This window comes from Diadema setosum, chromosome 17 (assembly GCF_964275005.1).
Source record: "Diadema setosum chromosome 17, eeDiaSeto1, whole genome shotgun sequence".
Taxonomy (NCBI): Eukaryota; Metazoa; Echinodermata; class Echinoidea; order Diadematoida; family Diadematidae; genus Diadema; species Diadema setosum.
In genome coordinates, this window is record NC_092701.1 from 16,514,375 (window position 1) to 16,565,338 (window position 50,964).

At 39.2% G+C, this 50,964-nt stretch overlaps 1 protein-coding gene across 1 annotated transcript; it reads right to left on the reverse strand.

Moving 5' to 3' along the window:
* Positions 1-5,012: 5,012 nt before the first annotated feature.
* LOC140240771 (ADAMTS-like protein 2) lies at positions 5,013-44,020 on the reverse strand. Its single transcript, XM_072320543.1, has 17 exons — positions 43,215-44,020; positions 25,762-25,871; positions 25,044-25,110; positions 23,411-23,507; positions 22,503-22,657; positions 21,223-21,346; positions 20,291-20,371; positions 18,750-18,946; positions 17,453-18,227; positions 16,330-16,902; positions 15,541-15,667; positions 15,183-15,390; positions 14,684-14,827; positions 13,423-13,590; positions 11,688-11,882; positions 9,997-10,150; positions 5,013-7,064 (listed from the first exon to the last, which is right to left on the reverse strand). The coding sequence occupies exons 1-17, from the start codon at positions 43,461-43,463 to the stop codon at positions 6,913-6,915; spliced, it is 3,576 nt and encodes a 1,191-aa protein (XP_072176644.1). The 5' UTR covers positions 43,464-44,020; the 3' UTR covers positions 5,013-6,912.
* Between the last annotated feature and the right edge of the window lie 6,944 nt (positions 44,021-50,964).

Below are 50,964 nucleotides of genomic sequence, written 5' to 3' on the forward strand. Positions count from 1 at the left end.
AAATATCAAAATGGCGAGTTTTAGGTCAAGTTAACTCAGTGGAGTACTAACGGGCAAGCACTTCAAGCTAACGTCGATTTCTCACAAGATTCCGTAACTGCGAGATTTCATATTCATAATTATATTTCCATAATATTCAGCCTAGAGTTATTGTAAAGAGGAAACGTGTATTCAGCATATTGAATTCTAATTACGACTTCAAGTCAATTTTAACAAACAATCGTGATAAATGATTGGGTCAAACAGAGCATTATGATTATAGAGCTTGTGCATAGAGTGCACCTCAACTCGTATGGATGTCAGAGCAGTCATAATCCAATAGAACAAAAGCTTATGTACAGGTTGGTCTTAAAATTAAAGATATTACAGATATTGAATTCTCGGGGGAATACTCGGAAAACCCTAATGAATCCTCAAGTTCGCATAATAACAGGCCATAAACTATCAGCTATTCAATATGAGTAAAAAATAAACGATCGATGGACATATACGATGACAGATTGATACGTGTCATAGCATAATAGGCTGCAGTGTCTTTACGTGTTATTGTTAGGCAAAGCTATTTCACTAATTTTCCCGGTTCTCTCCGAGCATAAAATGCTCAATGCAAAGTTTTTCAACAGTGTGCTGATAGCAGATAAAGTACTGCATCCTATATTAATGGTACAGTGGCATTCTTTCTGATATACTAATCGATAAGAAAAGTGTTACGTAATGCATAAGTTTGATCGATTTCGCTGAGGTGTGATGAATTGAATGAAACTGACATACACTCTGAACATGCCTTAATGTGATATCTTTTGCCTGACGCCACTTAAACGTATTACTAATATACATGTATTGAGGTTTGGTAGTGAATTGACTAATCATGTTCAAAATATCAGCATCAGAAATTCAGTCAGCCCGCAGAGCTCACTTTCACCTCATTCCTAGAAAAGACGCTTGCTGGGAGATATAAGAACTAATTATAGCAGCTTTCAAGTATCTCCGGAAAAGGGAAAAGGAACGTATTCATTAATATATAAAGTATCAAATGATTCATTTACTCATGAATTTATATCGCGCAGGTACGTGATTTTTAGCAATAACCTAGAAAGGCATTACACTTTATTGTGGTTGGACAAATATTAGATATTTGATATGTGCCAAAATACTGAATCTTGCTAAAAAACTGAATTCTGCTGATCAAGATACTAAAACGCATGACGAAGACTCGATGGGCAAGAAGTTAATATGTCGATAACGAAGTCTCAATACATGTATTGGTGAGTTTCTTACACTGAATAATACTGACTGCCTTATACAAGGGTAATGTGGACGAACATTAGGGAGCTTTAGATTTTAGACGCGCGGACGTTCAAAGGGAAAAAAACATGGTCTGAGCGTGCGTAGTAGCGCGGATCAAGTTACTGCGCACACTCAGATCATGTTTTTTTCTCTTTGAACGTCCGCGCGTCTAAAATCTAAAGCTCCCTATTATCAGCATGCAGTAATATAGTAGGCGTACTTGTGTACAAAGCAGTGTGACATCCCAGATAGGAACAGTAAGCTGATAGACCAGGTTATTGAGTGCCTTTTCCCAATGGATGGATAGTTTTGATTTTGTCAAAGGCTTCGTGAAAGAAAACACAAAACAAAAGTTGCTCTTTATTATAAGACTCTTGTATATATTCCATTCGCTGAACATTGCCTTTTGGACAAAGTCTATCATAAGGATGATTTGGATTTATAACAAATTTGTAAGTATGCACGTAAGACTATAATTTGTTTCTGCAGCTTTCTTTATTTCAAAAAGGCGTAGTGCTACAAAACTTGTTCAGTTGGCTTTCCTAGAAAATTACATTTTTTAATAAATTGATATCAAACTTGACATTCATTATATATCTGATATGTTTATCGATAAGAAAAGATACATCTATGTACAATAAAAGTATTACAAACATATAAAAAAATATATACCAATAAGGCATATGCCATGACAAGTAATTTTCTTTAGATATCGTATTCTGTTCTTTTCATGTTGCAATACAACGGTAAAAAGTTGTCAGTACATTTTCTAACAAAAATAAAAAAGTTACCTGTAAATGTTTTATCGGGAAAAATCACTTTGTGCATAGTTTATTCGCAATCATTCTTTCAGTGTTGCATCTTTGTTCTAAACTGATAGGCAAAATCTCATGTTGAGTTCACTGCAATAGTTTGATCGTACATCATTCTCTTGATTCTCAGTACTTTTACTTTTTGCATTAGACGTTTTAGTCATCAGAACATCACCAAAACACGTTACATTTCACTTGCCTGTACCATAGCTATAGAATGATTGACTCTGTAATTACACAATGGTCAAGTAAACATCACATATAAATTCTGCTTGAATTCGATCCACTGATTTTCCTTGCTTCCTCTTTTCATGTATTGAATGTGTGAAGTTGCATGATGGGATACCTTACTGCAAATAGAGGTCTGTGACACTTTATGCTTGCACACGATTCTCGTTTCTCCTGCTTTGTACGGGAAAAAAAATGAAGATTGCCGTTCTTTTAGGTCGTATGTCCCTTTTGCAAACGTCACGAAATTTTGCATGGTTGAAGAATTATGTCTCCGAACATCGTGTATGAAATCTTACCGTAAAACACCTCAAAGGCTTTATATATATATATATATATATATATATATATATATATATATATATATATATTTATATATATATTATACATGTATATATATATATATATATATATATATATATATATATATATATTCATATTCATTTTCATATTCTAGCTCCATGCCACTCGACAAGACGCTCACCTTTTGTACCGAGAATAACGTGGGAATTTTTTTTTTTTTTTTTTTTTTTGGGGGGGGGGTCCGAATAGAATTCACTAGAAATGTTAGTTTTCTTTCCCCCTCCATCATAAAGAAGTTTCCAGTTTATTCTTCTGAAGAAATGTATGAATTACCTACCTCTACAATATACCAAGTTATGAATGGAAATTAATTTTCAGGGTTGCAAAAGGGACACACGAACTTCGAGAAAAATCTTCTACTTAATTCGGTACACATGCAAAACAGAAAGCACGTTGAGACTTGATAGCTGTAAGGAGGATGAATGACTGGCGAGAATGTCACTGAGAAAGAGACAATAGTCTCTCTCTCTCTTCTTTCGATCTTTAAAATAACAACAACAACAATAGTTGGATGAGACTTTAAGAGAGCATACATTGAGAGAGTGAAGGAGAGTGGCGGAGAGGGAAGGAGTGTGGGCGTGGGTGTGTATAAAGTGACGTAATGATACAGATATGATTACTAGCCGTCTGTAGAAATCTGTGGGCAGATACTGAACAACAGGCTTCATTCACTATCATGTATAACGACAATTTAGGTTGAGAACATATCACTACACTTCTGAAGATTTAATGACTGTGCATCCATTTTGACTTAAATAACGTCAAACCAAAATAATGGTGGGCGTTTCACCTATTATGTTATTTTTAAATGTCTGCATTGTTTCTCATAATTCTGTTTGACCAAACACAATCACATTCAAGTATTAGGTTAGGATAATTCCTTTAAAAAATAATCGATGTCTGCAGGCCACTACAATGATTTGACCCCCAAAATACATGGCATCCATTCTTGTTATATCTGTTTTATTTGATTCTATCTACTGTAAGAGCTTCTTTATTTATGGGATGGAATTGCACATTTATTTTTGTCGCCATTTCTAAGTTTTTGCAGTATCACAATAACATTGCTTACCCTTTTGCATGGTTTTACGTTGGAAAATGTATTGAAATTCGATGCTTAAGTCTTTGGAAGCCCAATGTAAGGTTATGGCATCTCCCAGCATCTACAATTGAATATGTGGTCATGACCCATATCTATGTATTCTGAAAATATAAGAATTTGATATCCAATTACTTTCTTATTTTGTGTACCATTAAATGAAACGTTGTTAGTTTAATATGACACATCATTTAAATCGACTTGAATATAGAGATGCATCGTACTTTAATTCCAATAAAACGTTTACATAAAAATAATTTGAGGGTATTTGTCCAAAGTAACATGCACACATATGCCTTAACGTTCACATAAAAGATAAAGATTGTAAGTCATTCATCTAACCTATAATAGCTGAGGTCAACATACATTCTGATGTTATGTCATCTATACATGAAGGAAAATGGGATTATAATGAAAGGAAAATAACAGAAAGCTGAGCTTTGAATGACCTCACCGCCAACCGTGCCTCTTTTGATGTCTTCAAAAAGCAGTGACTATTCCCGCTCATCTTTAAATCCTCTCTTTGCACAAACAAATCTCGAACTTGTTATGAAGACCGGGTGCCACACATTACCACACATCGCGTTCATCATACCTCAATACACGTGACGTATCCAGGTACCATTAGATCCATGGCAATGGACAAAAGCTGGCGATAGAAAATCGTAGTCTGTACCATTCACATCATCGTTGTTAATACGACCGCTTCCGTTACTGCAGCACAGATTAGTTCGCCCATCTCTTTACAGTCAATTACAACAATTTTGGCATCCATGAAAAGTCAGTGTTTCATCCTTCTTTTGGGGGGAGCTCGTGGCCTTTTCATGCCTGCTTCTTGATACAAGTTGCCGAAATCAACGGGCACTTTTACACTTGAGGGGACCTCCGGATTATCTTTAGACTTTTGAATTTAAACAACTATAAACTGGTTATACATGTACTGGGCATACAGAGTTTTGAAATTTATAACGATTGGGATGAGAAATAAGAATGTCTTAAAAATTCATAACAAATCGCAATGAACAAGGATGATGACATAGAAATTTCATATAGGAATGCATGATTGGGTGCTCAAGGAAGCAACACAAAAGAAAAAAACATGCACACATTCTACACAGGTGAACTTGCAAAGGAATTTCATTGCCACATTACTGGAATGTGTGAACCCTATGTCATCATCCTTGTTCAGTGCACTAGTATTATCTTGGTTTTTTTTTTTTTTCTCCAGAGTATCGGTTTATCTGCGAAAGGACAATAATATATTCCACAATCAAAATCTTTACTATAGATGTATGCATTATACTACATGATGTGAAATTATTTAAATCGTCTGGAATACCACTTTAATAATAAAATCAAACGAACAGAATGGTAAAGGTTCCATCGAAAACGGATCTGAAATATGGGAGATCTGGAGTTTCTAATGCCATATTTTAACACAGTTGATGTGCAAGCTAGAGTGGAGAACAATACTGACGCCATCCCCGTATAGACCTCCCATTGACAACGAGATAAATCTTCACTACTTACCCTGCTTTTATGACATAAAATCAAAACGCAAGTTGCTCCCTTGGCATCAAACTATTGAAGTTAGTAGTAGGCCTAACTTACCATACATGACTTAAAAGGGCGAAATAGGTAGTTGCAGCTACATTAAGAAAACACGATATTTATATTAACTGTATGCAAACCCTCGGGAGAGTTCTGAGGTGATGACATTACCAACTCTACTGCATGCATGTGTGGTTGCGATCAGCATCACTATCACGTGGAAACTTTTACAACACATAATCCACGTCTCATCTTGATGGAAGTTAGTATACTTCTTTTCACCTGTTCATCTGATTCTACTCTATCTGATTCTGATTTTACTCTATTCACCAAAATCAACTTAACACGATGTGGAATCCTACTTGAATTTCTCCAAATACAATCGTAACCGTGATTACCTCTGCCATGTCTGCACTTGAAAAATACAGCGTCAAGCCAACTCATCTGATACGGTGCATTCTACGCAGGTCCACTGTGACAAAACTGCGTGCTGACAGGCACGTCAAACACTGTATCAGTACACATATCTATTCGTTTATTAATGTCACATTATTATGGTCATGTCACACACGATATATACTGTGATCTTCTACATCACAATATGAAATACTCAGAATAAGAATATTATGATATATGCAGCCTCTTGTAAAATTCTGGTCCCATACTAATAACTGGCTATTTAAACGAGTATGATAATCATTTTACAGGTAGATAAATAACTTACATGGTTAGCATTCACTTCATACTATTCAAATTAAATAGATTGATTTTCTTTCTGTTGTAAAACATCTCCATGACATCACCTTTGCCAGTTCTTTATATACAAAGAGTCCAGCTACTGAACATGAGCATGTAATACAGACCCACATGCGAATTTGGCAGGTTTCTTAGACATTACGATATGACTTGACGCGGACATAAAATGCTATCAAGTTGTAAATACTGCTAAGTCTGTTTTTATTTGGAAGCAACCAACATTACATGAAGAGACACGGATGCACATCAGACGAAGAGAGTTATATGAAATAGCGCCATCACTCTAATGACGGTCGCAGTTCAACGGAGGTGTGACTGTGTCCACCGCCAACACGGAGACACACAGTGATGGATGTTAGGTCTCTCATGGGTAGTGACATCAGATGAGCCGTGTGGGTCACAGCCTTCTCTTTCGGTTCAGGAGGGACATTCAATTCATTCCTCATGCATTTCCATACACATTTAGCATCACACCCGCAACTTGCTCTTTGGGTGAACACTAGGTATGCGCCATTTGCTTTTTGACGGGGACGTCATACTGATTACGGAAACGTAGAATTAAAATAATTATCGTCTGCGGTCATCACACGGTGACATTCACGTTTTGAGTTTGATTCTGGCATTAACAATCATAGATAAAAATGTCATTCTCCTAAATGCATACTTAACTCCTTCGGCACAGATGCAGAAATAACGTTAACGACTGATAAATCGAGTTTGACGGTACATAGCAAATTTTCAGCCCCACCATGTGTTCATTGTCAGCTTCTAGATCTTTCTCAAAAAGAGCGACTTTCATGAGGACGACGGCGACCATCATTTACGACCCCTCGCTCCCGATCGGCCGGCGATGTTCCGACATGACCTGCAACAAGTCTGACTGTATCTCGAAAAGCGGCACAAGTCCGCCTGTACGATAAGATTACAGTCAGCCGTCCTGTTGTCTTGGCAACTTTGGTTAGAAGGACCTAATAAGAGGATAAGGCAAAGGAGGTTGGTCATACGAGGATTGCATGGAGTACTACGGTGTATGTAACAATTATTTCATGTCATGTTATGTGCACTGTCATAACAGTTTTGAAAATAGATAATGAATAATGAATAATGAATAACATTTATATAGCGCTTAATACTGATGTTTCTAAGCGCATCAAATCGGGGAAAAAATAATATATATAACGTAAAAACAAAATACAGCGTAAAAACAAAATAGATGTATGGGCTTTGAAGTTGCCATGCCGTCAACAAGCATACAGGATATAATTCCTGTCAATATAAAAGGTCAATTTAAAACACTGAGCAAATATGCCTTCTAACATTCTAACAGTTTTGGATTTTAAACAGACTTTGTTTAAAGATTAGGACGGGCGGTATATGATGACCCTTTCTATCTTTGAACCAATCATAACTTCTTCACATATTCTCGTCTCCGCTCGCACTTTAACGTCAGGGAGTTTTAGATTTTGACGCGCGGACGTTTGAGACGACGCTTGTGCTGGACGTTCTCCTCTCCCCTGCGTCGCGTTGAAAAGTAGCTTTAGATTACGCTGGGACGCAACGTATGGAAAATAAAATGGAGCCCCCATAATTATGATCGGTGCATGAAGTAGTTCACTACTTTGCAAACTGTGCAGACGTAAAAATTGCCCAGTACGCGTAGTGAAAAACTAAGGCGACGCAAGCCAAAAATAGATCGACTTGACGCGCGCTTCTGCGCATGCTCAGAACATGTTTTTTTCCTCTGAACGTCCCCGTCGCGAAAATCTAAAGCTCCCTAATGTAACGTGGTGAAGGCAATAGATAAATAATGAAGGAAGGTTTCTGAGTGACAAGATGTATCTTAACTGCAGTCAAGATATTACACGAGAAGAGCATCACTAACAAACAAAGCTATGACGCTAAGAATTGTTTGTCTGACGTGAAATTGGAATTTCCTGATTGGCACAGATTAACTTACAGCGTATCATAGCATTGCAATTGAATATTAATACTGTGCGATAATTTTGTTCACAAGTCAACTGTTTTAATCTTTCACTTTTGATAAGTTTAAGTTAAAGTGCCCATTCAAAGATATTACACACAAAAAGCAACTATTTTGTCCTTTACAAGATTCTAGCATAAACATAGCATATAAATTTGTGACAAATGGTGATTTTCTTTGAATGTTCACTTTAACATTGGTCTTTTTTCTTTGTTCTGTTTACAAAAATGAGCATGAAGTGAGCTGATCATGGGTAGGCTCATGGGGGGAGGGGTGTCAAACCTAATACTTATTGTGCTGATACTCCTGTCGCAAACACAGACAAACACTTGTCATCTGGTTAATAATCAAAATCAAATGGCTTAACTTAAAATATTTTGGTTTAACGTATTGCAGCCACACTCTGGCAAAATATTTGACTGTTGTTTAGAAAGGACTGGGACCTACCAAATGATTGGAAACAAGCAATGAAGATTAAACATATTCAAAATGATGAGTTTAGAATGAAGAAGGAACTTGAATGGTCGCAATTGTTGGGAATTTGCTCTTTTGCAAAGTATAGGTTTTCCCGACCAATTTCGCACTTTTGTCAGTCCATTTGATAAAAGGTTCATTCAATTTAGCGAAAATCCTCGTCACTGCACATTCTGTCATTCAAAATTGCAACTTGTTCGTTCAATTTAGCATTTCGGTCAATGAAATTCGCACATGTGCCTTTCGAATTCGTAAAACGGGCATTCAAATTGGCACGTGCTCTTCAGTCATTCAAATTCGCCAGCACTGGTGGAAAATGGTATTTCAGTCATTCAATTTCGCGTATGAGCAGTCAAATTCCAAATATGTTCATTCAAATTGGCGTAATGTTATTTCTATTTTGAAAAGGTGAGAACCGTGATTTATGCGTATTTTAAATGTGAATTTTTGTTTCATCCACACACTGTTAAGTATATAGTAAAGGTATCTTTGACCATAAATAACTCAAATTTGTTGTTCTGTGACGCCCCTCTTCTTCCATACATGTTATCAGAACTATACATGCCATGCTTGCACCAGTACCATAGATTCACTTCACTTTCTTATGTCCAGTCATGGCAGCACGAGTTAGATACAGGCTTATCTCTCAAAAAAAAAAAACCAGGGAAAGAATCATAGAAGCATTTGAGGTAATAACCTCAAAATGAAAATAATGAAACATGCAGATGAAAGAAATAATCATGTAAATTGAAACCTTCTTCTCCCAATTATTAACAAAACAAACTTAAGATCAATGTATCTGTGAATGAAATAATGCTATCGAACATTATAAACACATACACTTATTTTGAAAGTACTGTTGCAAAGGTTATATCAGAATAAAAGCATAAACGTGTCTGCTAAATTGACTGCAGTAAATGCGAAATTGGATGCCCAAGAATGAATTCGAATGAACAAGCGCAGCGTTTACGGGATCACGTGACTATATCGTGCTAAATTGAATGAACGATTTGCGAAATGGTGCTTGTCTTACGAATTTGAACCGAAAAAGTGCTGATTCGAATGATGTAAAAGGTAATTTGAATGCTCCAAAATGAATTTGAATGAAAAGATTATAAAATTGAAATACCGAACATGCCGACTAGGCTAAATTGTGCTAAATTGAATGCAGCAATTAGGAATTGGACTGAAAAAAGTGCGAAATTGGCCGGGAAAACCTATAATATATTTTTTTGGAAGAATGACAGGAGACCCCGACAATACGTGCTTTGTATATCTCAGCTAAGAATGTACCATGACTGAAGATAAGTTTTGTATTTTCAATGATTATCAGTTCAATTATAACGGTTGATAACCCCAATCCCCTCCCCCATTCTGTCATACACCCTTATATGCTTTACATAAATGGGCGAAGTTCTAGTAGTCCAGTACCAATCTAAACTCACCGAGATTGGTAAGGCCCTGGGATGTGCAGGCTGGTCTGCTGCACTCTCTCTGTGACGGAGGTCTAGTGCGAAGGTCACAGCGGTCACTGAGCCGTCCACTGACCAGGCACTGCACTGTCCGGCTTTGTAAACCCGTTCCACAGGTCACAGAACACTACATCATTTGACAAAAATATATCAAATGCATCACATCATTTCTGATTTTCCTTTACTTCTCTTTCTATCGGTGATTTAATGTTTTGATTGACTTTTGAATACAGATAAATATAATCTTCCCATTTGCTGAATAATGATATAGTTAAACAAAAGAAATGGACTGCTAAAAATGTTGAACTATGCTAATTTCGCACACAAATATAGAGTAAAATTAGTGAAACGATAACGACACGTGTTTATGATGAGAAAATCCGAAGCCACCATGTCTGGTATTCCATGACAATCCATGGTGTCCTTTAATGAATTGCCGCAATATTGGAGAAGAATAGATTGAGATATCAGAGGACTGTCAATCACCTGTTCATCAATGTCTCATTCAAATAACATGGATACCCCTGTATCCAACATTCTCAATAGCAACAATCTCATCAAACAAGCGACCATTGAGTTGACTGATAGGAGGAAATAGGGATAAAATACATGTACATAATCATTTGTGACAATAATTATGTTTGACATGTAACGCACTAGTCAGGACACATGTACACGTCACTCACGTTCAGATTCATAATTATCATTGCAAGTTGCAGTGAGCAAAAATGTTCTGATGTTTATGGTCAGGATAATTTATTACAACAACGCAGATGTAAACATGAAAGGCATTGCGGGTTAACAAATACAAGGATTACAAGTGTTCTGCTTACAGTCGGGCAACATTTCATATTGATGAAACAACAATTAGGAGTAACATGGGAAAAATCTTTGTTAAATATCCTGGAAACATTGTTAAAAATTTCAGAAAAAAAAAATCCTCGAATTTCATTCCCAGGGTCAACACTACCAGTGCATGCCACTGCACACCCCTAAAAGCTCGGTCACACAGCCAAAACACGTCAAAAAAGTGGTCTCCCGTGAAGCAGACGACGTTGTTCGCGTTGATGTCGACTTTAAGACGAGTTACGGTCGATTTATAGACGTGGCAGGACGCGGGGAAAAATTGGAACGGCGTCGGACGCGATAAAAAGTTTTGAACTGCTCAAAATTTTATTCCGCGGACAAGCACGTTGTAAAGACGTGCAACACACGTGATAATCCGTGTTCCGGCAGTGATTAAAACTTGGGGAGACGTGGTAAGACGCGAAAGTTTAGCAGTCTGTCACGGGCAGAGCACGGTCATCTGACGCGTGTTACGCGTTGGTATCACGGGAAATAGCGTGTTTTTAGCGGCTTATCACTGACAAATGGATTTTTCCGCGTACATACACGTGGCTGGACGTGGTTAGCCGTGCTTAGGCAGTGCTTCTGCAGTGGAACAGCCGCCAACGGCCATACCCCGTACAAAGCACGGCCAAACCAAAATTGACCAAAAAATTACCACTTACGACCACGTCCACCAGATTTTCATAACTTTTTGTACGTGATTTAGACGTAGAGTGCTGTGTGACCGGGGCTTTAGATTGAACAAGTGGGATCCTGTAGAGAAGGCATCTAGCCCGTACGGCACTGGCATATTTCCAAGGAGAATGAGGACTTACAGGTTTCCAACTGTACGACACCCAATCGGGTGCCCTGCGCTGTGGGCAGCTAGCCTTCATACACCTGGCCTGAGTCACGGGCTGCGGCTTGTGGACGCAGTGCGAGTTCGGGTAGACTGTCATCCGATTATCACCGTTGATACCTGCGCAGATGATGTCTCTTCGTCGAAAGGCACTGCGGCAGTCTCCCTCGCACTGCGTGGTACCATGCGGGTTGGATAAAGCCGTTATTAGACTTTCTGACAATACGTTGATGTAACTATCGATACCAGAATAACAAATTTTGCATCTTACACGCATCAAATACAAAATATATAGACGAATCTGAACTACACCGACTTTGACCGATACCATTAAAATTTTAGTCAAATTATGTCACATGTGAAAACAAACTTACATCATACAATGATGAATAGAATACATCGTTTTATCATTTATTGCACACGATGCAGTCAGTGATTTTGGAACAGTTCAATGAACCTCCTCTACGAATTCTTTAATAACGCGCATACATTTGAAACCGGAGAGATAGCAAGTGGTTATTAGAAAAAGGTCAAAGGGTAACCAGAGGGATGTTTAAGGGTGAAAAGAGGAATATCAGGGGGTATCCAGAGCGATGCTGAAGGGTGGCTAGAGGGATGTTGTAGGGTTGACCACAGGGATGTTAACGTTTTGCAAAGGGAAATCAAGAAGGACGTCGAAGGGTAATGAGAGAAATGTCTTGGTGCTTCCAGAGTGATGTCAAAGGGAATCAAGATGAGTGTCAATGGGTAACCAGAGCGATACATAAGGGTGACCAGAGGAATGTCAACGTTTTACCAAAGGGAAATCAAAGGGTAACCTGATGGATGTCAAATGGAAGAAGATAGATGTCAAAGGGTAACGAGCGAGATATCTAATGGTAACGAGAGGGGTGTCAGAGGGTATTGGGAGGAATGTCAAACGGTAACCACATGGATGTCAAAGGGCACCAAAATGAATGTTAAAAGGTCATCAGAGCAATGTCAAGGAGTTAAACAAGGGATGTCTAAGGGTAACAAATGGGATGTCAAAGCGTAACAAGAGGGATGTCAAAGGGTAACCAGAGGGATGTCGAAGGGTAACCAGAGGGATGTCGAAGGGTAACCAGAGGGATGTCAAAGGGTAACCAGAGGGATGTCAAAGGGTAACCAGAGGGATGTCAAAGGGTAACCAGAGGGATGTCAAAGGGTAACCAGAGGGATGTCAAAGGGTAACCAGAGGGATGTCAAAGGGTAACCAGAGGGATGTCGAAGGGTAACCAGAGGGATGTCGAAGGGTAACCAGAGGGATGTCAAAGGGTAACCAGAGGGATGTCAAAGGGTAACCAGAGGGATGTCAAAGGGTAACCAGAGGGATGTCAAAGGGTAACCAGAGGGATGTCGACGGGTAATCAGAGAGATGTTGAAGGGCAATTAGAGGGATGTCAAAGGGTTAAATGTACGATATAAAAGAGTAACTAGAGAGATGTCAAAGGCGAATCAGAGACATGTCAAGGGGTGACCATAGCAATGTTGTCGGATGACAAGAGGGATGTCAAAGGTAACAAGAAGAATGTTGAATGGTAGCGAGAGGGATGTCGAAGGGTAACCTGAAGAATGTCAGAGGGTAAGCAGAGGAATGTCAAAGGGTTACCAGAAGAATGTGAACCAGTAATTATAGTGGGATGGCTATGTGTATGCAATCAAAAGATTAAAAGGTCAACTGGTTTTCTCACCTGTTGCCACGCCTGCGGCACCCAGTGAGGTTGGCAAGAGTTCCCACCACACAGCTGACGAGTCAGTGGCTTGTCGGTTATCCTGCAGTCTCGGTCCTCCATGACTGCATTGGTACTCTCGGCCACACAGAGTACACTGCGAGCTTGTATGCCGCATGCCCTAGGACACTAAAGCATAATGGAGGTATGCAACAAGTTTCTATGAAATGACAAGAACCGTTGGAATGGCTGATTTTGACCGAGTTTTTCCATTTCAGTTTCCTTTATAATGTATGACATAAGAGTCACAGAATTAACATAATCTGTAGAGCGTTTTGCATAGGAAGATTAGACTTGATCATGAAATGGAAAGAGTACAAGTTGAATTTAGTGAATCCTACTCAGAAAGTGAAAGGCTATCACTTTTACTTGTCATGTCTGTAATGAGAGAAAAACTCCTTCCTTGCTCTGACTTCGTCCTGTTCTTCCCTCTACATTTCCTCGCTGTAGTATTTGTTATGATAATTATGCACTCAGTATGTGATCTTTGAATAAACTCATACTTATAACATTCATTGTGTATTTTATTTTCATCATGCCATTTTTGTTTACAGTCAACTTATGACAGTAGTATCATCTTTCTATTGTTAACGTCACCAACAATGGGACGAAATTCTTAGGATAGGTCAAAAATGGTCCATGGGAACAATAGGGACTGGTTTCCGATGGCCATTCGGAAACCGTCTGTCTTGATCAATGAATTATTCTTAAAGGATTTCATAATTGAAGGACCAAATGGATTAGCTGTCTTCCCGGATACCTGTGCTCCCTCAGTGCATATACCTATTAGTATTCGCAAGTTTCTACATTTAGAACTGAAGACGAGCACACAAAATTCTTTAAAGTGATCTCTAGTGTTGGAAAGAATGATGTAATGAACAACTAAACTTGTAAATTAAGCAATGTTCATGCAGCAGTTCCTAAGAAACATAACAATAGATCACCATTTAGTTTTAATCAATATAAAATGTATTTAAAAGATGTAAATATAACAGAAAATGTTTAGAAAATTTGTCCTAGGAGGTGAATAACAGCCTGTATTTTACAGCTATCATATCTGAAAATATCTACCCATTATTTCACACACCCCAAAACACTAATTCATTACTGTTCTTTCCCATGCAGTATACTTCTTTTACTAAAAGTAGAATGCACGTAATATGCGTTACTCTTGAGGGCAGACATACTTAATATTTTTCGAAGTCGTGAATGCAGTGCTTACCCGACTCCATGATGACATGGACCAAGAACACTCTCCTTTGTTGCACGTTCTCGATCGAGCTGGTCGCTGCGACATGTCACAGCCACTTGTTTCAGAGCATGTAACTTGTCGGGTTTCCTGCCCTGGACCGCAGGGTGTTGAACACTGAAACGAAGTTCATGATGGAGAAGGAATCAAATTCAATTGCTCTTAAGACTATATAAAATGCATTGTTAATCTAAAACGTTATTAATATATTTCAAAATCTACGATGACTTTCCACTCTCTTTTAGAGCACAATTCAACAGCCGCATATTTCAGATCGTGTATGAAAATAAAGACTTTGTCACGATGAACTTATCATTACAACCCGAACTCAGAGACTCCCTCGATATCCTTCAAATTTGGACAAATATGATATGAAACTTTTTATTCGTCATAATCTATTGGGTAAACTGAACATGATTTTTGTATGATGTAAAGTTACGGATAGAAATCAATCTGATAGAGATTTTGATACCTGTGACCAGTCGGAGACGATCCATTGAGGGCCGCAGATCTGTTCGTCGCAAGGCGTGGTGACGTTGGGTTTGTTCGTCTGGTTACAACGCTCATTGGGCACTGATGTGTCCAGACCTTGTCCCATCATCAGCCAGCAGTGCACTGTCCGGAAGCGGAAGCTGGCTTTACAGTCCCCTACACAATTACTCCACGTACCAACCTCCCATCTAAGACACAGCAAAGACAAAGAAGTGGTACAGATTGGTCAACACCTGTGGTTATCACTTCTGTGGCAGGGTCAACGTACAGTTGGCAGATGTTCCGCCGAATGTTAGAGATCAAGCTTCAAACATGGCACGTGACCTTGGTCACCTCACCTTGGTTCACACGGTCGCCCAGAGCACTCTTTGGCAATGACGTCAGGTTTAGTGTCTGGATCACACATTGTATCTACGACCTGCTCTTCATCCACGTCAACACAGTAGGCATAGTTTCTGATGATACCTGTTAAACAATCCACATAGAATTCGTAACTGTCGTTTCCATCAAGTCATATTTATGGTCATCAAGGAATGGTAAAGTACTATGAATCATTAATTACTATCAAATCACTGACGCCTTTTCTCTAAATTCGTCTTTGAGATAGTCACAAAAAGAATAGCTATGGAAGCACTTTCGGTGACCAAATCCTACCACAGAATCAACTTGCTGAAAGACGCTTTCAGGCATTCTTTAATGGGGCTGCTTGGTTTAATGCCTAACAAATTCTGGATAACCACAAACAAAAAATGAAAGCCCAGCCAGACCGAAGAAGAGTATCTAGTCCTTAGTACTTTAGATGATTCTTGTTCATATACTGAAACTTCCAATTTAACAGTGCTCTGTAGTCGAAATTTCTGATTTTGATGTTGGCATGTAGAATCTGAACGAGGAATACATGGACATCTGTTGATATTGCAACTTTAACAACTACATAAAACAAAACAATCACAATAAAACATTCCTGCAAAGCCAACTATACACCATCCCGCAAGCCTTTCTAGAAGTCCGCCTGTACTATACATGGTGTCGTACTATCCATGGTATCCACTCTTCATGGTATTCAAGTAATCCGAGGAGAAGATGAGGCCGTGTGATTATTTTCTAGATCTGGGGATGATACCTACCTCTTGTGCAGGTGGCACTACATGGCATAGTGTCCGTGATCCTCCAAAAGAACTCTGGAGGGGGTGTTGTTGTCGTCGCGAACTCAGTCGTCATCTCTGTCGTCATCGCTGTCGTAATCATTTCACTGGTGACGTCAGCTGTTGTTGTAGATGCTAATGATGTCATCAAGGCAGTCTCACTGGCGGTGATCATGGTGGTCATGAGCTCCGTGGTGGTGGTGGTGGTGGTAGACGTCTTTATGCGGACTAGCTCAGTGACGCGGCGACCAGACTGAGGCTTCGTGGTGTATCTCACTTCATTATCGATTTCGGACGAGTAAAAATCTCTTTCGTAGTCTGATTCAGAGTCATCGTCGATGTCATCAGGACCCTCCGATTCGAAATCAATCTTGTTGTCGCCTTCGTGTGGATTTACGATGGGATCGTCAATGTCGCCCAAGTATATGTCCAGCTCCTCTGTGGACGTCTGGAGGGTCGTTACTTCGATCACGGTTCGGTCCGCATTGGATTGCCGCCGGGATCCGTCCGTCCGATACGGCGGACCGTACTGAAGACCTTCTACTTCGGCTGTCCCTGGTATAATTTGGTAATGAAGGAGAAATTATGTCCTACCATGATTTGAACAACAGTTGCCATCTCATATTAAAGCAAAATCATTAATTGGGTATGGGTAATGGGTAAAGCCACATGTAGTTTAAAACATTACTCATATTTAAAGATTGTGCTAAACTTTCAAAAGCAATTTTATGACGTCCATGAGTCATTTGGTAGTTAAACTTTCACAAGTTGCGAACTGAAATCGATTTTTACAAGGCTAGATTAAATTTCTTGAATTAAGAATTTCCCACTCTGCATTCAGGACAGCGTCATAAAATTGCCATTACAACTTGAGGAAAAGAACATTTTAACACACCTCGTCATAAGAAAGGATTTGAGAATCTTTTGGAAATATTTTCCGTCTAAAAGAGTTTAGTACAAATGTAGTGATTATAACTGATCTATCTTCAGTCAAATTGTCTGCCGTGCCTCTGTATGGCAATAAGATGACGCTAATAAGTTACGCCCTTCTCATTCTCGTAAGGAGAATATCTGAGAAGTGTCAAACGCTTGCCACCGTGTTTACCAACTCGTTCCTCGCTCCGTCTATCTGTACCTTCATCCCTCCCGACAGGGTGAGTCAGGGACGACAGATCAAGGTCCTCCTCCTCCTCAAAGATACGATCGTTTCCTGTGGTCTCCAAGGCGGCGACCTCTGCCCATCCCATTGGCCATTCTCCACCTTGCATTGCCGGGGAATTTCCCCAGACCTGATCTGGTACTCTGTTGTTACTTGTGCTATTAGCGTCTCGACTGTTGTTTGGTCTGCGCGCACCATACTTGTCGTAGTCAACGCCTCCAGAGTTCCCTTCGTCTCGGTGTAGTGTGTGTGTCCTATCTTCATTCTGTGAGGAGTGTTCATCCACGCCCCGCGAGGCGTTCACTGCCTCAAGAAGACCTACACTGACAGGGATTCTTGAGTGATCGCTTTCATCACCAAGACTATTCGATGCATTTCTCATCGAGTATTGTGTTCTGTTTTGAATTGAATCTTGCACGTTCCACGTCAGCGGTTCATCCATAACATCTGGTCTGTGGTCCATCTTGTTGATTCCTGAAAACATATCTCCCTTCAGACTTGCGTAGGTTATATTATTTGGGTGATGTCTCCGAGTTTCCACACTTCCCTGTTCGTCTAATGATTCCAAAGGGTTTTCAGTAGAAAATAACAACTCACTCACAGTTGGGTGATAGTAATTCGGTTCTCGAGAAACAGGGCCCGGGGCTGCCGTCGATGCCTCCAGAGGAATGACATACTCGTATCGTACTGTGGTATTGGCATCGTATACGAAGTTTAGAATCTGAAAGCGGAACGAAAAGTTAAATAAAAAATGTTATGGACTATGCAAGTTAGTTCCTTGTGCATTTAAATCGGTGCTTGCCTTGTGCTTTAAAACTAATTCCAAGTTTTAGCTCAGTATTGTAACATAGCTTACATTGCCATACTTTTAAAAAATAATAAAACATACGATCGTGCTTAGGTGAACATTTGACCAATGACACAATGTACACAGTCAGATCTCCGGATTAAAGAAATGACGAAAATGAGATGGAAGTGAATTCGAAATGTAAATAACAGTTGTCATGACCAACAAATCATTTTGATGCTCTACAATCTCAATCACATGAGATTTAAATGACTTTCGCGTATAAAGAGTTACAGGTATGATATCCGTTCCAGGTAAGATCAGCCAACAGACATTGGTATCACTCGTTCCTTTATAATGTACATGTTCCGCTCTGACGGCTAAGGAGATGCACATCCAGATCACATATTGGTGGGATCCCACCAGGGAAGACCCGATTTACGTGTCAGCACTCACCTGTACAAGGAGCGTGTCATTCGTTGGTCCTTTCAAACTAATGGTTTCTACGTCATCCCACTGCTGCCGCTGATCGTTGAAAAGAGTCTGGCGGTGGTAGCGAATCCGTGAACCCAGTGCCCAAAAACTGTACGGAACTTCGCTGTGTACGGTCCAGTGCCCATTGAGCAAGTATTCCCCATTCAAGGTGGAGAGAGCTACGCCAAATAGGATATAACAGGAATGAGGCTTTATTTTGGCATTAAAAACAATCTTAAAGAATACTTTAAAGAACATTAAAAAGTAAACTGCTGACATACCCAGAATGATATCATACAAAACATCTTGGAAGTAATATCATGCAAAACTCGACGCGTAAAAGAAAAGGATATATACTAAAAGGACAAATAAACAAACACCCATTTTGTGACATGTCATTAGATGTCATCTGCACATGTAAGTTTGGCTTTAATGCAAAGCTTTGATTAACATCTGCACCCACTCCTCTGCATTCATAAAGCAAGCACTGCCTTTACTTATATTTATATACGAATTGTATGGTGATGACAGTCATAGTCGAACGCAAGACATCAAAATTTCAGTTAATTCAAGAAGATAAGCACTTTGTTGCTTGGGGAAGTGTAACCGTGTCTATGGTCTTATAAAATGTGTCACTAGTAAGCATGACCAGCAACGTGACTTGCCATGTGAAGTTAGCACCCAGATCTTCTGACCTCAACTATTATATCCCTACCTCATCATGCGTCAAGTTGAAGATCAAGTGGGAGCCACAATCTTGGGACCGACACTGACCACATTCAGGTAATAGTGTCGTTGACTATGCGTTGCGGTAGGAATCCCTACTGTCACGACAGGGGTTATGTCATCAAGACGTGGCGTCGCCTCACAGGATAGAAAGCGGTTTACCAAATTGTAGGGCCCGCATGTTTCTGCAAAGTTTGTTCCATTCACGTCAAATCGAGTACATCGATTAACTTCAGATTGCATTTTTAGTGTCTTTCTACATCGTGGGGCGCTTGGGCATAATAGTGGCTAATATTCCAGACTCACAATCGGAGGACGCGAGTTCGATTCACGCCCAGTGATTACACCTTGGACAAGATGTTTTTCCCAAAAAACGTTCTCTCGACCCAGGTGTATAAATGGGTACCTAGGGTCATAATAATGGCAGGGCCTCATAGAGCAGTGCCAACACTGAAGAGGCTACCCTGGGTAAAAAAGGCCTTATTATTATCTTTATTATAGTCAAGTCGCATACACTATTATTATCAAAGCGTCTTGTGAGCTTATTTTCCACCACTCAACGTGTACTGGCGAGGATTTACTCGATTGTGCACGGCACTTAATTACGATTGATGTGGAATTCGCCTTCACACACAGCCAAAAGACAGATGGCATATTAAAGCCACAGGTTAATGTGAAAACTCAGGGTCATTTCGTATATGATATCTTTAAATACCACCAGTATTAGTCATTTATTACACGTGTAATCGATATGTAGGTGCACAGTACTCCCTCCATGCAGCTTTGGAAGAACGAACCTAGATAATTCCGGATACTGTACGTTTCAGATATGGCAATATTCGTGGCTCCTGCGGGTATCTGCAGCACGTCTGTGTAGCCTGTAGGAATAAACACATACCGACTCTTAGAAAGGACACCAGGCATAATGTACAATACAAAATAAATCATGGATAGTATAATGACAATAAATCGTTTGAACAGTCTTTGATAACTAATGTCTGGATGGGTACGAACATGCCTTGGGTGGGCATCTTTACTCCGAGGAGACACTCATGATGTGGTATACCAGACAGTGGAGATCATGACCCGTTTCCTCCATCTCACGTGAGTCATGTTCCAAGGTCATGTCTTCTCTGTGCACTCTTGGCTATTTCCTTCCTAACGTCGAAGATATCGTTGTAAATAATATAAGGAATATCCAGTTTGTCTGTCCTCGCACTCACGAGACTATTACTGCCTAAAAACCTTGTGTATTACCTCCTAAATTCATAAAGGCAAACCCAGAATTTGATCATGTGATCAATAAACATATATAATTGTATTATATATCCAATTGAGGAAAATTTGGGTGAGTCATTCTATTGTGCACCTTGAGCACACTGTTAACGACCAGTAAATCCTTGATCAAATGAATGAAAATAGAAAACATTATATTGAGCTACCATTCACGAATTTTACTCAAGATCCATATAAAACTTTTCATACTAATATTTAGCCTCTGTATCAAAGATGTTGTTTTATATTTTTCTTCGTACGTCGAATAAGCTCAAAGATCAAATCTATCCCCCTTTTTGAATTCCCGAATTATATATAGCAATGTCTCTGAAATGAAGGCCATGGACACATTTTCTCCACATTGCGGCACCGAAGTGCAGAGGTAAGGCGTCTGGCAGGGAATAGATCATAGATCAAAAGTTTGCTTTTCAATAGACAAGTAGGAAAGGCTTACCTACTTGTAGATTCTCCACCATGATTTGATCAAAGAGCCGAGAACAGGTGGTCCCGTCTCCCCCGCAGACACCACACCCATCCGTGGACTTTGTCGAGTTGAGATAACCATCGCACCCAATGCTCTGGTGTATAAAGACAACCACAGAGTATGAGATGGTAAAATGAATCAATCAATAAATCTATCAAGGGAGAAATGCAGATATATCATTTCATTATAAATAATATGTCTTATATCTGTGAATACTAGTGAATCCTCCACAGCAAAGCTATAGTCTTTTCACCGAAATGCAAACCTAGCTCTACAGCAATGATGTATAAGTAATCCTGATGGGAGTTATGAGAGATAATATCGCCGTACACTTTCAAATGTTATATACAATATACATTAAAGGACTCATGAAACTTGGTTTCGTATGAGTTCGATTGACGATGAAAGTGTATAAATTTCGATTTTCATTTCCATATTCGAAGAAAGATTATACAAGCTTCCTTGAAAACGTCTATCACACCTACAGTTTTATACACTCTGCACGGGAAGAATGAAGGCAAATTTGGAAGATCGAGCACAATCTGTTTTATTCAACAAACGATATGATAAACGTACTAAGTTATGCATGAGACATGAGGTTTGCGTTCTGTACTATTGTGCGTTGAATTAATCTACAAGCTGCATATGATAAAAGTGCTTTGGCATGTGTTGAGGTGCACAGCCATCCTAAATTTGTATTGATAAGTTACAAATTTAGAAATACATAACATTTTGCTTGTATCTTATCTCATACGAGACTGTCAAGGACGGAGGCCATTGTTTTATGGTACAACCTATTACGTGATATCTGTTTATACAATACATGTATTCAAGGGAGCTCTGTGGGTTTTCTATCATCTGACAGCATGCACATCTACTTCGGGCGCAGTCATGGGTAATTGTCTTCTGTGACCACAATAGGTCAAAAGAACAAAGATATGCTTGACTAAGCTATACTCTGTGATGATACAATTTCATCAACCTCTTTTAAGTCTGACTCAATCTGTGAAATTTGTTCATCACCGATAAATTGCTGCTGGGTGGTGGTTCTATCTTGTAAACCAAAGTTTAGGGTTGCCATGGACATCCCATGTACATCTGTTTATCGTTTGTTTTTTGCCTGCATGTTTCCGTTTTACTTCGGGTCTTGTTAATTTTCATGTTTTTACGATACATTTCTGTGCGTAGAGCACCTGAAAACGTTTCATTACGCTAATGAGAAGTTGAGTAAATGCAAATACATAACTCACCCAACACGCGCCATTGATACAGACCCCCGTTTCCAGAACGCCCATGTTGAACCTAACACAGCGGGTTCCCAGTGGTACATCATGTTCCATCACCCGCACCTCGCCCCGATTAGCCTCGTTGTAGCACGCCAAAGTACATGGCCCATATCCTTCTCCTGCAAAAGTTCGGGGAAATAGGTTTTCCTAAACTGGGAGGCACCAGATCTCATTGATCACGTTTTTTTACATTTTCGTAGGCCTAAATATTGGAAAGCTCTCAAAATGTAGACGAAAGTTGACACAAAGTGGAAAACAGAAATTTCTCTCCGAACAGTCCTTCCCAATGTTATATCACATTGAGTGCCAGTGAAATAAAATAACATTACTTAGCGCATTCTAAAAAGCTATTTCGCACATTTCCTTTTTAAATCATTAGACCTAATTATAATCAAACATCAAATTTTCATTCCACACTGTCAGTAATTACCATCTCTCAGCCATGTCAGGAGTCCCTTATGTTGTTTGGCACTTTTATCTATCCCTAGAGGCATACTAGACCTATTTTTTTTTTTTTTTGTTTCGCTGTTTTCGTTTTCGTTTGTATTGATTATTTCCATGTTCTGAGTTATATCCTCTTGATTGAATGATTTCTGTGTTGTAATTTTGTTACTTATGTTATCATTTTACGGTCTTGCATGAAAACAGCTTACCCTGACCAATGCTGACGGCATAACTTTTTTTTATTTTTTTTTTTTACCATGATTGAATAAATAAACCAAACTCAATTTAACTCGACACACATACGCACACACACAAAATCCTTTTGATTCTAGTTTTTCTCCAAAGACATCATGTGGTCCTTAACATTCAAATCATCAGAATGACATGACTGTTGTATTATTGTAAATCCTACGTATAGGTGAACTCACGTTCTGAAGGATAGTACGGTCTCCACGTGTGGCCCGGTGGTGCGATTTCTTGACATCTAGAGGCACGATATCCAAAGGCAGTCGAATATGGACAATTCTGAGATGGTTGTAACAGAAAAGAGAAGCACAGAGAAAATGTAGGTTGCCTGTGTGGAATGTCCACAATCGTGTAATTGTGTGTAAACTGTAAGTCACTTGCAATAATGTACATAATGGTAAAGCCCTATCTCTTCCAGGCAGCTACATGACAAGGGAATTGAAAAATTCGCTTTACTGGAAAATATGACTTGTGCAATTTTGGAACAAAACACACTGTGGGCCATGGTTGTATGAGCACGTTATTGAATCTAATTTGTCTGGACGAGTGTTCATTTCACCAGGGGTAATAAGAGCTGGCAAAGAAATATCTGAATAGGTCACTGGAAAATAATATCATCAGCTTTCTGCGACATAATTATAATTTCTAACTTCTTCACTCTAATGTTCTTAGCGGAAACTATGATAATTTTATACAATTTTGAAGACGCTTAAACTTGAGCAAGACACATGACTGCATGTTTTTGTGCGTTGTAGTTTTTTTTCTATGTGTAAGTGTGTATGTGTTTTAGGAAAGGCACATATCAAACAGCTCCAGCACTGTCAGAGCGAGCACGTGCCCAGGTCTTGGCTTCTATTGTTGCTGTTCGATTACTCCACACTGCTTCATACAACGGCGGATATAACGACAAGTAGACGCCAACAACGTGTCTTTGTACCCCGGGATTGGAGGAATGATTTCAACGTCCCTTGGAAGTTGGAACATACGGGAGGTGACCATGAACTCTTATACACAGATTGGTCATGATCGTCAGAACAAGCAGAAAACCAACAATGATAGAGAATGACTAATGTTTAAAGTTGCGCCAAAACACACTGATGTTACAGAGCAGCGTTTAAAGGATGACATACAAATATCAGGTATCACCCCGTGATGACACGAACTGAGACAAGATACTGATACATAGTGATCGCAGCCCCCCCCCCCCCTACACACAAGAAAACACATGACTTCCCATCGAGAGGGGTGGGGGAGGGAGGGAACATTCCCCCTTTACCCATCCAAACACGAGCACTGCAAATACCCCCCCCCCCCCCACACACACACACACAGACACACAAAACGTTTCGCGGCCCTTTTCATATCAAGTAGTTTTCTAAACTGCTAAAACAAAAACAAAAATAAATAAATAAATAAAAATAGAGGCATAGCAGGTTTAAGAGAATCCAAAGGTTAGAATAATGACGCAACGAGTTTAATCCACTGCTTTATCTGACATCACGTGATGCTCACGTGAAGTGAGCGAGACGCGTCACGGCGGGGTCGTTCCACGAGACCAACATCCACGAGTCATACAGCCCACGAGTTCGACACTATAAAGGCGAATACGGCCCATGAGGTGGACAGTAGGTAAAAACAGCCCACGCGTTCGTTATTACGACATGGCGCTTAATAAATGTGTCGGTCTCGTGGGCCTTGTTTGCTTAGCGTCGAACTCATGGGCTGTATGACTCGTGGGCTGTATAACTCGTGGGCTGTATTATACTTGGGTGTCAAACTAGTGACGTGCACCTGTCACGGCTCCAAACTTCTCACCTGTATGCGACATAGCCTGTATTCTTGTGGTCGTCCTTGGCATAGATCCGCACGAACTTCATATCCTCTGCAACAATAAAAGCTATTATGACTGGGGAACTGTCACAATATCAATATACCGGCATCAATATGTTTTGGATCTTTCGATCGAAATTTCACTGTCTTTTAATGAAAACATTTACAAGGAAACAGGGTTATTTTAACTTGCCAAGGTTGAATACCATTGACGATTGTAGGAACTGATTCCAACGATAGCACACAAGTCATTACACACAGACATGTACATTGTGCATTATAATTATATCATTGATTATGTTGAGATGGAGAAAATGAAAATGAACTTGAAATTAAACTTGACATACATACATATATATATATATATATACATACATACATACATACATACATACATACATGGTCTTATTGAGAAGAGATGGTACAAAATCGTCAGTTTGGGTTCTCTTCCTCATGCATATTATTACGATCATGGTTATTCAGCTCATGTAGCTAATGCAAACAAAATCATCATCTATGAAAGGAGACTCCGAAAGTTTACAACGGGGCTTGGAAAGTTCACAACGAATTTGTATCACATACTCCTGGACAACTCATAGTGGAATTAGAAGATTACCCGTCTTTGGCTAAGGAGACCACTCCCTGCATGATCAATGACTTCCGGCTGTGGAAACTGCATTCGAAGAAAGTTCACGAGGCTTACCTTTCGTCACGACAAACACGCCGTCTTCCTTCCACCCCAGTCCCACATGTGGCAGTGCATGGCGACCACGCCCTGTACTCGCTCCAATGGAAGATACCCTGAGGTACTGGCTGGGAAAACGATGTGCACGATTAGCCGAGAAGATGGCGACGGTCACAAGACGACATCAGCAGGTGGTGACAGAAACATGGGGCAGCGACGACCAGATCATTGCGATGATGGTATCCGTGATGTCGATGGAGGTGACGGTTGTGATGGGTGTGAAGGTTGGTGATTGAGGAATTGGTGTTGGTTGGTGTAATGACGGATTGCGGTTGTGGAATTGGTGTAGTGTCATAAAGTTTGGTTGTTGTGCAGATGGCGTCGTTTTGGGAATGATGATAGAGCAAGGGCAGTAGTATGTATGTAGGTAGTCGAAGTAAGGGTTTGATGGTGGGATTGTATCATGGTGACATTGGTTGTTGTGTATGATGATAGGCGTCGAGGGTATTGCGATGCATGAAAGAAAGTAAAGGTGCAGTGATAGGTTGATAAGTACATTGTAATGCATTTTGAGTGATGTTCATATAAAAATAAACATCACATTATGTGAGAATACAAAAGATCCCCAACTATGTGAGAACGAAACATTAATTGCTGCGAAAGCTTCTCTTCATTTCACTCTTGGCTAGAGCAACAACACCCCAATACACGATAAAATAATAGCCCTTCAATAATTATATCAAGAATCATTCTAGACACTTTTTGAGGTCTGTGTTTGTACCCATGCTTCTACACATCGTACGGGATAAGATGATATTTGCAGACAATGAAGCCACTTGATCCAAGAAAATTTTCAAATGTTTCGAGTTTCTATGCAGCTGATCTCCCTGTTCCTCGAATGAGTTTCAGTAACGCGCTACATACGTGATGGAGTTTCTGCTGTAACTACAAAGGAGATCATGTCAAAGAAAGTGACATAAAAACGGATAACCTGCATAGTAATGATGTGCCTTCGACACTCGGGCTCACCAAGGGAGGGACATGCACAGAATTTGACATGAGACAAAACAAAACTAAATGTTTCCATTCACAAGATGTACACGGTCGTGAATTTATGTCCACACACATAAGCAAAACCTACAAGGCTTTCACATAAACTTTGTGTTCATTAAGAAAGGTATTATCCATTGGAATCTTACGGGGTGTGATATGTCATAGAATATTACAAACTTACTCCTTTAATGGGACTGTACAGTTCTGGTTGAGGTGAGGATTTAGCTTTTGACGTTTTGCGAGATATTCAGAAACCACTCTATGAGATGTCAAAGAGCATGCAACTCTAAGGGGTATCAAAAGTTTGTTTGATGAAAATCGGTTTTGAAATGGCCGAGATATACAAAACAGGTTATAACAAAGAGATCCTAATAAAAGGCGTGGCCTGTCGCCTTTTACTATTATCATTTTTTTGGATATCTCAGGTATTTGAAAACCAATTTTCATCAAATAAACGTTGAATCCTTCTTTAGATTACATGCTCTTTCACATTTCATAAGATGTTTCTCATTATCTCACATAGGAATGTTATAAACCTGAATCCCCACCTCAACCAGTATACAGTCCCTTTAACAAACAGAAAACGTTATATCCCAATATATTTTCAGATTTTCATTTACTTTTTTTTTTTTCCGAGAGATCACAGAGTGCGCCGACCAGAAGCCATGGCCAAAGAGTGAACAATATGAGATTGGAATCTGCTTCACAATGTTATGGTCACGAAGAAGATACTAAGGGCTTCTTTGTGGTGAAGTGAATGATCTTTAAGCGCAATAAGAGCGTTTGTCAATGTCTATGCCGCCCCCTTTCCCATCCCTGCAGTTATTTTCATCCCTATACCCCCATGTTCTTTTTTTACTTTGCGTTTGTTCGTTTGTTTGTTTGTTTTTTCGTCACTGGTACGCAACGCCCGCTGCTATTATTTGTCTCTTATAATGCTTCAACGTTGGTGTTACAGTGTGTTGATGATGGTGATATATTTCAAAGAGGCTACATTGCTGGTTGCACGACAACGAAGCTACTTTGAACACAATATCTCTCATTTTGATTAGCAGTATCAATAATTATGAGTAACCTCTTTAAGATTTACTTCACAAAATCTTCGTTAGATATTGCACAAGGTCGGTCACAATCATATGTAAAAGTATTGTGTATTGAAATTTGTGACTCTTGACGAAAATTCTCCAATGTCAACCTGACACAATATCAACTATACCTTATCACCAAGGGTGTCCAGCTGACATCATTACAGAAAATGATAATAATAATAAACAAACACAATTTTGCAGTAAGTGATTTATATCATGTAGAGCCTTGTGAAGCAACCTAGGCGTCGTCATGACAACAGGCATATACACAAAATTTTTGTTCCTTGCAAAAAGAAAACTCGTGGGAGTGAAATGACGGAAACACCTCATCGGTGAAGGTCCTATGGCATCCGACCACGCACAAAAGAAAACAGTCACAGAGGATTTAGAGCTCCTCCAGGAAATAATGAACATTCTTCTTGCCTAAACATTGCTGTTCTTAGGATATCCGACGCACACTTTAAACGATATTTATCAGCGGGAAAAAGAAAAATAAAGATCACAGTGATCTGATCCGCCACGCCCTGCATCATTCACTGGAATGTCGGTCACAAACATAACGACATTACTTATCGAATTTGCTGGGTATATCGAAAACCAACATGAGGCAGTGGCGGATCCAGGGGGGAGCGCACCGGGCGCGCCCCCTTTATTAATTTATTTTTAAAACAAAAGAAATAAAAAGAAAAATGGGGGAGGGGGCGTGCCCACCCCCCCCCTTAATTTTGTAAAGGTGCCCTCCCCCTTACGGAGTTAGTGGATCCGCCCCTGCGAGGTATATGCAAATACGAAAAGAGCTTCGGATCCGCTGGTCAAAAGTTAAGAACACATGAGGAATAATTTGTATAAAAATGTATGTTTAGCGTGCAAATTATATTTCGTGACATTTTATATACCAGACAGAGGATTACCTCGCAAAGGACTTTACAGTTTTGTTACTATGAGAACTATTTCGAGATGTCGACAGATCATCGAATGGAACAATGGAATCTAGCTTTGATGAAAATTTACATAAAATAAGAAACTTGTTGTATTCTGACATTTTACAATGTTTTCATTTAAACTTTTAGTATCTAGAGTACATAAGTGATGATGTCACAGTCTTTTACTATAGCTTGTGTTGGAACGAGGTGCACGCATAAACACTGGGATATGTGAGGTTGTTTAGAAGCAGTTTCCATGGCGATGAATGGCTATGACATCACACTTTGGTCATACCTATTGGTGACCATCGCATACAAATACATAAATCACTAAAGCTATATGCCGTCATCGCGTAATTCTCTCACTGATCAGCATACAAACCTTTCATTGCCTTGTTGGAAAAGAAATAACACAGAGTGAATGCGACGCCCTTCTCACACTGTCTCACAAAAGTATATTTAGCGATGCAATAACTCACCGATAGTGATCATTAAGGAGACGATTACAGAAATATAATTGCCAAACTATCGACAAACTGAACAATTATGAACCAACGTACAAATCAGTGAAATGACATTATTGCCTCAGTTCATCTTCACGTGTTTCTTAAGGATACCATTGTTTCATGAACGTCTCTGAAACCTCACATTCCAGGACTGTCTATCCCATGCGTGTCCTGTCTTCCGTCTATTCGCTTTATTTTACACTATTTTCATAAGGATCATCCTAGACATGGAATGGCTTCATTTCAAATTTGTCAAATATTGCTGTATTTCGATTACCCATCAGCCCTCCGTTTCTAGTTATCCCAGCTTTCTCCTTTATTTTTTCCAGAGTATGTAAATGACTCAGAATATTCGTTACTTAAGCTATTACACAAAATAAAAAATATGCCATTTTGACTAACCGCAACCTAATCCTTGTTGCATTGGATTGAACATTTTATATCACCAGGGAGGTGGAAGAGAGGCGCGTTAACATGTTTGGTGGATGCTTTATGCCAACCAGCAACATCAGAACGAACTGACACTCAACTGTTGTTGCATTGGTAAATTACAAATGTGCATTTTATCAGCAAGTGGCGGCTACCATTCAAACTATACGCATATTGTTTTTGGAACTATACGAAAGAATGGCAGAATTTCGTGAAGAAATGAGTATTGGAAACTTGATACAAAATAATGGTAGGTGGTAAACAGCACAAAACTCCTATATCGGAGTTACCAGGTAGTCGAATCATACTGATCACATGCCCATTTAATACATAGGCCTACACACTTTATATTGTGAACTCTTTGTCCATTTGACACATTTCCCCCTGCATATAAAATACTTTCCCTTTTCTTCCTTTCTTTCTTTTTCTGGCATGCGATCAATTTTGGGATACGAACGGGCGAAAGTCATATTATCAAAAGCAATTGCACTTTTTAGTGGGTGAACCAGCGTCCAGCGGAAGCGACACATCGTCCATATACGTCAACAAGAGACGGAGCGGCTGAACGGGGGAACCTGCCGACTTCACGCCCGCTGATACTGCGAGACCTGTGCGTCTGCCGAAGATGGATTTCGCAGGTGCGCACTCCCTCAATAGCTTTAGAGATAGTCAAGTGGATGAAGTTTCGATTCCAAAAGAAGTTCGAAATCGTTGGGATCATATAGGATTTATGCGTGCTTCTACTATCAATCATTATTTGTCCTTTCCCAGAAATACTGCTTAACTATACCTTTCTTTCTCAATGCTTTTTACCTACATACAGGCATGACCTCACACAGACTTTCGCTTCCACAATGTGGTTTTCAAAATTAAGTCATAATAAGAGACTCTCTATTTTCTACAGTAGGGCATGTGCAAAGACGATGAAAATTGTTTTAATCAAAATAATTTGCAGGGGTGTTTTTCTTTTGTTGTTCTGTTTTATTTTTCAAATAAAACATACGGGTATACAAATAATCGTCTGGAACTACTTTCTAAATCTTCACCAATAGTAGTGACAAATTCTCTGTAAGGAGAAAATCCACAGGGAAAGACAACGCATACAATTGTTAATTGTTATGTTATTAAGAAATAATTTTTAGTAATCATATGGCGGAGTAAACTCCGTGTTTACACTTCAAGATTATACATGTGCAGTACAAATATTCGATTGATAGATGGAAAACTTACATATTGAACCTTCAATTTACAAGTTAGTTTATCGAGCTAATAATGAGCACGTTAGTGTAGTGACATGTCGTTTTGAGCGTAGGAAATTTCAAAGTGAACCTTTCCAAGTAAACCACTTCTCTTTGTGAATAAGATTGCTTCCAAATTCTCTGCTACATTCCACCTTGAAAGGCCAGACCGAGCAAGTGTATGTTATCAATGTGTGAGGGCGAATGTGTTCGTGACAGTGAGGTCCATGTTTGTGTGGGCTCTCGGTATTGGGCGATTTTTAGAATTTGTGCGTTTGTTTGTTTGTTTGTTTGTTCATTTCCATCCGAGAAGATGGCTGGATAGCCCATATTCAGCTACGTTAAGCTGGTCTTCAATGGGGTCCAGTTGGATGTGAGCACCGGGTTAACCACCCTGCTCTTTGCGATGACTGAATCTTTTACGTGCATGAGTTGTTACTATACACGGGACCTCCATTTTATGTTCTATCCGAGGGACAGAGTGTTTTTGCCTCTTGCGAGAGGGAATGGTATGCTTACACACAAGATTGCTCAGTCCAGACTCAGGTTCGAACCCGGGCCCTCAGGATCGTGAGGCAGACGCGCTACCGACTGAGCGTCCAGTCGGTTGATAGAAATTACACAATGATTTAGGGCCTAAGTGTATATCATCACATTCTCATCTATGCACAGAATGGAATGGAAATAAAATCAAACGAACATGAGATTCTGATGAAGTGTACAAAGAATAAGAAAGACGCGCGATATTCAAGTTTCAGATTTTCCTGTATAGTTTGTGTCGGTCTACCCCATCATTATAATTTTGTAAATTATCATCATCTCACAAGCCTCCATGTGACATGCACGTACTCAAATCATGGCATGTCACACTTTGATAAATGAATAAGATACCATTATATCTTGTTTGATTTTACCCCATTTATCACAGTCAATTTGAAGATTGAAAAGAAAATGCACTTTCGACTTCGAACGTTATAATGACCCTTCAATTTTCCTATGAAAATAATAGTCTTTCAATTCAGGAAATTCTTAGCATAATATACGGTGAGAATTTTCAATTGAAGTGATCTCATACAATGACTAGAAATGTCGCTACGGCGACTGATGCCTCCGCCATAATGCATGATTCTCCCAATAGGTGTATAGTACAATGTCTTGACAATGTGTGATGACAGTTTCACATACAGTAACTGGCAAAATATCGAAATAACAGGTTTGTCAGAAATATCTTGAATGTTCACTTTCCACGAACTGGGTTTGCTATAATTGTCTATTAAAGAGTGCAGGTACACATATTTGGGGAATTGAAAATTTTTACTTGACTTCTGACCGACCTTATTATAAGTTTAAAAACTTTGAGTATAATTTTCAAGGTATGAAGAAAGAGTGTAATTACAGTACAAAATATTTTTTTATCATTTAAACCTGACCTTTGACCCTTAACCTTTGACCTTTGACCTTCTGGCTGGAAATTTCCAAGAGAATCTCCATCAAGTAATACATGTACATATATTAAACACTTTTAAAACTAATAATGCAATCATTGCATATACTAGTATACATGTATGAGGGAAATACAGTAGTAACATTTTGAGGAGTTGACCTTGACCTTTGAACCCCTGACTATTGACCCATGACCCCTAAATTCCCTAGATAATCCCTGCCAGTCAGTACATGCATATGTACCATGTTCCATGAAGATACATTGAACCATTTGCGAGAAAAGTGATATTGCAACATTTTCACCTAACCTTTGACCTTTTGACCTTTGACCTTATGACATGAAACTCTCTCTGGAGAATCCTTACGCAGTAGTACATGTCTACACTAAGTTTCAAGAAAATAACTGCGGGCATTGCATAGATATGGGGGAAATAGCAACATTTTTAGCATTTGACCTTGACCTTTTGACCTTTGACCTCTTGTCAATGTCACTAGAATCTACTCAACTAATTGTCCCATCATACATCATCCTTGGACCAAGTTTGGTGAAAGCTGCTTCATCCAGTTTTGAGTTATCACATAAACAGATAAAATTTAGGATTTGACCTTGATCTTTGACCTTTGACCTCTGTCCGATTTCACTGAAAAACTAATCAAGTAATCGTCCCATCATACATCATCCTCCAACAAAGTTTGGTGAAATTTGCTTCATACAGTCTTGAGTTATCGCGTAAACGGATACAATTTCATGATTTCACCTTGACCTTTGACCTTTGACCTTTAGCCGATTTCACCCAAAATCTTATCAAATCGTTGCCCCATCATACTTCATACTTGGACCAAGTTTGGTAAAATTCCAGTAAATATTACTCAAGTTATCGCGTAAACGAAAGCGGACGGACGTACGGACGTACGGACGTACGTACGGACGTACGTACGGACGTACTTACGGACGGACGGACAACCCGAAAACATAATGCCTCCGGCACCACTTCGTGGCGGAGGCATAAAAATATTTAGCATACTAGTAATTTGATTAGTATCAATGACTTCATTAGCTCCACGGTGCATTTCTTCTGACAACTGCAAAGTCGTGTGACGGTATATATTTACAGTGGCAGGCATGCCATATAGGCCTACTCACGTAAGAGCGAACTTCTTCTAATACAATAATGATGGCCTTTTTTATACTGCCACAAGAAGACTGAAATTAGCATTAGCCTCTCCTGATATCAATATCTTCCTCAATTATTGCTTTTATATTCTGTGGGACATGGTTGGCCTGTACAAGAGGGAGTTATCTCCAATACATGGCGTATGACGGTCATTGTTGCCTGACCGCTTATTCTTATGCTTTGCAGTTTTTAATCTTATTCAGCCATAACCTATTTACCAACAAATTCAAGAACGGCAGTGAAAACATGATTTCAAATTGAGTAGGACAAAGTGAAGAAAAAACAAGACATGATCAACCACCAAAAAAAAAAGAAAAAAAGAAATACTTCAATAATTGCTATCGCTTGATGTAACATCCTGCTTCTTGAACATTTCGTTGTACATTAGCCGATATAGACAAAGTACAATAAACTGAGATGGAACTTGATCGAATGTTAACTAACGCTTTTCCGAACACTGACGAAAAACGTGTTAAATCTAGGGACAAATTCAATCTCACTGGCTCCCTTATGGAAATAACCAATTGCAGTGTCATGTGCTTGCATAGGATGTGAATCCAGGCTATATCACTTACTGGCATTTCGTAAAGTCATACCCTTATTCTAAGCATCGGGGTCAACCACGGTGGAAAGACAGCAGCTACACTTTCATCTCGCCATTCAGGACAGTAAGCGGTCGGACAACCAATGCGTAATCTTAGGGTGATAGATAATGGTGTAACACTACGACATCGAAAACTGCCTTGGTTCACTTCTTCATTATTTTGATAATATGGTATATTACTAAATATGCCATAATGGTTAACTGTTTCACCCTTATTTTTGACCAATCAAAGAGTTTTAAATCATCCTTACATCTGTTCCTTTGTAACGGCCAAAGATCAAAATGCGTTTACTTTTAAATTTGAGCATTATGACTGCAGCGCGCAATCGACTATTATTGCGTTTGTTTTCTCAAGCATTATTATTCTCCAAAAAGTAGGCCCACATGTTCTTTATATACATTCTGGTAAAGCTCATAGCCATTATAGAGTCAATCACTGACCTCTAGGATTTCATTTTAACGATTGTGCATAGGGTCTATACTTTCAAAATAATTTCTCGCCATGACACCAAATTTCATTATCGCTAGACTTTCCAGGGGAAGTGATGGCCAGAAATGTACATTTAGAGCTACATAACATTTGATTACCTTTGACTTGAATAATGGACCACCTGTTGTTTCCGGTTACTCGTTGTTTGTTTTTGCTTCTTTAAATGATATTAGCATTGGACATTACCAGCTGAAGTTATGGCTATGACATTTTTAACCAAAGTACAATTTACCATTGTCCATCGATCTATCACTACCATCATTTTCATACAAGTAATTCCGTTCAATTCTAACCTTCCCATTATTTTGTACATTGTACATGGCTAACTGAAGTGGTAGTTGGAAATTTAAGACCTTGACCTTGCACCACATTCACTTTTTTTGTTATATATTGTGCACCCTTTCCAACACCTCATATTCCAACTGAATAGGCCTATGACATGCAGCGTCAGGCGAAATGCAATTTTTAGTCAAAGTTCAATGACTTCTTCGACCTTGAGTGATTTCTTTCTGTTCTATTATGTATCGACGAATGGGCCAAGAACAAGTAAATTGAAAAACTCCGCTGAACTAACACTTTTTTTCTTTTTTCCTTGTTTTTAGCCTTGAACAATTGTTCGGAAAGAATGACGTCATTACCAATTACGTCATAAGTAAGATTGTTACAGCAGCCTTTAAAACATTACACACCACAACTTTACATTATTGCCAAGGAGATGTTTTCATAAGCCTCAATATGTAGGTGTGCTATTATGTTGTTTGTGCCTTTTTAGGAGCCATCGCGTTGCCTGGTACTGAGAAGAGAGAGAGAGAGGGAGAGAGAGAGAGGGGGAGAGAGAGGGAGAGGTGTGGCAGTTCACGCAGGGTTAATTAGGAAACTCTTTGCCCTTCGTCGACGCGTTTCTTGCGTCCTTCTTGCTCTCCCACGTAACAGCTTCACCTTTTTGCACTTGTTTAGAGAGAGTGAGTCGTATCGTGTATTTGAATGAAGCCCCACCATCCCTTTACAAGGGATGGTGGGCCTATGGTTTTGGTTGAGATGGGACTTCATGTTTTCAACTTATTTTTTGTGAGATAATGAGAAACCTCTTATGACATAATGATATGAACGAGCATACATTTCTACGAGGAATTCAAAGTTTAGGCCCTAATTGATGAAAATTGGTTTTGAAATGAATGAGATATCCAAAAAACAATGAGGTTCAAATAAAACGTGGGACCCACCTTTTATTAGGACCACTTTATTTTACTTTGTTTTCTAAGCCACTTCAAAACCGATTTTCATAAAATAAACTTTGAATTCCTCTTAGAATTGTATGTTATTTCATATTTCATAAGTGGTTTCTAATTATCTCGCAAGAAGTTAAATCTAAATCCCCATCTCAACCATGTAAGTTGTAGCTCCATGTTTTCAGTGAGAAAATGAACCCAAACCAGAGACATAGGCCTACCAATTGTACAGTCTCTGTATCTTATATTAAGGTGATGACTTCATTAGCTCATTCATTTGCACATTCATATCAACTGCTCAACTGTTCAAACAACTAGCAACTAGCGAATCTTTAAAATTTAATAACTTCCTCGCTTTCAGTCCGGTTTTGCTTGTAAAAATTTACTCTTTCTGTTCAGACAACACTCACTGTACAAGTGGTCCGGATCCCCCGTTGAGCGTTATTGAAGTCGTGCATCATGTCTACCAATTGTGAGGTATTATCATTATCATTATTATTATAATCATTATCAGAACTCCATTTATCATGACTATACTTATTTTTTACTATTAAGCACTATCACATTGCCAGCTTTATAGAGATATGCCTATATACTTGTTGAACTGAATTGTTATTTTGCCGTTGTCATTAACGTCGTGACAATGCATACGTTGCTTTGGGGCAAATTTTACAATACATCTCCGTGATCTGACCTCCGAACTTAATATATGACATATGTATACTTGTGTGTGTGTGTGACATCGTTTTTTTCGTGCGAAATAGACGTCTGGCAAACGAGACTACTTTCATAAGCGAGGAGGTTTTCCCTTTTGATAGCAACGTGTCACTCTTCGTAAAACGTAATTGACGTCACCCGACATCGATGTCCTCACCCAGCCATCACTCAAGGACGACAATAGTCTTATACAAAGACTTTATATTTTTACCCCTACTCGTTAAAGAGCATTTCGAAACAAAAACTTGAAAAAAGAGGACTCCGTCAGCATCGAACAGAGAATAGTATCAAATTCGAGTTATCAATTTTGACCAATGCTGCAAAATTCCATAAAAAGGTCGAATAGTTTCATTCTGCTCTTAGTGTTAGACCTTCAGAATTCGTAAATTTCCAACGCTTTTGCTTGAGGAATACCATCACGTATAAGAGTTTGTGTAAGTCAAGATCCTGAAATGAGGCTACAGGCCCAGGCTTTAACTAAAATGACAAAAGTGTAAAATGTAGGAGACGATGTTTGTTGACGTTTGTCTTTCCAATGTTTTCTACGTGGGAGGTTCAAAACCGTCTCCGCATGTGTTCCATCGCCCTCCGTATTTCCGTCTTATCTCTCAATGGACGAGAAAATGGGCATGATTCTCTTCCCTGACACAACGTATTTCGTTTCTTTATTGCGTATATCACCACATCAGGATTGCTAAGTATCAAAAATAAGAACAGGTCATTGAGAGTTAATGTACGGGAAGACTGCCTACAGAAATGCTGGAGTGTTAAATGTACGTGTGTTATTTCGGTACAAGACTGTTGTCGAACAAACGAACATCACAACAAAGCGAATTGAGACAGTCATTACAGAGGTATATGAGGGTCTACTCAAGTATATAGCCAGCCATCATCATCTATTGCATTTTCACGACGACAATTTTTCAGTTTACGTATTTCTGCTATTGAAATATTACATCTGTATTTGCAACTTCCAAGCAAAATCTATGTTGTTATTGGCGTTAAATCTTAGCTAAAACCTAACAAGAATCTAGATTTTCTGTTCAGCTTAGAAGAGAGATAGACAAACAAATATTTTCGAAAGTGGAGAATCGAACTTGATGCTTACAAAGGTTATCAGGTTTTTTTTTTTTCTTTTTGGAGTTAAGTGTTTTACATTTCATATCGCTGCCTTGTGTAACATGTCATGATATATGTACTGGGTTATTAATTATGTGTGATTCTGTTTAATAAACAATGAAAAAAATTATACATTTCTCATTAAATTTTGTAAACGTGAACTTTAAACTCCGTAACGTTTTGCCCAATATGAAATCACTTCATCAATGGTTTTACGTATGATATAAATTTTCTCTTGTGTCTATTTATCAGAGCAATGGAGTGGAATTGCTCTATATTCTGTAACTTATATGCGCTGTCCATGTCATACAATAAAGTCTACGTAATCATCTAACGTTAATAATCACTAAATCTTCGTTGTTGCAATCAGTCAAATCTACAGTCAATACTAACATCCTTTCTAAAAGCGTATATAAGACGGAATAACATACCTTATTTCACTTTCGGATTACCGAAAATTCCGAATAACGAACCTTATGTCGTTTTCGGATCAACGAACCTTTGAAATAATGACGACCCTAATTCTATTTTCGGATTAACGAACACTTGAGTCTTATAAGAATGAGTGAAATCTTATACGCGATAACAATGAAAATTCGATCAAAATCGAATAAAGATTAGGGAAATTATGAAATTGTGAATTCTCGGTTATTTTCACAGACACTTCTTGAACAGTCAATATAAATATGCAATGAGTGAACCGATGATGTCATCGCCTCACAACTTGCCATTATAGTTTGTACATAAAATCCTGAAATTTCCAAGTTGTACCTTTTACGTCGTTCAATCGCATAATTGTGTTTAAACTTAAAAAAGTAATCATACCCCAGTTTCAACTTATCATAAAGTTATTCAACCATTGATAACATTTTTTTTTGTTACACTTTTATAGCAGGGCATTGAATTTTCATCCGGTTTTCTTTACAATGGAAAATTGATAAATCTAATTTCAGTGAACACTCGAATAATGGATTCATAACGATTGTATTAGGCCTATCCATTGGCAAATAGACCAACTTTTGTGTTAGTCCACCTCATTCAAATGCTATTCCTGGGTCGAGACTAGTGAACTGGGATCTTACGAGGAAGGAAGTATGCGTATGATAAGGACTCTTGAGTCTCTTATACCTGGTTTAAAAAGACGATTATTGGACACTCATTTCGTGTGCATTCTACATCTTCCTTCAGTACTATACAAGAGAGTTGATGATTGTATCCGTGTTAGCATGGAGCTATTAGCTCCATGGTATTAACGTTCATTCCATAACGTCTTCATGCGACAGTTGTAGGAAACGGGAATGTGGTGATAGAAACAATCTGGTGAAGAGACGAGTACATTAGAGAAGCGACGGAAGCATGAGGCCGTGAACCCCGTATGAGACATGCCTTGCAATGCCTTGCTCCTGTTCTTTTCTCACAGTGCCTCGATCTCTAACAACACAATCACGTCGCATCACGGCATAACACTTATCTATGAACTGTCTTGTCCACCAGATATTCTATCATAGTGCGAAGGAAATACGTGGCCACATATCAACATACTTCGCAGATAATACAGGATGTCCGTATACAGTACCCGCGCCATGATCGATTGCTTAGGACATTGCATGCTTTACGAGTAAAGAACACCAACCAGCAGTTCACTGAAGATACATTTTAGGTTTTAGTGTGTTCATGTCGTGTCATAAGCATCGAGAATGACCCTCCATGGAACAAAATTATTGATAATATTGATTGTAACAATGATATCGATTTAGATTCTACCTTACTCCTTCACTGCATCCCTTGGACAAACAGGAAGTTTTACTCACATAATCCTTATTGACAAACAGGTGTAGGAATTGAGTACCTGGTAATGTTCAGATCCCTCAGGGGAAACAGTGCTATTATTGTAGAGGACACTTATAGTAGATAAAACTATTATTACTATGATGATATAGCGAGCTTATGAAGGAAAGCGTCACTTCGTACTTCTTGTAAACAGACCACGATGACACAAGTCTAGAGGTATTCCATCTCGCTAGGACAACTCCCGTCATGATTATTATAAAAACAACCATTTTGTGTATTTGTGTGTGTGTGTGTGTGTGTATGTGTGTGTGTGTGTGTGTTTGTGTGCATGTGAGTGTGAGTGAGAATATTTACTAGATGCAAGTATTCAATGTAATTCAGGATAAGGAAATTGAAGGAAAACACATACGAGGAGGACCGAAACTACGGTGAATCATGTGACGATGCAGACAATAATGTATTATATTTTTGTTTCTATCTAACCATTGATCAGCGTTTTGATCTGTGATCATTTAGGCACGAAAATTCTTATAAATTGTCATTAATGAAGGAGTTGCTATAATGAAATAAAACTAACATATCTATCTATTACACGGACCCTATCTTATATCCTTCATACATAATCTTATTGATAATCATAATAATACAATTGCTACAATGGTAACGAAAAAATCGTTGAAGACTTCAAATCAGCCATGTCTTCAATATGCAACCGACGTTGATAATCAGACTTAGGAAGCAGAGAAGTTTTCAACAGAGACAGTCTTATGTCATATATATATATATATATATATATATATATATACATATATAAATATATTGCTATAATGAAATAAATCTAACCTATCTATCGATTACACGGACCCTATCTTATATCCTTCATATATAATCTTATTGATAATCATAATAATACAATCGCTAAAATGGTAACGAAAAAAATCGCTGAAGACTTCAAATCAGCCATGTCTCCAATATGCAACCGACGTTGATAATCAGACCTACGTAGCAAAGTTTTCAACAGAGATAGTCTTATGTCATATATATATATGTATATATGTATATATATATATATATATATATAGGCGATGAAGACAAACAAGTTGACATAATGCATTAGAATCCAACTTCATTTATTTGTAAACCAAATTTTCGACCCTTGCACGGATCTTCCTCAGGGTAACATGAGGAAGATCATGCTCGTCTTCATGCTCTTATTCCAACACGCGGATAATAATACCATCATGTCAGGACTTTATATATATATATATATATATATATATATATATATATATATATATATAATATGTACGTGCCCCCTCGATATCTCGAAGGGGGGAGGGGGGTGGGGAGGACGAGGAGCGTACCCCCATGATTTTTAAAGCTCAAGCGCGTATCTATCTGGAGGAGACATCACCGCGACTCGTGCGACTCGAAAGACCACAAAGTCGCTTGAGCTCTGACCAAGAAGGCCATGTCGATTTCAAAATTTTCTTCAAATTAGATGATAATTCATTCGTCCAGAAGTCGCGGGGACGTCACCGCGACGTCTCCGAAACGTCTTCTCAGTCATGAAGACGTCCCAGCGACGTCTCCAGTAGGTCGCCAATGGGTCTCCGCGACCAACTGGAGAGTGCCAGAGTCTCCGAAAAAAAGTCGTACTTTATACAATGTCCGACTCTCCCGTGACTCCTCGGAGACTCGACTGACTTCCCGACGTCGCGGAGACGTCGCGGAGACGCTTCCGCGGCTAGGGAGACTCGAGTTGCCACCTGGGCCCTGTTTCATAAAAACTTGTTATCAGTGACAAGTTGTCATAGTTGTTATAAGCTACTGAAATCCTTGCATCTGATTGGATGAGATCAAATTTGTCACAGAAATATGGCAGTTGTCACTGATAGCAAGTTTTATGAAATGGTACCCTGGTCGCAACGTAGTCCCCAGCCCAATGAAATACCCACATTGATATTTGGGTTTGTTTGTTTGTTTGTTTGTTTGTTTGTTTGTTTGGGGGTTTTTTGTTAGCATTTTGATGGATCTTGTATCAGCGAACCTGTTCAAAAGGTAAGTTGTGATGGGAAATATTCGGTCCATCTTCAATAAATAGACTAAGTACACTGGAAAAGACGCACACGCGGAACAGATGTGACAGATACCACGATTTAGCTATTCACTTTGTCCCTGGATATATATATTCTATACATGTATGATGTATTTTTATTAAATACTTTCCAAATATTCAACCATAAGTGTGCACTATAGATCGCTGAATTTCATTTCTCAAAATGCAAAAATTTCCTAGCGCGGAATACCCTCTCCCACACCCTCTCCCTTCGGTCCACCTTCATATACTCAGCCCACTCGGTGAAGACGCACACGCGGATCAAGAGGTGACAGATATAACGTTTTAGCCATTCACATTGTCCCTGAATATTCATTTTTGTTATTTTTTATTGAAAATTTCCACATTGTGCACCAGATTTTTGAATTTCTCTTCTAAATATTTAAAAGTTTTCTTTTGTGGCAGAGGGAAATTTATTGATCGCATGTGAGGTTAAACTATTCGCATTTAGTGGTTCTTCGTATCTACCTCCCCCCCCCCCCCCTTAACTGAAATCACTCCCACTGAGAATCAACTCCTCACGTGGCTCACGTGACACTGGTTACATGAACCATAATAAAGCGGGCAAGTGATATCTATTCGAGAGTATTACTACAATTTAACTTCTTTTACCGCTAAACAACAGTTAATTCATTCATCCCGCTGCTTAAACTCGAATGTCTCTTACGTATCATTCTTCCCTTTCCGACCGACATGGTGCTGGTGATCTCTTCGTAATCATAATAAAAGATAAATCCGTCATACGAGCGGAGTGAACAAAACTAAAATTTTACACAGAACATACACACGTGGACGTGTGCGTGCCCATACATGTGTATGTGCGCGAGTGTATGTGATGTAAAGCCATGTTCTGTGATCAGTTTCATTAGACATTGTTAGGGTTTTGTTTCCTTCCCATAGTAAACATGATTCATTATATTCATTTTATACATGCATTTGCCACTGCGCTGCGAACTATGTAGCCTATTCACACTAGTTGATTTTAAAAGTTTTATTGGACACACAGGAAATCAATACTCGACTATCTTTTCTCCTGAAAAGTGTCTGTTTTAATATGACGGTGAAAAGACCATAATTATAAACTATCTTTTTAGGCTTGACTGCTGGGTATCCTATCGACTGCTGGCTCTTTCGATGAGACACAAATCTAACAACATGTCTACTGTCAATCCTGGGTCACATCGCTTCAACCTTTATCATTCTTGCACCTCACGTGGGGTCCTTGCCTTCCATGAATCCAGACTGCAGATTATGGGATCGAGGAATATGGCAATCAACTACAGGGTGCATGAAAACAATAATTTTCACGTGTTTGGGAGTAGTGGGCAAAGTGTAGCCGCGTACCATTCTGCAGCAATTTTGGGATTGTTTTCATGTTATATCTTTATTCTGCTAGGTACCGTAAGCAGGACTTAATATTGTTTACAATACTGATGTTATTTTCATTGTATATGTTTTGTTTTCCAAACAAAATTCAGATAGAACTGTTGTTTTCATTATTGTTATTGTTGCAGTTGTTGGTGGTGAGAAAACAAAACACAATTTACCTCTCGTGAATTGTAGGAAAGCGGAACACCCCTTTGGATTTGTGGAACTCCATCTCCATAATCACCACCACCAGCACCTCTGTCGCTACGCCAAAGCTCCCCCAATGATGGCGCGGCTAGAACTCGATGACAGCGTTGATCCGGATGCCAGACAGCACTGTAGGTTAGGCAGATAGCCAGAGTGCTCAGCGGCTGCCGTCGATTGTATAAAATGGCTAAAAGACACCAGTTCATGAGTCCAAGTAACATATTTCCAGTAAATTTATCCCAAAGCGTGCTCTGGCTGGTTTACAATCATACATCAAGGATTCGAAGTAAACCTCAAGTTCGGCAGTGCGACATTTATGGGGTTTCCGACATGAAATGACCGCTAAAACAATAGGCGGCACCTCGCAGACGACCCGTCACGTACTTGTGCTGTACGTGTTGCTAGCCGTGTGTGTTTTCCGTCAGACGAGACACGCATCATCCGGCCTGCTTGGGTCCGGTTGTCCAGAATACATCGGGGGGTTTGTGTAGGATCAACCTTGCATTCCTCAGACAGGCGTCTACGAAAGATTGGCGGCTGCTAGACGATTCTACGTGAAGCTAACCTCTACGAACTCACTAAAAGCCTCTCCACTAAGTGTGATGCCTCCGTTGCAGTTGCTAGGAGATACACGCAAGTATAACTCTTCAACTTTTCTTCTCTTTCTGTGCGTAGAATAAACCTGCAGTCATGGCAAGTATGCATTCATTGTTTCACGTTGCGTTGAGGGACGTTCAGCTAAGTACACAGGGTCGATAGTGATCATGATATGGACACTTCCGGACGAGTGATATTCTGCAACAGAAAGGTACAAACGGAAGGATATGAACAGATTTGATTAGACATGAAATAACAGAGCACTTGTCATAAAGTGTCCACTGCAAAGCACAGCCAACCTAAACAACTGATAGCGAGCCCAGAGATTAGCTTCAATTACAGCACGACACCTGTGGTAGACTGTTGATTCACTGGAGCCACTGCAGTCAGACAGACCATAAGCTGGCTGTGACACACGTACAGTACATGACGTATCATGATATGCTTGATATGCTGATCGTATATCCTAACACAATCTCCTCAAAATCATGATATAGACGTTGTAAGGAGCACTTCAGTACAAAATGAAAGTGAAAAATGACTACATGACAGGCACTACGTCTACGTGTGACACGGCATCTCACAAGACGATGTTTAGGCCTACATTTTCCGGAACGTACCATGAACATAAAGCCGCGTAGATTCCTTGGACCCCGCTGATCATTTCTCTCTAGCTTGACAGAGTTGATCCTTGTAACCGCATTTCAATTCTTGAGCAAGGGGCAGATTTCAAAGAGACACTCGTAAAGTGAGACGTCGAACCGCTGTAAATAAAGATAAAGAAAGAGAAGAAAATCCAACATCAGTAATGCCAATATTCTGCTTATGCTCTTACACACAGCGTGTGAGTAAATTCTTATCCCTGCATAATTATGTGCTTGTTTTCTCGATTTATAGGGTCTCGGGTCCGAGATGATGAGATATGATTACGAATGTGATTTCGTCTTTTCCTGACCCGACCCGACATCTGGAGAAGACGAGATCTCGGATCTCGCCTTCTTGACTTTCCCGAAAAGGTTGAGAAGGCGAAGAATCAAAGCATCACCTCCCTGGTTCCCACTGCTTATTAGGTGAGAAAGGGGAGCAAAGCCAAAATTGTTGTTATTTCTGAGGAGAGGGGTTTTGTTTTCTTTCGTTTGGCGCTCGTTACCTGTCGCTGTGGGAGAAGGGGTAGAGACTGACAGGTGCCTGGTCGAAAAGATCCAGACGTCGACCTTTTCTTCCTGTCTGCTTGGGTTAGTCTCAGCCAAGTCAGAAACTTTGTCAGGTCATCCTCCCTCCAGGTCTCTTCGTGTAATGGTTTATGAGCAGACACAATATTTATTTTTCAGCTGGGTAGACCATTTAACAGAAATAATGCCTCCTATATAATCTGTTGCATACATTGAGGCAATGTTGATATGAGCATAATTTAATACAGTCACATTAAGCAGCTCATATATCACAAAGCATATTTTGAGATCACGTTCTGGTATATTGTGTTTAAATGAGCTCAAGGAATCGCACAATATTATTGGCTTGCTAGATTCTATAGTGATTATTGTAAATAATTAAAGCTGAGTTGTATTGATTACACCCTTTAGTCTCTGTCAGTGATATTCTAGAAAGGCGTCACCTCATGTATGTGTATAGGCCTAAACATCAACGGGAAATGTTTTAACTTCACAGTTAGAGAAGAGTAATCTTATTTTGTTATGCAATAAGACAAAAATGCTAGACTTTACCTGAAGTCATTCTGAAGGGACACAGGAAACTTTAGCATCTAGCATTGATGACAGCATGATATTGTGTATACTTTGTGTCGCTTTAATCTCCTTCTAAAAAGTATATAACAAGTAAAATGATTCAATATTGTTTGTAACTGGTAGGCGTATCCCTGCAGATTGGTCAACACTTCGGCTTATATTCTCTAGCAGTGTGGGCCCGCTAGCTGCTAGGCCCGCGTCCCGCTCCGGGGACCATGCCCTTACACGCCTCCCAAATCGGTCAGCCCCCTGCTCAGTTTCTTGTTATAACATCGATCCTGCACTTCTGCCATATGAGGAATACGACTCTCATGATCTTCTCTGACTTGTTCAACCGCCCCCCCCCCCACACACACAGGGTGCACGTCACGAGACCGACACCCCACGAGTCATACAGCCCACGAGTCACTACAGCTCACAAGTCATATAGCCCATGAGTTGTACAGCTCACGAGTCATACAGCCCATTAGTTCGACATTATAAGCTAACAAGGCCCACGAGACCGACACATTAAGCCTGTTTTTACGTAGTGTCGAACTCATGAGCTTTATTTGCCTAGCGTCGAACTCATGGGCTGTATGACCCATGAGCTGTATGACTCATGGACCTGTTTTCAATGTCGAACTCGTGGGCTGTATGACTTGTGGGTGTCGGTCTGGTGGCATGACACCCCACACACTTTTGACTCTTAAAAAAAGAAAAATCAAAATCGAAATCTTAACAAAACCCATGACTTCTCGAGGATTTCGTCTGGAGATCCATCCCGTCAAAACGGGGGGGGGGGGGGGGGGGGGGGGGCATAGACCGCAGCCCGCAGCCCGCCCTACCCGCTCACACACACACTTGAATAATAATAATGATAATGATATATTAAAAAAAAATCCCCTGGTAAGGACCATCTCGAGTTCACATTAATGCCGAAATATAAAACTTCAGACTCAGTTCCATCGCTCTTGACAATGCTTGAGGCTGAGGATAATCTACTATTTACAGATAAAAACAAAAACCCAGCATTATAGTGCTTCAAAATAGTTCTAAAATGTGAGTTAGGAATAGAAACAACCAATGTAAAAATTTGAACCAGTATGAAAATGTTTCCAGACTAAACCGTCTACAGTTATGGTTTAATGAGAAAAATAGTCATATCTCCTTATATTTTAGGCTATTGCAAAAATTTTATATGGCATGATGTTTTGTGATACAAGTGACCTACACAATGTTTTATGCATCAAAACTGATATCTTGAAATATGTTGATATCACTGCTCCCAAAGGGGAAATAGGACCTTTAAGAATGATTATCTACACTTTGCTTATTGCAAAATCTGCGGTTGAACAATCGCATTGGAAGGGTAAGTCAGGCACATTACGGTTGTCAATTTGGCACGGCTGAGACTATCAGGCCGAGTCATTTTGTCTTGGCGCCTGATCTTACTCACATACACACATACACACACCTGTCATATTCATACCGCATCATGTACAACAGAAGTCTGGTTATCGCAGTACAGTATGTGACAACGACGGTTTTTTTTTTTTTAGTCTACAATCCAAGACTTTTATCCATAAACCACAAGTTACGCTTATGCTTCCAAACATTTGAAACTTATCTTCAGGAATGGTAATTATTTTAACGATACTACTAGTAATCCTTAGGAAAACTATTCACAACAAACATAATTGATATTGTAGACTTATTTTGTTCTTAGCTGGTCATTTGCATTCGGCTTTACTGAGTAAAATCCAACGCACAGAGTGGCACGCGTTTCATCAAAATCACACATGAAATGTTGACTTCAAAAGTAAAGCCCTTTAAAGTTACGCATGTTTCACGAAATGATGCGAAGAGCCCCAAATGATCTAGAGATGATCATGTCACGGCCTCACGCTTCTTCCATTGACCTGCCCCAAAATATTTCAATTTTTTTTTTAATGTTCAAGTGTAGAAAAGCAAAATTGTATGTTTCGATTGTATCAAATTATTGCCGTGGTATTTTATCATTTGAACGCCACGCCTCAACATTTTGGGTATGACAAGTCGGCTGATTAGATCATTAGTATCAAGTAAGACTTACAGCGAGCAGGGTCCGCTCTAGCAAAAATGACTTTACTTTAATTAGTTTTCAGCTATTAGCTATTAGGATTTTAGGTTTTTTGGGGTTTTCTCTTTCCTTTTTGTTGTAATCTAAATGAACAGCCAACGTATCGTCTTATATTCCTGATTGGGAACTTTCTCAATATTTCCACCAAAAGATGACCAGGTCGTTCAATTCTAAAAATTCAAAAGCCCCCTCGTATGGGATGGGACCCCCCCCCCCTTCTCGGTGGCTTCGCTTAGATATCAAGTTTTCAAGTAAAATAATCAAAATAATGATAAAATCGAGCAATAATTTGAGAATTTAGTTCTGTTTGGGTTTTCCTGTTCTTTTTTTTTTTTTTTTTTTTTTTGCAAATCAAAACGGATGACTAATTTATCGTCATTTTATACCCTTTAGACTGAATATTTTCCAAATATTCAATCAAAACTGAGCACCAAATTGTTGAATTTCAATTCTAAACATGCAGAAGCTCCATCGTGTCCCGATAGGAAGGGAACCCCCCCCCCCCCTCCCCCGACACACACACACACACATACACAATATCCCCCGACCAGCCACCCGATATACTCTCCCTTGATTTCGTGTATTTCCTGAAGATTGCATATAAAATTCTTACCCCACCCCACTCCCCGCCCCCCCCCCAAAAAAAAAATCTGGTGCGTCGACCCTACCCCCCCCCCCCCACTTCCCTGCTCGGTTGCTCCACTCTCTCAGAAAGGCTTACTATTTCCACTTTTGAACCTCCCTGTAAATATCCTAGTTACGGGCCTACACTAATGGTGCAATGATAACAGTGTCTCACCTCGTTTCGATTCCCTCTGTTGGAGAGGAAGCGTCTTGCACAAATTTATCCGGTGTTGACGCTATCTAGGTCACGAAAGACAATGAGGGCGTGCTTACAGTTGACGTACCTAGTTACGCAGGTTTAAAAAATGCCTTTTGGGCCTCTCCCTTTTGTTTTTAAGAGGAAAAATGTCACTCTGTGTCAAGTATGTATAGTTCATCTCCCAGGCAGACTGAACAGTTGAAGTTTCATTAATATCAAATCATGTCAATGTTATGCAGCTTTAAAGTTAAACACATCGCGAAACAGCGATATCGGTCACAATCATATAAAAAGTTTCATGAAGCAAAGTTGTTTACAATTTTTCCATTGATATGAACATCAATGATTCTTTGCTCATTCAACTTTTCAATAATTAAGCAATCTATTGTGATCAATTCTCCTTAACATAGCTCATTGTCACATTTCTCGAACAATAAAAATGTGAGTGTTTCATTCCTGTTTCAGTTCCTGTCAAAACATTTTTCGTGAACATTTGAGTTCAAACGACTGCTGCATGGGAGACATGCGGTGTCTTGACATCATCTCATTTAATTCATGTGAGTGTGTCGGATATTATTGTGTTTGGATAATGTGTGAACTTTAAAACTCCCTCACTTTTTTTTTCGTTTATTGACATGATTATTATAGATAAATTTGCACATCAGTTGTGTTTACTTCTGTATACTCGAATCATCAAAGTTAAGTTGAAAATAGAGTGGATTTCCACTATTCGTCAGCACTGTGACATATTGTCAGAAAGTGCGCATAAGAAATATTTATTATCATTATTATTATTATCATCATTTTCATTTTTATATATAAAATAATGACAATAATGATAATAATATATTATTATCATTATTGTCATTATGACTGTGCCTTTTCATGTACCCACTTGCGTATATACAGTGCACTCCCGTTATAACAAACACGGTTATAAGGAAATTAAGATTATAACTAAGCGAAAATTCAGGCCCCGACATTATCAGCACTACATTTTTTTTAATTGTTTATTTATTCGGCTATGACGAAATTTCGATATAACAAATAAAAAAACTGCCTGTCCTGAGGACTTTGTTAAAAAGGGAATCGTCTGTACTCAGTGATTTCATGGAGTGCTTACGTAAAATATTAAGTTGCGCTGGTTATTTCCCCAGATCTGATGAGCTGGCACTTTCTCCTTTTGTTGGATCAATTTCTGACCAATCACTGATTTCACTGATTCGCTACATAATGATTATGTACACTAACTGTTCATTTATCTAATGAAATCCTTCTGGCAGGCACTGCTCACATAATAATGCTCATACTTGCACTCGAACTCAGTGCGTTTGATCTTCAGGAATGAAGCACAACTTTCCATAAAGAAAGAAAAGAAGAAGCTTCCACTTTTCTGCATGATAACGCATTCACTTTTCTTGGAGCAAACATTTTTTACGTGTCTCTCATCTTTCCTGAAATCTTTCTTAGTCCAGAACTTTTCAACATTGATGAATCCCCAAAATACAGCGTATATGAAACATACACGTAGTAGTCAGCAAGAGCGGTCGACTATATACGCTCTGTTACATTGTATTGAGCAAATCAGTAAGCTATACCATAAAGTCCCCCGAAAACACAATATTTTTTGACAGTCTGTAGAATGGTTGGGCGATGCCGTAATTACGACATTATATTCGCATCATACGCAAAGCGGCCATTTCGGCGATCATACCAGCACAAATTGGGCACACAAATTATATACACATGAGACTGAGTTCAGTAAACTATTTTTGAGCAGCCCTTGATAAAATACGTCGACTTCGAATTTCATATGATAGCAGATCAATTGACACCTATCAAAAGTTACTTTTCAGTCACTCAGTTACATTCGATTTCATCAATCTATATAGGCCTTATACACTAGGCGCAAAAATTGTGCTGCGTTGCATGGGCATATAGATATATAAATCCATCAAGTGAAAGAAAAAATTAATCTCTTAAAATGAACAGAGCCCTGTGACATAATAAATGCAACAAGTTCTTAGTCTGTACCATCAAGAGAAAATGAAACAAAAGGCACATTCAAAGATCGATTATCATTGCAGCGCATTAGTACTACCGTTTATATTTCATGTGTTACTTTTATCATTCGATATTCACATGCGTTATGCACTGGATATATATATTTATATGATATATAATATACGATATACCCAGTACGGTTATCAAACAGAAGTATCACACGCACACACACAAACGCACACATACAAATACTTTGATTCAGCCAATCATTATTTTTCTTAGTTGTTGATGTGTGGTTTCGCTTTCTTGGTAAATCGCATGATTGCAGATACCAGTGCAATACCGCTACAGGGGGAAATGTGTTACAGTGCAGACCAATGAAGGGTAACGACAAAGGAAAAGATGAGAATCCCTTTCTTCCGGCAACAGTGCTTGCGATAATCTGCCATTCA

Bases quoted from the DNA above. Each gene is read 5' to 3' on its own strand.
- LOC140240771 (XM_072320543.1), bottom strand. From the start codon at position 43,463: ATGTTACTTGGACTCATGAACTGGTGTCTTTTAGCCATTTTATACAAT. The intron at 18,947-20,290 runs GTTCGTTCTTCC...TATTTGGCGTAG, and splicing joins CAGTATCCGGAATTATCTAG to CTCTCTCCACCTTGAATGGG. The intron at 18,228-18,749 runs GTGAGTGCTGAC...TTCCGCTTTCAG, and splicing joins ATGACACGCTCCTTGTACAG to ATTCTAAACTTCGTATACGA.